Source organism: Brachypodium distachyon, chromosome 1 (genome assembly GCF_000005505.3).
Source record: "Brachypodium distachyon strain Bd21 chromosome 1, Brachypodium_distachyon_v3.0, whole genome shotgun sequence".
Taxonomy (NCBI): domain Eukaryota; kingdom Viridiplantae; phylum Streptophyta; class Magnoliopsida; order Poales; family Poaceae; genus Brachypodium; species Brachypodium distachyon.
Window position 1 is genome coordinate 30,014,516 of NC_016131.3, and position 57,594 is coordinate 30,072,109.

A 57,594-nucleotide genomic window follows, 5' to 3' on the forward strand; every position below is an offset into this window, starting at 1 on the left:
TATACCAAAGAATTGCGATTGCAGCGAAGACTTCACTTTCTTTCCTGTTTCTTGGGGACAATGGAGGAATGCATGATGCATTTTAGGCAGAGATGCAAAGTATGGACCCACCCGTTCTAAGGTGGCCACAACATATGCATTATATGCATGAGATGACACCACTTGATATATCTGCATCACCGAGAATCTTCAGAACAAACACGAGAAGAATGCCATCAGCACAGGTAAGCCATCATGATAAAAAAAAATTGGCACAGAATTAACAGATCAGAGTCGTGCTTATTCATTTGTTTACTGAAATGGAGAGTTGTGGTATACTCCTATATTTTTTGAAGAGAAGAGGAATTGTATCTGGATAATTACTAGTACGTAAAATCAAACCATACCGGTCCCTTCATCCCAGTAACGATGCGATTAGTCAAGGTTGAGCATGCGTCGGCAAGACGGGGCAGGTCAGTTTTCTGCAATGTCGGGCCTGTCGGCGAAAGTGGACAAAGCATGACAGCGCCAATGCACATGCGCATCCGTCAGCGAATAAAATTTTGGATCACTTCTTTTCGCTCGCTCTCTGGCTCCCAAAGCAGCCGCTCCATCTATCATAATCAGCTCGTGCGGTTTTACGTCCCTGTAGCTACAAAGCGTCTTGTATATATGCGCGTGTATGGAGACGTCTCTGCAGCTTTTTTCGTCTAGAGTAAATATTAAGGCTCTGTTTATAGGTTCTAAATTGTGTTGCCTTGAACTTTTTGTTATAATCAGCGTTGTACATTGAACTAACGCAAGCACTAATTATCACGTAGCAATACAGTAGTACTAGTAATTAGTTGCACGCAAAGTGAGTTTACTCTATTCAATTGAGGATAAGATGCATGCACACACACGCTCGAATGCCGGCAGCTAGCAGGGCGATATAAGGCCACAAAGCTAGCTAGTAGTACTTGTCTATATATAGTAAAAACTTCATTCTAATTATGATCATCTACTCCCTTACAAGTCCAGGAGTGTAATGATGCTCCGCAAGGTAAGCGTGCGACGTGCATGATCATGCATGGAAGCTGCTTCAGCTTGATGATGCGTGCAAATTGAAGCGCGTCCATGTGAAAATAGAAGAACCAGGCACCCCAAAAAATGCCCCTATACGCACTCTAGATGCTAACTCCATCAAACTGCATGCCCACAGTTAACAACCAACTTACTTCAATTTCTAGATCCGAACACCATGGGATTGTGATACCCCATTGCTGTCGATCATTTGCAGTGCACAACTACATAACTTGCAATTAACAGGTCAGATTATCTCTTTTTTACGGAATTAACAAAGTAGAAGGTGAAAAATGTAAATAGGACGTCAAGAAATGGGCAGCCAAAAAAGGCTTAAAGGCTACCTATACATGATCATATATCTCGGAGTAAATTCCAAGGAACCACAGTTTTCGGGAAGTCATGTCACTGAGCCATAATTTTTGCTAATTTGCTCGCAAATTAAACCACACATTTTCAGTCAAACTATCTCAACTAGCCCAAAATGTAGGTTTAAACCCGTTTGACAGGATTCCTTATAGGTGGCATGTCGGACCCGAAAATGTGGGTAACCCAGAGAAGAAAGGGTGGCTCGGCAGTTAATAGCTGGTTACCAGGTCGGGTGCCACCAATCAGAAATTATGTCAAGCTGGCGGGATTAAACCTGTGTTTTGAGCTACTTGAAACAATCTAACTGAAAATGTGTGCTTATGTGGACAAATTATCAAAAACCAGGCTCGGTGAGGTGACTTGGTCAAAAAATGTGATTCCCTGAAACTTACTCTCTGTCTTTTTCTCGGGCATATATGATCATTTTCTTGCAGCCCTTTTTCTTGTTCTATTCAAAGTTCCCTCATTTGGTGCACCTGGATGACCAATCGATCGACCCACCATGTCGGCTATGCCTACCTATGCCATATACGCCCTCGACAAAATTAACCTGCAGCCGTGTGGCGATGCACTCGATCATCTCCGGCCATTCTTGCGTCCAGGTATATATATACGTACCTCTCGTCAGAATTTCTACATCTTGACGCGTATACACACACGGATACATCATGCAGAAGTGAGATAGACGTACGGCTGACTGACTGACTGACCAGCGTGTGCACGCGTACATGCATGGTGTGGACGCCAAATCATCATGCATTTTACATGCATATCTTTTTCGCAGCTCAAAAGTTGTTGTCCTTTTCGGCCTGTAGTACACGTTCTCGGCTTGATCCATTGTCTCGCGTTGCTGTGTCTGTATTTGGTGCAAACGTGGCAGCTCAACTGTTAATCCGAATATAAAGGATTCTAATATAACGTGAGAATACTTCTGGAGTGCTGGCTAGTTGAGCTGAACTGCATTGCATCCAAGTGCCAAACCGGAGCTGGAGTACTTACTCCGTCTCATACCAAGTGTCTCAAATTTTTCCAAACATGGATATATCTATAATTAAAAAACGTTTAGATACATGCAATATTTTGATAGTCAATATGAGACGGAGTTAGTAGTATCTAGCGGTTAGCGGTAGTATGCTATCCACTTGGATGCATGGTGGGGTCTGCTGTGTCTCGTGTTTCATTTGATCAGTGCATGCAGTGCAGCCACGACGAAGAAAGTTGGAATTTCCGGGCGATCATATCCGTCGGCGATCGACCAGGTGAAAAATATATCTCTTCGATGTTGGCGGCCAGGAGAAACACTGTAGCAGGGGTAGCAACTAGCAAGAGCGTGTCTGACAGCGAGGGGACATCTCAAATCCGGGTGTTCCCTCGCAGGACAGCCCAGCGTGCGTCCGGTGAATATTTTGCTGCTTTAGCCCTCTGGCCAGCGTAATTGATAAAAATGGCCTCCCCTCAAAACTAATGTCAAAAGCTTGCTTTCCGCTGCGCACGCAAACATTAAGGCGGTTCCGCCTAAAACATTGGACGAATGCACCTGACAAGGGCGGAAGGTTAACTGTACCATGCAGATGGCAGCAATGTCCACGTTCATTCCAGACTTGGAATTTTTTCGTTCGAGTCAACGGACCATGTATGCGTGGATGCATAGGAATCGGCAAGCAGCCTAGCTACTAGTTCACGGGCACGTTTTACTTTTTCTTTCATAAAGTTTGGCTAGTACTGCCAAGTAGGAGTCAGGTCTTAGTTGCTCCAACTAGTTCGTGCGAACGTGGATTAAGCTTTTCTCTGCGCGCCTGCAGGTACGGCCGTGGGAATCAGTTCAGCTCCCTCGTGACAGCGTGCCTGGCTGCACGGGCCTGCCTCACCTTCCGCCCCTGACAAATCGCTTACCGCCATTTCAATTGGAAACAAGCAGCTTCCGCCTTTCATGTTGACGGAAAGTTCCTTCCGCCTACACAGTGGTTGAAAAGGCCACATGTCAGTTGCTAGGCTTTCCGCCGCCATTTTTGCCATTATATTTCAGAGGGAGCTATTTTTGCCAATTCCTTTTCACAGGGGGCTAAGAGAGAAAAAAATTCTGCGTCCGGTGCGTCACCGGGCCCCCTCCATCGTGTGCTTCACCAGTGGAGGGCGTGCGTTGCATACTTGCATGCAATGGATGCATGTTAAGCTACAGTAGCACGTACTGCCTCTTCGGATGCCAGGTCTGTGCATGTACAGTGTCGCATTGCCTCCCTGCATGCATGTCCGTCCTGCGTACTTGTGCTGCTATGTTTTGAGCAAGGACATGTAGTACGATGGCCGGGCTGTATCTCGACACGTGAGAGGACTCGTGCACGACGTAATAGGGGAACAGTGCAATGCAAGGGAGAGCCGTTTGAATCGTGCTACTCTACAACTCTTTGTTTCCGTATAAACTGTTTGGATGACGGAAGTACAGAAGTGTTTTTACGAGTTGAGTACTCTCCTACCGTGTAAACTGCAGAGAAAATTCCAACTTCCAGGTACACTCGAACCTCTCAAGGAACGGGGTACTCATACAGTCATACGGTGCCTCCCAGCGAACACCGGTCAGTGAGTAGACACCGTAAGGATCGAGTCGGACGACGGCTGGCCGGGTGCCGCCGACGCGGTTGTCCCGTGGTGCCCAAACCAGAGGGGGCGGGACGGGACGGAGAGGCGTGAAAAAAGCCTTGTCGCAATGTCGCGTGCTTCTTACTGTAATTTTCGGGTTCTGCATCCGCTCCCATCCCATCAGCCGTTACCCTTCCTGCTGCTACGCTATTGCTACGTGGTAGCGCTTCTCTACACTGGGCAGTAGAAAAAAGAGTAAAGTCCGTTAAACCTGGAGATGATCATCAAACCCTGACATGCAAATCTCAGAAGTTGGCACTCTCAACTCTTTAATCCCGGTCAATGACGGCTAGTAAAACGGGTATCCATCCAAACAAGGATCGCTGATGTGATCAACTGGCCCACCTCCTCCTCACCGCCCACCGACACCTCTTCACCTTGCCAGTGTCCGGCGCCCGCCACCACCACCTCCTCCTTCACCGCCCCACCGCCACATCTTCACCCCGTTCGTCTGGTTAGCTTCTGTTGCGGTGGAGACGGAGGCAGCGCTGGCTGCTGCGGACGGCGACCATGGTGGAGAACTCCCTGCTCAGGGCTCGTCGGGGGCGGTCTCGCTCCCGACGGAGCGGATCGATGGGTGCCTGCTCCCCCACGAGTCTGTGCTCCAGCGAAGAGTTCAAGATCATGGTGGGCGGAGGCGGCGGATTTCTTGCATTTCTGAGTATTAGGAATGTTTGGATCTGATTTCCCGTTCCCACTAATCGGAATCTGGATGCCCATAACCTCCTGAAGACGCAAATCATGTCTCGTTTTTGTCCTTCATCTTCTTGTTACCTTGGAGCTTGGATCCAAGAGGAGACTGAGAGTTTTTGTGTTGGGATTATCAACTAGTTTTTGGCTCTATCGCTATGGATATTCTTTTTACTGTCAGCGATGAATTCTGTTGTACATCTGATCTGAAGTATTGAACAGCTAGTATACAGTTAGAAATCGGAGACCCAATTTTCATCTGAACTTGGAAGACACTCTTTGATTGAAGCCATATCCAGTGTTAAGACATTCCGCTTCAAATTATCATCCATAGAATCCCCATGCATAGTAATACTAAAATGCTAAAAAAGATTAGCAGTCGTTTGTAATTTCCAGTCAGGGCAGTTGCGACAGAGCGTTTATGGCTGGGAGGTGAGGAATCATTGCAGGGACCAATGATCGCAACATTGATCTCGCCACGTCAGCATTCCTAGCCCACAAACCCTGTTTTAGCAACTAATGATGGGATTAAGGAGTTGAGTGTGCCAACTTCAGGGACTAGCACAAGGTTTAAAATGGACTTTACTTTAGAAAAAATAGGGGTTAATTTGATCTATGTCACTCTCTATTCCACCGGTTGAAAATATGCCATCACAAAAACTTGACTTAGAGAAATGGCACTCTAACTTTCTTATATCTCTATCAATGCCATTCTGTCCACTTAAGATCAATAAGTGTTCATAAAATACATGTATTTCAGCATGTACAACAATATTTACCATAATACCCTTATTTACAACGTTCAGCAGTACGTTCGAGTCTTTCAGGAACCATAAAGGTTCAAAAAAATTCAAATTTGGCCCAAAATTCAATCTTCTCAGAAAAATCTATAAAAATCACAGAAAATAAAAAACAGTAATATGATTCCACAGTTGGGGACGGGATATGAGTAACGCGTGGGGAATAAGAGGAATAAAACTATTTGACTTGGGATGGGAAAAAATTACAAAATGGCATGAATAGAGGTATAAAAAAGTTAGAGTGACATTTCTCTAAGTCAAGTTTTTGTAATGGCATATCTCCAACCGGTGGAATAGAGAGCGTTATATATTCAATTGACCGAAAAAACAGTGTTCCGTCTCCGTCTCCTTGGTTAATCATTCCGGAAAAAAAGGGGATTTTTTTAAAAAAAATTGGCTTTCGGGCACTAATCATGTGGGAAAGGAGGGCAAGACGAGGCTGGCCATTCCACATGCATCATCGTCGCAACGACTCCACGCTCGCCTCCTCCGCCGCAGCAAGCAAAAGGCGCCGTCGCCAAAAGATATCTGAATTTTAATCCGTTCGATCGGCGCCGTAAAGTACGTGCGATTCAAAGTATAGTCCTCGCGTAATTGCTTTCGAGTGTGCGATTTTAGGAACACTCCTCGTTGGTTCTCCCCATCGGTGCGGTCTCGCAGCGCAGAGAAATGGTTGCTCAACTCAACTCACACACAGGTCAGGTCGGTGGTACGCGATGATTAGTTGGGCCCCGGAACTCCATACAGATTAATCCAGAGAGCAGCGGTTGTTACTTTGTGATTTGCGTGCACCAGCCACCAGATGGCAGATGCCAGATACAATTAGTTCGGATCTGAAATCGCCAAGAAGCTGCGTATACGACCGGAGCAAAAGTCAAAGGTACGGCACATGATTTAGCGCATCTACGGCGTAGTACTGCTGGCCAGACATCCCCCAATGTATATTCTGCTTGCTTGCAAAATCTTGTTGCATGGATGCACGCACTGGCCATCTACTGCCGGTGATTGATTCCGTTGGCGTCCTCTGGCTCCACTTGGCAGCGTCACATGGAATGTTCTTCCCTCTCCTTCATCTTCCCTTTTTTTTGGAAAGTCTCTCCTTCGTACTCTCGAGAGTATACACGTACAAAGGGTGTAGAAGGACTTGAAATTTATTAAATTTCCCAAGAATCGCTGCGTGAACTGAACCATGATCGCATTGCGGTGCGATTTCTGGTGCTAACTGAACGGCGTAATTGGCTCGCCATGTGACCGCTGGATTGGAAGGAGCCTCGAATATGCACTGTACAGTACTGTATTTATACTACTGGGTCAGTAACCAAAGTCAAAACGTAACCAGTAGTACAGCGGTTCGTTGGGACACGGGAACTTGAGAATTCGGCAGCAAAGACGACGACGGCGACGGCTCTTGGACTGTTGGACACGTCACGAATTGTATTTTGTGTGGTTCCTGTCCCGTCCAATCGCCACGAATTTCCAGGTGGGAACAATGTTTTCTTTTCGGGCTTTCGTCAGTCCCGACACTGGCCTCGCAATCCGGGTCGCCTGGTCAAACCATGCGGCCCCACGCCGCGCATTTCCGGGGAACAGGAAACCCCACTGGGGCCCACCCTGGTGCTCCAGCCACAGTCCCACAGCACCTATAGGGGGTAGGGGAAATTCTACTGTTCCGTGCATGCTTATGTGAATGTGATGCGATGGAGATTTATTTAATGGCTTTTTTATACGAGTAATACTCCGTAAAAAATTACTCACTCAGAACTTTAGCCGGTAGTTTGATTCCGATGAATAAAATTCTTAATTTCGTCTAATCGCAAGTCTAAATATTACATGTATTTAAACATCTTTTAGACATTAATACATTTATATTTGAGAAAAATTGAGAGAGTAGCTTTATTCAAAGAATCTTAGAGGATTCCAAGTTTTTGAATTTTTTTCCTAAGTACAATACGTTAAGAATCTTTAGCGTTCATTTGCAACAGATTTCAGGCTCATTTGGTTTGTAAGATTTCTGAAAAAAAATACAGGATTAAAAAATTCAGAAGTTTTCCCTATGTATATCATTTGTTTCAAAGAAACAGCGGCACATGCCAAATTGTAACTAAGCATACGTCAACTTTTTTTGGCGAGTATAAGTTACTCTTTTTTGCGAATTTAAGAATTGATTATTAATCGGTTGATTAATGATGTAATTGCAGTCCATTAAGGATTAAGCCTTAGTTTTGATCAAAGTTTATAAGATCAATAATGAATTCTTAAATTCAGAATTTTTTTAACTCCAATCCTAACACAGATTATGCTTAGTTACAGTGCGTGATTGTTCAGCTAAAAAAGTTTGAGTTTCCCTGCACTTGACTAGTTAAAGTCTTCAGCGATCAACCAATTTCAACAAGACATATCATTATTTTCTTGAGAGATACCTTATCCGTCCATCGATAGTTCGACGACCGTGGTAGCCGTCAATAATCTTCTCTTTGCGTTCGATATCAAGTGTCGTTGATTTACTACGAGAGGGAGTGGGGTGGTTATCAATTCTTCGTGCAGTGCATAGCGCCTCAAAGCTCCCACGGCAAGGCCGGCCAACGGCGGTGATGCCCGCGCGGCCAAGACTCCGAAGTACCACAATCACCGAACATATTTTTATCGGTTTCGTCCATTTTACATGGAGTACAAATTTCTCGTTATGCTGTATATACAAAATACACCACGTAAAGTTTTTACGAGCAAGCAAAAGAAGTGCATTTGCGCCAAGAAAAGAAACAAAACCCAGAGAGGTGTCAGAGCGAGCGGTACAAGTTTAGGACAGAAATTCGTGTAGCGCAGTCGCTGTTGCAAGTAAGCCGTGTTTGGCGGGGCCCGGCAAGCGCCGACACGCACTATATCAGCGACCACGTCAGCGGCAGAGATTTTAAATCGTATAGTACGTCCGGCGTTCAGGGGATGGGTTCACAAGCGGCGGCTTAAATAACAACACATCGAGAGTTATTAAGAATGAGCTTAATTCCGTCCGGCGTTCCATGTTTTCTTTTCCGGAATTCCGGTTAGTTCCAGTACGGAATAGGGATCCCGAAGGAAAAAGTAGAACACGGATTAGGAGTCCAGTCCCTCTCCAAACGTAGTACAAGCACTATTGCAGTCGTGCTACGCCTTTCTTTCGCCTCGACCATCTTTTATCCATCGTTTTCCGTCCAATGTTATTATGCCCAGTTTTTTTTTAAGTGAACTACGGCAGGTAAAAACCAGCCTGCACAATATTTTTATTAAATAAAAAAGTTGGGATACAACGAGTACAACGGCAGCATTATCAACAGAAACACAGAAAACAAAAATCTAGGTCTCAAAACATGCCAACGGCGACATGCACAACAAAGCACATCGATGAAGTCAAAAGACGTCGAGCTGCCGAGCTCCCCCAAACACTGCGTCGTCGATGAAGTCGAAGGGTAGCGTGCAGCCAAGGACGCCACGACCCCTACGTAGCCAGTATATTCGAAGGGCCGTGCGCCATCGCGACCCACCGCGACGAAGAATGCCAACCGATGACATCGAAGGATGACCCACCACCGAGAACATACCACTAACTCCTCGAGTCGCCGGCAGGCCGAAAGGACACACACCACCGAGAATACAACACGACGCCTGTGTGCCGACGGTGCGAAAGGCAACACACGCCGAGACCACACCAAAGGAAAGCAAACGCACACCCTCGCCGAACATAAACCAAGAACCTAGGCAACACAAGGAACCACCCAACTTTTAACAAACCTTAGGCGAAGCACTCACAATGACTAAGCACCGATTGGAAGCAACGAAGAGTCGGGGTCTCCAAGGCAGCGCCTCCAAGGAGGGAAACGGCATTTGCACGTCGTCGTTGCCCGATCCGACAACTTCCAGATCTTAGGTTTTTACCCGGAGAACACCAAACAACAATACACGAAAATTAGCTCCTCGATGAAGCCTCCAACGAGGGGAACGACACCGAAAGGCGCCGTCATCATCGACACAGACCGAGGGCCCTGCAAGTTTTCACCCGGAGCAACATCTTGCGCACAACTAAGGCAACAGACAGAGCACGCAGCAGCAACAACGAAAGCACAGAATGCAGAAGAAGTTGCAGATGCCCGATTCCGAACCTGCGCGGCCGCATGCCAAAGCCGCCAAGAAGCGCCGGATCCAGTTGTCTCCGCTCAGCGAAGCACCAGATCCAAGCGCCCTGCTCCCAATCCCAGCACCCAGCCCCACACCAACCCCTGGGACGCGTACCTTGCGGCAAATCTGAGCCGCCGTTTGCCGAAGCCGCAGACCGGGCCTGCCCCGCCACAGACCGGCCGGTCAAGCCGAGCAGCCAAGCCGAGGGCCGTCCGGCTGGGACAGAGAAGCCATGCCCCACCAAGGACCAGCCGCGCCGCCCACAATGCCGCTGCCACGCGTTGGATCCCGCGGAGGCCGCGGCAGATCCAAGCGGCCCAAGCAGCCGCGCGCTGCCCGCCGAACGCCGGAGACGCAGAGCCACCGGTAGCTCGCGCTGCCGACGAGGGCGCCTTTTATCACCGGAAAGCACCGCCTAAACCACCTCCGACCACCGTCCCTACAGAAAGTAAGAGCGCCCACGAGGTCGCAACCTGACGATGAAGCCTCGCCACCGCTGTCGGCCACGCGGTCCTTGTCCGGTGGCGTCCTCCGGCGGCGACGAGGGAGGGAGGGGAATGGAGATCTGATGTGGCGGCTAGGATTTGAGTCGCCGCCCATGTCGTCCAGGAGCGAGCGACGCGGGGGCCCTTCACGCGTTGGTCGTTGCTTCTTATTACGCCTAGTTAGTCAATCATATTACGCTTAGTTAGTCAATCATATTACTCTTAGCTGGGTACTGAAAATACAGTCAAAAAAAATAGCTGGGTACTGGAAATACAGAATGCTATCAATTCAATTTACTAGTACGAGTTTACGACGATGAGCTTTCCGTCAAGCATGCGCAAAAGCAAAGCCGGTGCTGCGCGTGCGGGCGAGAGAGCGTTTTCTGCGTGAGCCCCCTCAAACGCAGCAACGAGTTATGCGTGCCTCCATTGCATCTTCCATCCAAATCAAAGCAAACAAGAATGTGTTAGTACTTATAAACCGGAACGGAGTGAGTAAAAGAAAAGGTCCACACGTTTTAACGCGAAATCATAGCAGTGTATGCGCGGTTTCACCTTTCTGCCGCCGCCCGTGGGGCGCTCGTCCGCTTCACACGGGCAGGAAACAGAATGATCGCCACAAGATCCCGCCGGATCGTAAAACAGCAGCAGCGAGGTCTCCACGTGGCGTACCGTCGTTGGCCAGCACTCAGGACCCCACCGACCCATGATGCTGGGCGGTGTCATCCCGTCTCCCTGAGCGCGTGGGCCTATGATACAGTGGTACAGATAGCACTGTTCAGTGTTCACCGATTTCCACTGGAAACTCCAGTTATTATCACCATTAACAGTGAAATATAGGTTGACCGTTGATGAACCCTCTTGACCCAACAGCTCGATGACAGTTTGCCCCTGATATGCCCTAGAGATACTAGTACCTACCTAGGCTAGCTAGCCAAGGCGCGAGAGGGGGGGCAATCATGCGCTGCAAAATAATATTCCCAGCAAAGATGCCCTTGATTAGTACACTTGGATAGGAGTAATAAGATAAAGAAAGAGATGAGCTAGGCCGATTAAGTAAGGAGGTTAAGCTAGTTAAATGCAAGTGGGGCGCTTAGTTTAAGGGATGATGCACATGGCGATGCATGATGGAGCTGGTGAGCAGAGACCACAGGAGATTAGCAGTAGGTGGCCCTCTCCCCCGGCTTCCCGGCTTTGCTTTTGCTCCGATCGCTCCAATTATCAGGGGCCACGCCCTTTCTGCTCACGCCGGTCTAGGAGTATAACCTGTGTGCTATAGTCTATAACCTGAGTGCTGCCTAGGTTTGGTGAAAGTAATCTAGAATTAGTGAAGTTGTTTCATATTTGTGCAGGGATAGCTATACCTATGTTTCGTTAAAGTAATCTAGAATCAGTGGAGTTGTTTCATATTTGTGCAGGGACCGGAGTTCCATCTGAGTACCTTATTGGAGGTGTTCTAGAGAAATTGGAGGGTTGCCTCAGATCTTTTAATCACAGAGTAGTTGTCTATGAGCACCTAAATTCAATTCTTAGAGGTGCTCCTTTTCGACTTTAGATGTTTTAATCACATCCTCAGTAAAACTACATTTCTTTTCATGACCGGGTCAATTAGTCTCGGTCATGGTTTCAAAATTTGGATCGAGGATATTTCAGGCATCTCATAATAAGTGAAATTTATGATACTCATTCGTCTAACAAAAGATGTCTTAAATTTGTCAAAATTTGAAAGTATCTAGACCAGGGGCGGAGGCAGGGACCATGCCAGTCGTAGCCCTGCCCCCACCCCCCCTAAGATTTCGATTTTCTACTTGAATCCCTGCATAACTTTACGATTTCACCATATGAGCTTCATATTTTTATGTTTTGCCCTCTTAATAAATAATCCCTTCTATTCCGGCTCTCCCTATAATTTTTTTCCTGCCTCCGTCTTTGATCTAGACATGGCTTAGTGTATAAATGCATTCAAATTTAGTCAAAGTTAGGACATCCTTTGTTGGACGGAGGAAGTATTTGAATATTTCAGTTCTCAGTATAGCCAAGTGAAGGAAATTTTAACTTGAATTTTACTGAAATCGAACCAAACAAAAGCTTGTTTTCGCTTGAGTTCATGGGTCACCAAAAGGCAAATACTCCACCTCAGTACCTACTAAATGACTGAAACTTCCAAAAGGATTGTGCAATTTCATTTAAAAGGAGAATCATCCTCGGCTTGCACATGTTAGCTTGAGTCCTTCTGTCTAAGCATCATTTCAAGCTACAGTATTTTTCGCCTCTAAAAAAAGCTACAGTATTTTTCTTTGTGTCTAATCAGTTGTGCTAATACTTTTGTCTGTTTTTCCTCAACTTATTTCACAATAAATACCACGTTGTGGCTATCCCCGTAAAGAGAGAACATCTTCAGAGAGAAGAAGCAGAGTTTTACATTGATCCCTGGCGTTCTAACCAAGTTGACAGTTTGCATATGACAACTGTTCCTTCATGTTATTATCTCCATCAGGTCGAGGTCCCATCCACCTAACCCTTCCAACCAACCCTAAGTTCCATCCAACCAGTGAAAGCTCCAGCAGTCATGGTCAAAATTAGCGGCTAGGATTATTCTACCGGCTTATCCCTTAAAGATTAAGCGCGGGAGGGGCTAGTTTGGAACGTAAGCACAAGTCATGAGGGGAGGGCTAAAAAATGCAATGGTAGAATATTTAGGAGAATAAGGAAAGTTCGGTTTACTTTGAACTGAAGAGGATTGAAAGGTACTCGTACTATTTCTGGTACATGTGGCCATTCCTCTAGTGCCGTGTGTCAGTGTTGTAAAATGGAAGGATTAATCACGTACGCAAGCGTCCAACAAAATTGAGTGCCTAAGGTCAAACATCTTTGGAACGTCACCAATTCACCTAAGAAGGACTGTCTTTGTAACACAAACTTTTAGCATTTGGCTATGCGTTCTTGATATAGATCTCTAAGATCAACAGAAATCTTTCCTAAAACACTTGTTGGATTTGCTTAACTGATGTCACGCAAGACACTTCTTAGAACGGAGACTTCTTAATGATGTTAGTAATATAAGTAGAAATGCGCTTGCTCATATAAGTAGAAATGGGCTGCATCGATGCCCCATTCATGCGATTTAAACAATGTGCAAGCCATCTTCCTCCTCTGCCTTCTTATTTTTGCCGCGTTTTGTGCATTTTTCTTTTCCATACATCACATTATGTGCTCCAAGGCCAAGACTTATTGTAACGGTAGTGTGACAATGATGGTTGAAACAAGAGTGAAGCTTCAAGGGCAGCTATTCTAGTAGGACGTGTTCTTTTGGCTCATGATATTCGGACGTATTAAAGATCAGATCGATCAAACACGGCATGAGCGACGATAAATGCGCTGTCTACAACAAGAATGAAAACACTGCACGCATATTGAACATGCGGGACCGGATCCACATGTCAGCAACCTAGTATATTCTAAGATATGGCTCCCCACCGACAACATTTTTTTTTAAATGACATCACTATAATAGTTTAAAAATTATGCAAAAAATTGCCATAAAGGATTTATTTTACAAAACAAACGAGGAACATCTAACCGAGAAATGAGTACTTCCTTCCTCCGGAAATAAGTTTCAAAATAAATGAATTGAATTTGTATAACCCAGTGAGTATATATTTTTTTTGTTTGGTACATGGTTTGCTCGGACGTGTGAGTAGCTATAAATTTATGAGCGGGACGAATTTTGTTTAGTTTTTCAGACGGCAATGATGGACGGCGTACAGCAAGACAGGAGAAGTAACCGAGAAAAAACAGGATATAATAGCAACGGAAAATACACTCCCAGACGAAACGAAGATATAAAATCCTTGGAGGGCCCACGGCGGACAGGCAGAGAGAGAGCAAGAACAAAATGGGAGCACAGTGAAAACAAGAGCAAGGAGAGAGAGAGACGCAGCTGAGCCCCTCCCTACGCGGCGGCTACGCCCCTCTCTCGCTCTCTCTCTTCCCAAGCTGACAATAAGAAAAACTTTTAATCCCCCGAGGAGGCAGGCGGAGCAGAAGGAAGGAAGGCCAAAGCCAACCCAAGAGCAGCAGCAGCAGCGCAGAGCAAGCAGAAGCAAAGAGACACAGCAGCAGCCGGCCTACGCGCTTCCCTACGCCGCCCTCTCTACTCTGTAGAGTCTAGGCAGAGCCGCCCGTACTAGCCTGGCCTAGACAAAGAAACAAGTCTTCGGTCTCGGCGCCCCGTGCTCGCCTGCTCCCTCCTTGTCCCATTCGTGTCCGGGGGGGACACACACCGGCGCGCACGCACGGCCGGCCGGGGGGACGGCCTGTTGCCTGCTCTGCTCCCGACGGCGACGGGACCTCGCCGCCGGCTGCCGTGGCGCCATGCGTGGGGCACCGCTGAGGTAGGTAGAGGTAGCGTAGCGGCTCTCTCGCCGGCGGAGGGTGATCTGGCCGGTCCGTTTGGCGTGTGGGAGGGAGATGATGAAGCAGCAGCAACAGCAGCCGGCGCCGGCGCCGGCGGTGAGCTCTGCGGCCGGGGCGGCGGTGACCGTGGCGTCGTTGGCGGGGGCAGGATGCGAAGGTACTTGATGATTTCCCTCCCTCCCTGTCCTGCCTCCTCAGTGGTTCAGCCCTTCCTTCCTTCCAATGGCGGTTCGGCTTCGGAATCGAACGCTGGCGTTTCCCGTGTTTTTGCTGCCTACTCCCCTCTCGTTGGGTTGGATTGGAAAGGGCCTCGTGATTTTTGTTCTTATTTCTTTTGTTGGCACGGAAGGGATTTCGTGAGGTGTTTTGCATTTTTTTTAAGGGGATTTATTTGGGGTAACCGATGGGTGTGCGGGCCGTCGTCGCGGCGAGCGGTCCGCCGCCGGCGCCGGAGGCGGAGTGTGGGCGGGCACGTGGCAACCGAACGGTGTGCCGCGTCTGCTCTTCTGCATTTATTAAGCTTCTCAAAGTTGAGAAAATTACAGAGAGCCCCTCGTCCATTCCGGCGAGGCGAGCCGTGCGCCGCGTCGTTTCTGTAATAACTTCGTCACTAAGGGTGTTATCTGCAAGATAAAGTTAACAACGAAAAGGGCATATTTGCAAAAGGTAGCAACGGCGGTCACGGCCGGCGCCGGCGGCGTCGGCGTGTGGCAAAATGCCCGAGAAAGCGACGGAACTGAATGCATTTGGGTCCCCGTGTTAAGAAGAGATTTGTGGGAAAGGCTTACTTCTCTTCGGTTACTGACGCGGTGGTTGGTCTTTGTTGTGCAGGGGAGAAGAAGGCGCCGGTGATCAACTCGGAGCTATGGCACGCCTGCGCTGGGCCGCTGGTATCGCTTCCGCCGGCAGGCAGTCTCGTCGTCTACTTCCCGCAAGGCCACAGCGAGCAGGTGAATACCATATTCCCTTCTTTCTTCCCATGCTTCTTGAGATCACTCTGGTGTGGTGATGTCTGTTAGTTCTGGATGGATTCCCTCCATTGGGAGCTCTGTTTTGATTATCTGTTAGATTTGAGTTTTTCAAAGCAAAGTTTGCTTATGGTTTATGATTTTTTAACTGGTGTTTCTCAAACTATTGGGCCTCTGAAGTCCCTTTGAGGATAAGGTTGGTTTCTTGTCAGCGTGACATATAGCAAGGTAGTGATTCGATTTGCTGTGCTCCATTTCGTTCAGTGGTTGTGCCTTATTTGATTTGATGTGATGTTTTGCTGTTTGAGTGCTCAACGTTGCTGTTTTCTCCACTTCATACTACCATTTCTGGCAATGGTTAAGCGACGACTTATTTAAAGCACCTATATTCGGTTCCCACGGTTCCTTGATTCATGAATTGATTTTTTGTTGCTTCTGTGATAATTATTACTTCCCTCTTGATATTTGGATTTTCTTCGGTTACAGCCTTACAGGCCTTGGGGGATAGTATTACTTGAATACTTGGCCAGTTGGTTGCTAGTTGCTAATACTGCTACTATAGTTTGCTTTGTTTGTTACCGATTTTAAGCTTATTGCCAAAGTAGTTGGGGGAATTGGGCCTACTGGACCCCCTTTATGGGTTTCTGGTGTGTTACACCATTCTCTTGCTCCGTTGTTTGGTGGATGAAGCAACCCAGCACACTTCGAATTCTTGCATTTATTGGTGGCACATTTAGTATGTTCTGTTGCAGCTTTCTTGCATTTGGCATTGGAGTAAGCTTGTTTCGAGCAAGTTTACAGGATGGGGTGATGAAATGCTCTTATGTGGGAAAGCTACTGCAGGGAGGTGCCTAATTCTGTAGTGGCTATTGCTTTCCCTTTCCGCTCTACGACGGAAAAAGGGAATCGTTTTAGGCATGTTCGGGAAATGGCTTCATAGCACATGGCTTTGGTTGCTACTTGATCATTTGTACAGTATCATAAAATAAAAATGCTTTATGCTTCCAAATCAAGATTACTTACCATCACATTATATAATATTGACATTTATTGGGATTGCAGAAAGAAAACGTTTAGTTAGTAAAAAAATTTGTTAGATTTATAATGTTAAGTATGGTTGAACTAAACTTTATTTACCACTGAGGTATCTTCTCTTCGTAGTTAAGAATTTCAAGATAAAACTGAAAAAAACTTACAACTGTTGCGCTGATATGGATTTTCAGCATGACAAGCAAATTTGTTACACTTGGTTCTCATTTTGCTCGACAAAGTTATGTTTGAGTTGCTTCGATCTGGGATTTGAGCGTGTTTCATTTGGCAGGTTGCAGCTTCTATGCAGAAGGATGTTGATGCCCATGTTCCAAACTACCCAAATCTTCCGTCAAAGCTGATCTGCCTACTGCACAATATCACTTTACATGTAATTTACAGTCACTAGCCAATTTATCATCTTTATGCTTGTAATCATTTTACTAAAAGGAATTCTATTTGATTTTCAGGCTGACCTAGAAACAGATGAAGTTTATGCGCAAATGACTCTTCAGCCAGTTACATCAGTAAGTACCAAATCCCTCTTGTTTCTCAGTGATACCTCCCTTGACATCCTTTTCGTTCAGGTATGCTAACATAGTTACTTGTGTCTAAATCAGTACGGAAAGGAGGCACTACAGCTATCAGAGCTAGCACTCAAACAATCAAGACCCCAGAATGAGTTCTTCTGTAAGACACTGACTGCAAGTGATACAAGTACACATGGAGGCTTCTCTGTACCTCGCCGAGCTGCAGAGAAGATATTTCCACCTCTTGTATGTAAAGATTTGAGTCCAAACTATAATTTATATAATTTTCTGTATCCTTTGTGCTTCCAATTAAATTACTGTTGCTTCTTTTCTAGGACTTCTCAATGCAACCACCTGCTCAAGAGATACAAGCTAGGGATTTGCATGATAATGTGTGGACATTCCGTCACATATATCGGGGTAAGAAATTTCAGCAAATAGCATTATGGAAAACTATTCCCGCTGCAAATGGTTCCGTTATGTGCAAACTTCCAGTTTATAGTTAGTACTCAATACTGGACATGGTTCACTTGCAAATACGCATAAGAATGATAATATTTTGCACATGGTAGTCCAAGCGTGTTAGCTTCAAAATAGTTTGTTTTGATGTGAATTTGTGTATACTTGTAGCTGCATTATGCCCTAATATCCATACAACTTCTCAATTCATTAGTCATATTTTGGTTTTGGTATAAACAGGTCAGCCAAAAAGACATCTGCTTACCACTGGCTGGAGTCTCTTTGTGAGTGGCAAGAGGTTATTTGCTGGAGATTCTGTCATTTTCGTTAGGTACATTATATCTTCCAATATTATATTGAAGTTTGAACTAAAGAAGAGTATTAGAGATACTACTTTGCTTTTATTATTTTATGCTTCAGAAGCCTTTCCCTGCTTTATTACTCGTGGTGAATTAATGGTGGCTGTTCCTTATTCGTTTTTAATGTTATATTTGTAGGGATGAAAGGCAGCAACTTCTACTAGGGATAAGGCGTGCTAACCGACAACCGACGAACATTTCATCATCTGTCCTTTCAAGTGACAGCATGCATATAGGGATTCTTGCAGCTGCAGCACATGCTGATGCCAACAATAGCCCATTTACCATCTTTTACAACCCAAGGTCGGTTCTGCCACCTAATGTCTTGTTTTAACTATTGATTAGCTCAATTTGGTGAGTTATATTGTCTGTCTGAAATCATGACATCAGAAAATGTTGTTTACAGGGCCAGCCCTACTGAATTTGTTATCCCATTTGCTAAGTATCAGAAGGCTGTCTATGGTAATCAATTATCTTTAGGAATGCGCTTCCGTATGATGTTTGAAACTGAGGAATTAGGAACGAGAAGGTATTCCATCGTTCGCTTTAATTTTCGCTGTCTCAAGTTATTGACTACTCATATTTTTTCTATTTTTCATTGCTTTTTAAACAAAAAAAGGATTCATGGAGATATTTTCATATACTCCCTCTTTCCCATATTATAGGGTGCCTTTGACCATAAATTTGTCCAGTAAAATATGAGTGCCTTAAAAACTATACCAATGAATTTGCATCCGAAAGAAGTTTTCAATGGTATTATTCTTATGGAGAATAACTTGTATATTTATTGTCTAATGCATGGACAAAGTTAAATCTTGAAATACATTTGCGCCTTATAATTTGGGAAGGAGTTAGAATTATATGACTAGATAGCTCATAACTGGTTATCGATACTTTTACTGAATAATGAGGCTTGAGTGCTCCTTCCAATTTGCAGTATTTGCTGTATGCCTGACATATGTGATCAACTTATCATGTTTCAGGTACATGGGCACGATAACTGGCATAAGCGATCTAGATCCCGTAAGATGGAAAAACTCTCAGTGGCGCAACTTACAGGTTCGTTACCTACTTACATTTGGGAGCAACGTTATGCATCATTTTTTTTTCGAAAAGGGGGTGTACCCTGACCGCTGCATCATTTACCCCTCACTGTTGCTGATACAAAGTTTTTGCATTTGTCCAACAGGTTGGCTGGGATGAGTCTGCAGCAGGCGAAAGACGGAATAGGGTTTCAATCTGGGAGATTGAACCGGTTGCTGCCCCATTTTTCATATGCCCTCCACCGTTTTTTGGTTCAAAGCGTCCCAGACAATTAGGTATTTGGTGATTTCTTCAACACCACTTCTTTTGTATTCTTTAAATTACCCTTTAGTGCAGTTGCTGATCCGGGGTGGTAATCCTTGTGCACTTTTGTGCTATGTTCACCCATATGCCCTAATTTGAAGCAGTTGGGAAAGTAGGCCTGTGCAAAGGGTGGTCCCATAGCATGTACTACATTTTTGTGCTCTGTTCACCCATAGGCCCTAATTTGAAGCAGTACATTTTGTGCAAGTTTTTTGCACGGTTCACGGCTCCTCGATCTTTAGAGAGTTGATTAGGTTATGCTCAGAAAAAGAGAGATGGGTTTCTCAGAGTTCTGTAATCCTTAGAACAAATGATTTTTGATCTTTAGAGAATCTACCACACTTGTTTTCTGAGTCATACGAAATAATGTTTGCCCCACAAAAATAAAATTTAAAAATAAGAAATGATGTTTGGATTTTAGGGAATCTACCACTTATTTCTACATCAGGCATCCATGTGGTACAAATCCATTTATGAGGGTGCAATATAACTAGCTAGGCCAGCCTTTATTACAGTGGAGCCAGAAATGTTTTCTGGATAATCTTCTCCTGCTCTCCATCTAATAGCTTAGCTGACTATGAACTTGTTGAGCTCTTATCTTAGTTTAAGATGCAACAGAAGTTTTTGAGGTCTGATTTCTGAAGTGCTTTATTAAACTGGTTTTATGCATTCTTATAAATTATCCTGGTTATTTGCTTACAGATGATGAGTCCTCAGAAATGGAGAATCTCTTAAAGAGGGCTATGCCTTGGCTGGGTGAGGAGATTTGTATAAAGGACCCTCAGACGCAGAACACCATAATGCCTGGTCTGAGCTTGGTTCAGTGGATGAACATGAATATGCAGCAGGGCTCCTCATTCGCAAATACAGCCATGCAGTCCGAGTACCTGCGGTCAATAACAAACCCCAGCATGCAAAATATTGGTTCGACTGATCTCTCGAGGCAGCTCCTACAGAACCAGCTTCTGCAACAGAACAACATTCAGTTTAATACTCCTAAACTTCCACAGCAAATGCAGCCAAACAATGATTTATCCAAAGCAGCCCTTCCATTGAATCAGCTTGGTGTGAGTACCAAACTACAAGAACAGACTCAAGATGCTAGCAACCTGCAGAGGCAACAACAATCCATGAACTATGCACTTCCTTTGAGCCAAGCTCAAACCAGTCTCGCACAAGCTCAGGTTCTTGTACAGAATCAGATGCAGCAGCAGCCAATGTCTCAAAATCAGCTGCCAGCTGCCAGCCAGCCGCCCCTGCCCCAGCAACAACAACATCAACAACAACAACAAAAGCTGCTACACCAGCAGCAGCAGCAGCTTTTACTTCAGCAACAGCAGTTACAACAACACAACCAGAATCAGCAGCAGCTCAATAAGATGCCTGCGCAGCTACCAAATCTGGCAAATCAGCAGCTGCAACTATCGGATCAGCAGCTTCAGTTGCAACTCTTGCAAAAACTGCAGCAACAGCAGCAGTCATTTCTGTCCCAACCTGGAGTCACCCTTGCACAATTACCTTTAATCCAAGAACAACAAAGATTACTTATGGATATGCAACAGCAGCTGTCAAGCTCTCATTCACTTACCCAACAACAGATGATGCCCCAACAAAGCACAAAAATTCCATCACAGACAACATCAATGCCACTACCTATGCAGCCAGATACACAACAGAAGCTTCCACAGAAACAAGCTGTCCCTGCAGACACATCCGAAGCTGCTGTTCCTCCGACCACAACACTCAATTTCAGTTCAGCAAATGGAAGTCCTTTGAGGATGCCTGGTGCTACACATTCTGTAGTCACAGAAGAAATCCCTTCTTGCTCAACATCCCCTTCCACTGCCAACGGTAATCATCTCCTGCAACCAGGCACTGGTAGGAACCAATATTGCAACATGATCAACACTGAGAAGGTACCTCAGTCAACTCCCCCCATGTCAGTGCCAAGCTCTCTTGAAGTTGTAACGGGACCTCCAAGAATAGCAAAGGAATTGCCGAAGTTGACCTCCAATGTAAAGCAAAGTATGGTCGCTTCAAAATTACAGAATGCAGGAGCTGGTCCCCAAAATTTTGTGGATAATGCACCCCCGACAGATTATCTTGAAACAGCTTCTTCAGCAACCTCAGTGTGGCTTTCCCAAACTGATGGACTTCTACATCAAAGTTTCCCCATGTCTAACTTCAATCAGCAGCCAATGTTCAAAGATGCACCTCCAGATACTGAAATTCATGCTGATGTTCCAAGTAACAATACATTGTTTGGAATTAGCAACGATGGTCAGGTAGGCTTCCCTATGGGAACTGATGACTTCCTGACAAATGGACTTGATACTGCCAAATATCAGAATCATATCTCAACAGACATTGATAACAGCTACATAATACCGAAGGATGCCCAGCAAGAGATATCATCCTCCATGGTTTCACAGTCATTTGGTGCGTCAGATATGGCATTTAATTCAATCGACTCTGGAATCAATGATGGTACATTTTTTAACAGAAGTTCTTGGCCTCCTGCTCCTCCAATAAAGAGGATGAGGACGTTCACCAAGGTTAGCGCTGTTCCTGTTTCTTTTACCTGAAGCTAGCGATGCTACTTTGAATGCAGTCTTTCTCTTTAATATTCAGCACTGCTGCAGTATGAGGTGCCTTTTGTTCATTACCATGGTAACATAATGGGAAGATGAAATATTGGACTACAAACTGAAGGATTCATCCCAATTGATTAAGATCCCAATTGATTAAGTTATAAAACGTTACGATAATGCACACATGACAGTGTGGAACTTAGATTACATAACTAGTCCTATGTAAATTCTGTTCTGAGGTGTTATGAAGAGCAGAAGACTAGAAATCCACCTTTCATCTGATATGGCCTCCACACCTGTGCCTTTTCTTTTTATTAATAGAAATCCACCTTTCATCTGATCCATTTATTTCTTTACACTTATAAAGATCTGAGTTGGTGGTTGTCCTCCACGAAGGCTGCTGCTTTGATTGCTACGAGATCACGTAATCGCCACTCATTCTAATACTGTAGCTTTACACATGATGATCTTTTGATTGTAGTTAGCACAAAAAAATTAAAAATTAAACAACACAAGCATAATGCATATTTTTAATTCCGTAGCAAAGCACGTGCATTTAGCTACTAAGATCTAATGGCTAGGATTGAAAGTTTTCACTAAATAGAGGTTTTCACCTGATATTTCGCCGTATTAATAGCAGTTTTTGTTACTGCATCTTGATCTGGGTGACACAGTTCTACACTCAAGCATTTGTTTATTTCTAGTATTCACGAGTGTGTTTTCTTGTTGCATACTTGGCTAACCTAATGGTTTCTCTAGGTATATAAACGTGGAGCTGTGGGCCGGTCTATTGACATTAGTCAATACGCTGGATATGATGAATTAAAGCATGCCCTAGCCCGAATGTTTAGCATAGAGGGGCAACTTGAGGAACGACAGAGGATTGGCTGGAAGCTTGTCTATAGAGATCATGAGGATGACATCCTACTTCTTGGCGATGATCCTTGGGAGTAAGCTTATCTGTCTTTCGTTTTGTGCTTACGTCGATTCTGAAATTTTTGACTCTCAGAATGTCATATATGTAGATGCCTCTAAAATGGAGTAATAATCAATATTTCAAAATACCAGATATGCATGTCCCTTAGAAGTGGTAGTGACAATGTGAAATATGGCCTAGTAGAACAATGAACAAATGGAAATGTACAAACAAGGCTGAGATTCTGTCAGTAGATTATAGCTTGCACATGTTTTGCGCTAATTCTGGACACTGCTGTTGGTTATGCAGGGAGTTTGTCAACTGCGTGAAGTACATTAGGATCCTTTCTCCTCAAGAAGTGCAACAGATGAGCTTGGATGGTGATCTGGGAAGCAATATTATCCCCAACCAGGCTTGCAGCAGCTCAGACGGTGGGGGCAATGCTTGGAGGGCTCGCTGTGATCAGAACTCTGGCAACCCTTCCACCGGCTCATATGATCAATTTGAATGACCTAATTTACCAGTCTATACACACCGTCATTGTGGTGGTCTAAGTAGACGTCACCACCGGAATGATGACCGGCAAAGCTGTGCAGCGCCAGGATGTTGTAGATGCGTCGCTTACATCCGGGAGCGCAAACAGCTCATCGGATTAGTAGTTTTCTGTTTATATGTGTAGTCCTTACAAGAAAGGAAGTAGGGATGGGTAAATGAAGCTTACCTCTAGAGTTTGAGAGAGTTAGGTGAAACATGTCGTACAATTGGAAAGTCAAGTCTGTAGTGACCTTATGCTTCTCTGTTTTGAGGCCATTGTTAAGATCTCCATGACTCCCAAATTGGTAGCTGCAAAAGCAAATATTTTGTCTTGCAGTTCCCTCAAATCTCCAATGAGCGTTATATAGGACAGTTTATGGGAGAAGCAAGTCCATTTTACCCTCCGAACTCATCGGAAAGTTCAAAAAAGAAAAAAAAACCTTGGACTATGAAACATGGCTTGGTGGCGACTGCAATGCCACTCCTCGGGGTCCAACTCCATCGCTGCCGCTGAATGGAGCTAGGCAGAGGCAGGAGGCGGCATCGCTGCCGCAAGGAGCAGCCCAGCCGCCATGGAGCCCTCCAACGGCAACGTCGCAACAAGCTGTAACATGCCCCCTTGCTTCCTCTCCTCCCTAGTCCCTACCCCTTCCCGCCGCATTTGTCATATGCAGCCGTCCCCCGCGGCTCGATCTAATGGCGAAGTAGTCAAGTATCTAGATGGCAACGGGTACAAAACCTGCCGGGTAGTGCCCGCCCAAACCCGTCCCCGCTAACGGGTTTCATTTTTTTTCCGTCCCCGTCCCCATCGGGTTTTTCAGCCCCGTCGGGGAACTCGAACCCGTGAGAATACACAACAAATCCAGGAAAAACAGCAGCATAACGACACAAAAACGTCCCGTTTTAACAGTACAAAATAGTATAATGACAACGCGACACAAAGAGTGTGGCGTGGCACACCATGGAGGAAGCGACTGAGTGAGAGCGAGTAAGCGTGGAGGGAGTGGGCAGCTCGGGATGTTGGTAGAATGGTGGCTATCTATTTGGGGAGTGAATTAGGGTTAGAAACATGTTATATATCTAAGGTTTTCTCGAGGATAAGATGAACTGGGCCATGTATATGAGCTATATCATATTTTTCGTGAAACCCATCGGGTATCGGGTTTGGGGAGTGCGGGATCGGGTTTGAACCCATGAAACCCATCGGGTTTCACTTTTGACCCATGAACAAACCCACGGGTATTAGATTTGTCCCAAACCCGTCCCCTAATGGGGTAAAAACGTACGAGTTTCGGGTCCCCATTGCCATCTTGAGCAATCTGCGGCGGCTATGTGGTTTCGTTGGGTTCTGCAAGAGAAGAGAGATTGGGGAAAAAGAGACGAGGGTGTCCTGCGGGGGGGGGGGGGCAGCTCAGAAGCAAGATTACCAGAAGAAAAAAGCACCCAAGCAGAGCGCACCAATTGCAGAATCAAAGAGGGGTCGTTTGGCGGTAAAGTTCGTGCTACAGTACTAGAAGTTGCATTTCAGCGTGTTTTGGATCAACCACAAGTCGCGCAGAAAATATTTTATTCTGACATGCATTACTATTGGATCAGGGGTCTCACAAAAGAGATATATGCTAAATTGTTTTACCGATGGATGATCCTATAAAGATCTTATTCACAAATCGAGGAGACGAGCTATTTCAGGATACACTAATAAAGCACACACCCAATCAGTTCTTCATGAAGAACGATCGTGGATCTCAACTCTCAACTTGGGGATTCTATTCAGGTTTTTTGATATCCTGCATGAACGATTGGTAGGTCTCAACCCGGGTCTTCGATTCAGGCCTTTCGAGTCCATTCATGAATCCAAGTGTCATTGTGAGGAAATCTTTCATGTGCAGCTTCTTCCACTCCTACAGAGAACACATGATCTATGCAATTAGTAAGCAGAAATCACAATTACAATAGTGGAAACTGAGTAATTTGAAGATCATCACAGCTATAGACCTCTGTCAAATACCGGAATTCCCGAAGAAATGGCATTAGCCATTCAGAAGCAAATTAGCTAATGAGATAAGGAGCGTAGTTCAATGTGACAGTCTTCGGATTAATATACTCATCTAGACATCTAGTGGTCATTAGTGAAAAGCTTATGGAACAAGCATGTTTGTTGCAGTTTTTTCTGTTGGTCTCGCTGAAATCTATCGACATTTGTATCAAGAAATAATGCAGTCGCAGCGTCACTTGGGATTTGGGAACACGATAAAATATTCACTCCAAGAATTAAGGCTGACTGAAAGAACAAAAATCACATGGAGCTAAGATCCTGTGGCTATTGTAAATAGGGCTCTGTTTTTGATTTGGAGAAAAACTCAAAGCTAGCGCCTCGATGCATTATTAGAGAATCTGGAGTGAAACACCCTCACCTCGAAATCCCATTCACCGTAAAGATCTGGATCATCTGCATCACTCCATACGTAAGTGTCAGCAAGCATTGTCTCTGAAGTGTCCTGAAAGGCCAAACTTTCTTTCAGCAAAACTATCGAAATGACAAATTAGTAGCTTGAAACAGTTCAATAATTTGTGAATAAAATTAATGCAAGACAACAGTCTGAGCCACTTAAGTTGAAATAAACTTACGGTTAATGATATCTGAACTCTTCTCCTTACATACTCAAAATCTTCAAATGCATCCAGCAGAATGAGTTCTGCATCAGTAACACCCATGATAACCTGCAGAGCAGTAAGCATAAGTAGAGAAAGGCTGTTGTAAATGTGGCTAAAAGCTATGATCTATTTTTTTTACATAACTATTGCTTGTCAATTCTAACTTGATTGGCGTCATTGCAAAAATATAAAAAACTGCACATAACAACCCGAGCCAAGTGACTTCACCAAAACAAATACAAGAACTTTCACAACTGCACGGTTTAAAAATTGAATCAGTTCCTAAAGTTAGTAAAGAGTAATACTTAAACACAAAGAACTAGACTTGGTGACCAGTCTGACGAAAACAACTTCTAATGGTAACTAAATCCAGTACTTTGACACCCTGGGGTACAAAACCGAGAAACCGCAGACATCTACAAGCAGATAGAAATCAAGCTCTTAAGACATTGCTAAACTAAGTAAACAAAACACAGCCAACTGAGAAAATTGTAGACACATTAACAAAATTATAGAAGGCAAAAAGTCTTGTATAACAGTTAACGAACCTTTCCAGCAACTTTCTTGCTTTCAACAGGTAGGATTGCTGGATAAATACGGCCCTTGACGTTGAACCTATGGCTGCAGACAATAGCATCTCATGTTAAACTTAACCTGAAACTTGCAAATAAATCAATATGAATGGAGAACGAAAGTAGCATAAAAAGAAAGTCTGATTCAAAACTACAACAAGAAAAACAGCAGAACGTCTTCACATGTATAGAGATTTCTTCTGTGATAAAATGTACAGGGATAAATTGTTGAAGGTAGTATATGATCAGTATGAGTACAAGAAATCCTATCAATTCCATAACATAGAACGGAACATGATTCGGCGGTAACTCTGACCAGTTAGACTTACGCTGAAATCCTACAGCGGCACAAGCAGCATTCACTTACAATTTACAAATGATGTGCAGATTTTGCAAAGTTTACCGATGTCCAAGTATGCGTCGAATTCAGCATTATTCTAGAGACCTCTCATCAATTTTTCTGACAAGTTTAGTATGCCATGCTGAAGAGCTAGAGAGTACTCCGTACCATTTATTAGTTTCTACTGTTCATTTTCAATTTTTCATCCTAAAGCTCCTATCAAGTATCAACACATTCGGTTCTCATATACGAACAGTACATCTGTACATTTGTACATGAGTACCAACTGTACCATATAGTAATAGTACACAACTACCCAAAGTCCCAAAGTATTGCGGCTCACGAAGTCACCATCGACCGCTCCAATTGACCAGTAGTGACAGCTAATAAAAAACATAATTTCGTCACCTAGCACCGCCAATTCTGCAAGGAAGGGGGAACGAGAGCGACAAGTATAGAAAGGAATAATTTGGCGGGGGAGTATGGTGAAGGGATCGAGAAACAAGAGAGGATGGGGAGAGGGGAAAGGGGAGCGCGCGTGGATGGATGCGTACTGGTCGAGGAGGAGCGCGGGGGAGGAGGGCGGGACGCGGTTGATGATGGCGCTGACCACCTCGTCCGTCATGAGGCTCCCGTAGACGAACACGGTGTGCGCCCCGCCCGCGGCGGCGGCGGAAGGAGGCGTCGCCGCCATGGCCACGGGAATAGGAGAGGAACGAGGTGTTGCTCTGTGGCCTTGTGTGCTTACTGCTTGTTGTTGACACTTGGCGCGGCTCTGTGAGTTGCAGAGCGAGCTCACGCTTAAATACAGAACAGGGTAGCGGTCGCCGGTAGCGCAAGACCGGCAGCACCATCAAACTTTGGGAAATTCACAAATCGTCACCTGGAAGGTGCGTTTCAAACATGAGGAATATTTGCTTGACCCAAATTCATGTACTCCAGTCTCCTGAACATCTTTAAGTTGAAGATTTAATTAATGTAACTACTCCCTCCGTGTCATAAAAATTGGCACGGCTTTGAACTAGCTCTAGTTCAAATCCGTGCCAATCTTTGCGAAACGAAGGAAGTATAATTTTTTTTGATATAAGACTAATGTTAAAATTTAGGAATGCGCATGGGTCTTTAAGATTAGTCATAGTGCAAGTAACTTGGATAGTAATATGGATGCAAACTAAGCATTTCGATGATATGGCACGACAATAAATGAAAAAAGAAAAGGAGATGATAACTAGATATGTAACCATGACATCGCACAAATCAAGACAAAATGAGTCTACAACACAATTAATGACACAATGCATGACACCACACATAAGTTACTCTAAGTTACTCCCCTCTATGATCAGCCTAAGCCAGAATGAAGGTACATTAGGCTACTCATAGTGGCAGTAACATAGGTAGTAACATAAGTGCCAACTAAGCAAATTTGGTGATGTGGTATGTTATTAATAAGGAGAAATATTTGTGGTAACTAGATATGTTACCATAATATCACACAAATCAAGATAAGATGAGTCTACAAGCTAATAAATGACATAATGCATGACACCACATATATGCCAGCACAAGATGAATATATGTTACTACTCTAAGTTACTTTCCACTATGACCAGCCTTATGCATGTTAGGGGAGTACAATTTTTAACCCTCTAAATCAGACATAATATAATATTAGGATGTGGTTCCCCTGATATGATGCAAGTTAATGCAGCGATCTCGTTTTATCTAACAGGTAGGAGTGGCAAAATGGTTTTGCTCTCTTCATGGACCAGTAAATTTGACACATTAAATGTGTCAATCTTTCTTTTTTGCATGGTTGTGTCAACTTGGTACAAAATTAAAAGGCTTTCTTTTTAAAATTTGTGATTGCAAACTTTTAGAAAAACAATTTTGTCTGAGGAAAAAATGTCAATAAATAGTCAACTTTTAAAACATTAAACTTACTTTTTACCACTCAAATTATGTATTTGTTTTATGAATATTGACAATCACATAAAGGACTAAAAACGTACATATTTTAAAAAGTAAACAAAATCTCATTCGATGATAGACCTATGTCACACCAGTGGCTTGATGGTAGGAGATAGTCTGTTCTCAGCGTTTATGTTCAGTACGAAGTTTTGATGTCAATCATCTGATGTGCATTTTAATCTACAATATACGCCCATGTGTTTAGTGAGAAAGCACAAGACGGCATGACTTGAAGACGGTAGTGACCCCGTGCTCATCCACTGTTATGTGTAATAAAATGATGGAAGAATACATGAGGATAAATATTGCCAGTACGGGTATTAATTATTTAAATGATGATCAAAATCATTTCTTTCAAAGAAAAAAAAACAAGCAGCCTTGTGCGTCAGATACTCGCCACATTTTTATTTGGTTAAAAATATGCAAGGTATCAAATATATCAAAGCCAATAACTTCGAAAAAATAAAACTATTTGAGGCCATACCGATTCCACCGTCTGCACAACTGGGCGCTAGCGGGGGTCTGAACATACCGATTCTCTGATTTCCAATGTGAGGGGGCTATTGCCACACCACCGTGTAAGGGTCATCTAGACCAACATCAATGGTCCCCAAGGAGTTGTTGGGCGTGCCGGAGAGTGTTGTTGTCAGTCTAGGCCAAATGATAAACCAATCCCTCTTGCATCCCAAGCCACGACAACAACAAGCAAAAGGTACTCTACAATTTTTTTGGCCCTGAACAAAAGTTCGATCTCTGTTTGGATGATTTTCATTTCCTAAATAAGTTAATATCTCTTTATCCACTCTAGTTTATTGTTCTTGACAAAATTAGCTAACTCGTAGAAAAACAAACCTCCACAAGCAGAATTTTTTAGCTAGCCAAATGTTTGCTTGGTAAGCCTCAAACTAGGCGACATAAATTAAACTGGCACGACTGATCCTCGGAAGATTTCAGATAGCCTGCTAAGGGTGAAATAATTTTCAGAAACTTTGACGCAAAACATGACAAACTTGTTTTCCCAAAACTTTGTTCATTTCTTCCTCCGCCGGGCAATGTCAGGCGTCTCGATTCCTTACATTCGCGTGCACACACACATGGATTTCCAGCTATGGAGTTCACAATACCTGTCTCCGTACAGAACATTGCAGCACATGCCAAGAACAGCCCAACTGCCCAAGACCCATAGGATTGACCTTGACCCAAGGACTTCTTTTTAAATTTAGAAATGGACCAAAAGACTTGAAAGATCAAAATCACCCTATTCCGGTCAAATTTATGCGGCTTTACATGTTCAAAAAGGATCGATGGTATGCTTTACTATTCTTTTGAATTGAAGTTCCTGTCAATGCATGATAAGGGGAGGGCTGACATTCTAGATTAAAACTTTCTGCTTCTCATGTTAGTCATGCTTTGACTCGACTGCATATACTTGAACCTCTCCATAGTCATCATATTTCTCGAAGCTGTCTCTGCAAAAATCTTGCTTTTTGAAAACTGTCCATTTCTCTCTTTTTTTAGAATTTTTTTTGAGACACTGTGAAAACTAATCAATTATTTTCAGAACAATTAGATACTATATGGGCCGGAAACCGATCTAACATGTGCACGGAGGCCCATCTAAAACAACCTCCCACATCTCGGCCCAATTGGGCCGCTTGCGCGCGAGCTCTAATTCTAATCCAGGCCGGCCTGCGCGCGACGTCACCGTAGCCTGCCGTCTCCGTCGCAGCTCGCCGACGACTCCGACCGCGCGGCTCCGCCCCGCTCCTCTCCGACTGCCGCGGAGCTCGCCGACGCCAAGGATTCGTCATCTCCTTCTCCCTTGGGAGGTCTTGGAATCCTTTCCCCGGTGAGTCGGACTGGTACAGATTCAGCGCGTCAGTTATCCACTCCGACCACAATTCTTCCCCCAATTGTCTATCTCGGTCTCGCTTCCCCCTTCGTGTTCCTCTCGACTCCGTCCCCAACCATCTCTCCCTCTCTCTCCGCCGCCGAAACCGGCAGGAGCAGCGCGGCGCTCTCCGTGGTGTGGAAACTAAGGGCTAGCTATATATACTCGCCAGGGAGAAGCGGGGAGCGCGCGGATCATGGGGACTTCGGCGGCCCAGGAGTCGGATCTCTGGAAGCGAATCGATGACGCCGAGTGGTGAGATTCCTCCTCCTTTTGCTCCAATTTTCGCTACTCGCTTTGTGCTTCCTGGTTGTACTTGTTCATCCTGCTTGCTCATCGGCCATGTAAATTGAATCAGTGAATTATAGGTGCCTTTTGTATTACACTAGCTAGTGACCTATGCCATGTAGCCTCCTTCACTTGAGAAGTGTAGGATAGGCGGTTTACCCAGGCTAGTTTCTGAAGATGCTTGCCATGCTAATTATATTAGGTAAAAAGATGGAGCAGTAAACCATGTTGTGTTTTTCTTGTTTAGCTAAGCATGCAAGTTTTCCAGAAGAAGAAATAAAAAATATTGGAACTTGTTTACTTACTCTGTTGCTATCCTCATGACGCAGCTATCTGGTCAGCGGATCCTTTGATCATGCGGTTTTGGTGGCATTATCTGTATCTGATAAAATTCGAGCAGAAGCTTTCGGACAAGTATATGATGATGATGAGCTTTTGGAAATGCTTGAATTAGCTGGGATTGTACTCGTTCAGGCACTTAAAGAGCTCAGAAGGTAAAATCCCTCCTGTTACTAAGCCCTCATGATCTAATCAATATTCAATAATTTTTATGTGCTGAATATGATAAGGATGTTGATCAAGCAGAAAGTTTTAATGCCGCAACAACAACAAAAATACCGGCTAATTGGTTACCTTTATGGGTTTACTTGATTTACAAAAGGAAAAACATTACCGGCATCTATGTAATTATATGCGATTTATTGCTTATTGCCTCAAAATGGTAAATGAAATGTAATATTGACTTGTTTCCGACATGGGCCCTATGATTGCACAATTCTGATACGTGTCTCAACTCTCAACTATTAGCTCCTGGATAAATGGGGCAAACTAAGATAGATATGTAGGACAGAAAACATTTAATCCAGGTATTTATATGGATGCTTATGAAACTTTACATTGTATATGGTGAAGTTCTTGCGTACTGATGCTGTAGACATGTGCTATTCATTATGTATAACATTTGCATATAATTTGATGCCTGGTTTTTATTCTAATACTAACACTTTATGCTAACCGTTACAGGACACATGAGATGTTTATTCAGCTTAAAGCTATGTATGGTTCAGTAGCATCAGTACCTGTGAAAATCTTCCTGACAGGGTACCTGTTACACAAAATTCTCATATGTTTTTTCTTCTTCATGCTTCCCCCTTTCGGTATAATTGACAGGTATCTTTCTTATAGGGCTACCATGCTAATGGCAGAAGGATCTGGGCCTGACCTTCGATCAATCTTTGAGGAGTACCTTGCTAAATGGAGATATACAGATGATCAACTTTATGTATTAAATGGAGAACAGGAAAGATCCTCAGATGGTCTTATTGTTAAATTAACTATGACAACTGAGGAGTATTTGGAGGTGGCAGAATTGTATACGGTTACATTCCTTACTATTGCCTCCCATGAGCCTGAAACTGCCATCTCATGGGTAGAAAAAGCAGAATTGATTGAGCAAGATCGACAGGTAATTTTTGTTATCGAGTATGTTAATGGTAGATACTATAGAATGCAATTTAGAACCTACCATGTTTTCATCTCGTTTTCTGTAAACATTAATTGTGGCATTCCTTTATCTTTCCCTTTAGTTTAGCCTTAAGTTTTGCTTTTGCTTGCATCATTAAGTTGTTTCTTAATTTTCCTACAGGAGCTACTAAGAAAACTTAATGCATTACAAGCAGCAGCAAATAAAAAGTCATCTGCTACTACAGGAGCAAAACAATCAGCAGAAAGGAATCTTCCTGCCTCTGTGAATGGCCCAACACCGTCAACACATGAGGATGCTCCTACAAGCACCACATGTGCACCCAACGGGAAAACACATGGCTTACCAAAGTCCATTGAGCCTTCCCTTCAACATGTCACAAATAAATTTGATCCCCTGTTTTGGTGGTTTCATTCCATCCGCATAAAGCTTGGTAAAGTGCATATTGTTCTACCAAGTGGTAAGCTAATGCTTCTATTCTCACTGCTGTTCTCCACAGTCTACATTCTCCGGAGGAAAAGTGCTGGCTTGAAGAGGTAAGGTTTCATCTACATGCAATAGACTTCTATTATCAATAACATCTTGTGCGGTTTAGTGATCCAAGTGAATATTTTTCATACGAATCTGTACCACACAGGGCTGTATTCCAACATGCTTCATCCCTGCGACGAGCGTTCCTCGATGCCCTGCAACTTGCATTCTCTGTCCAGATGAACCCGCTGGCTGCTGTTCAACAAGTGCCACAAGCTCCTCGAGGAAGCTGGTGATACAATGTACTTAATCAGTCCCAACATGTAACTAGTGACATCAAGAATTCAAATTTGACGTATGTGATACCAGTCGCTTTTTGTGCTACTCAAAAGTGTACGGCAGTATAAAGTAAGTATGCCAAATACATCAAGGCAATTCTCTAGTTTCGCCATTCCCAATTTTTAGAATTTCTGTTCAGATTTTGCTCTATCTTGTTGGTCTGTTCAGGTCGGCTTTCAGTCAAGTTGCAGCTATAGCAAGTGAGTCCATGCTTGCCATTTCGCTTTTTCTCTGTCTCTCTCTCTGATACTAGTTCAGAATTTTTTGGCTCCATAGATCCAAATCGATCTGTCAGGGAGACAGTAGGTTATTCTAGGGTAAAACAATTTTTTTACCGCATAAAACAGGAATTAAAGCTGTTTTAGAACATGGGATCACTGCTAGACGCATAAACGTACAATGGAAGTAGAGTCGGAGTAGCATATTGGTGCAGATGTAGCTGTACTACCTGCTTCTCCTTGCATGTTTCGTATGAGGAGGAACGTCGCACACCGGATTGGACGGCTTGGATGTGAGAGGTGTGATTGACTAGGGTTTAGAGGATTATGAATTTACCTTAGTCATAACTCTAAATCTCTAATACCTATGCCTCTCCGCCTTATGTGGACAATGGACACCCCCTGAATAAGCTTCTCACTTGGAGGCTTATCAGGACTCAGCCCCACTTTAAATTCGGATCACCGTACAAATCAGGTTCCAACCTGTTCACCGTGTGATCCTATAACTTCACGACCATCTGAACATACAATGAGTACTCCTGCTTGGTTGTTAGTTGGTAGCAGCCCCTAGCAGTACATGCCAACTCCTAAGTGCTCATCTGAATCTTTACAATGTTCATACATATGTATTCGCTTTCCCTCACGGTATATGCCAGTTAAGCTCGAGACAAGCACTTGTCATCCTTTGCATAACTCAACCACTCTTCTCGTTAATGTGAATCAGAATCCTAGGCCGGCTTAAGTAGTATCACTCTGCAATTTTGCATCCCATCTCTTGAGAGCTGGAAGATATATCTCCTTCATGATGACAAATTCCGTCTTGGCTGGTCATGGTCATGACTTGCAACATGATTCACGACCAACCCTAAAGCTACATTTATGACCATCTAGTTATGGAGCAGCGTTTGACAACCCCTAAGTAGGTTGATCCACATCTCAAGAACACATGACCATCTCACCTATTTTTTTGACAGCACCACCTCATGTTTAAGAAATCACATACAAATTGTAGCTATCCAACAGATGACAGTTTTCGCCGTGTCTCAAAATAAGTCCACAGAACCCCTGTTTTCCAACAGGTATTCATACTGTTGGTTTGACATCTCCAAGACCATACCATGACCGGTAAAACATCCTCATCAGCTATATATGTTTCCTTGTAAAGAAAAATATCCTCTTTATCTATTGTTTTATCTATTTCTGTACAATATATCCACGGCCTTGTAAATGAGCTGAAGGTGGCGCTACATACCCTTGGTCATGAGCTGGCGGACTGGGGCTAGTTTTATGCAGAAGCATAACAACGACGAGTATTTGATTAACACTCAAATGGAATTAAAATTGCAAATGAAATAGAAAAATAGGTAGAGTGGAAGGAAATTCGGAGAAAACAACAGCTGAATATACAACAGATATTTTCCTCAAAAAAAATGTATAACAGCTGCACGTACGCTACCCTACATGCCTCGCAGGTCATGACACAAGATCAGAACATTATCTAAAGAAAAGAAATGTTACAATATCAGACAGGGGCTCCTTGACGTTTTCTCCCTGACACGGTAACATCTTGAGGCAAATCATGATCGCTACAACTTTCGACCAAGTGCGCAAATCTACTGTAAGGAGGCATCCTCGATTCCCATGTCAAGAGACTGAACTCCTCTTTTGGCCTGCCGGTGGGATTGACCAGCAGTTCCCGAAGTGTCACTACCTTTCGTGATTTTGTCTTCATTGAATCATTTTTCATCATATTGCTGCTACGGGTACAAGGTGCAATGCGGATTGGAGACGATGCGTGCAAAGCGAAGTCGGTTATGTCGATCGTGTGGCCTTGCTGGAAATGCAAGTTTGGAGGAGCCCCGTGTACTGAGATATTCTTCTGAATCACTCTTCTGTGCCTGCTGAGCATGCAGTGCCAGAATTGAATATTCAAATTCGTTCTTAATACATCAGCAACTGCATTCGCTGCGACGAGTGACCCTCCCGATTGCAACTCCTTGGCAAATTCTTCTGCAATTCGTACTAGACGTGGGTACTGTGCCATGTCTGCACTTCCGAATGCAAGTGTCTTGAAGAGGTACCAGAACTCCTCGTAAGGGATGGGGTTGAGAAAAATTGGCTTCACTGATCCAAATCTGGCGGTTCTTTGATGTCTACTAACAATGATCACCTTGCTTCCTGTATTGGTTTCCTTGACGAAGGAGTGAAACTTATTCCAGTCCTCGTCAGCTACATCTGAATCTAATTTAACAATTACCAATATCATCCCTGACATGGTGCTCCTCTGATCCAGATCCAGTACTCTCAATAAGCTATCTCCATTCAAGTGCACAACCGAAGCAAACCTTGAGCGAACTCTTTCATCGCCACATACATGTGCCACCAAAGTTTTCTTCCCAACTGCTATACTGCCTATGATCGGAAGAACAGCTGGAGCATGACCGGGAGGGTTGTGCTGCAACAAGAAGCTCAATAGCTTTTGCTTCTCGGCGTGGCGGCCAAACATGAAGTTGTCGGTGTAAAGATATGCATCATATGGTCTGCGTGACAGGCGCTCACATCCACCCAAAAGCACAACAAATTCTGCCATGTTTGCCATAACAATTTCTAAAGTTTCCAAGGAACGATGCAACTCAAGGTGCATGATCTTGCCATTTGAAGAAGTGTCAGCTGTGCGAGAACGTTTGAGAGGAAGGGAGAAAGGCAAATTGGTCGTGCCGCTAACCTTATTGACGCCTTTTTCCTCGTGGGCTTGGTACCTGAAGGCGTCCAACACATGGTAGGCTCGATACATGGCCTCTGAGAGCATCTTGAGCTGCATCAACATGCCAGAGTTGGTGATGTATCTTCCATCTGCTTCCTCAACAACAGTGCTAACTCTCATCAGAAGACGTTGCAACGTCTCCACTGCCTTCTCCTCGGACCGAGCACGCGTTGACCGGTACCTGTCCATTAGGAAGGAGATGAACCGGGTCACGAGTTCACTTGTAACTGCAGATATGGCAACCTCCATGGCGAGCTTTGGAGTCTAGCAGATGGCTGATGATGGAAATGGTAGGGAGATTATTCCCTCTGTTGAAGTAGTTGTTGTGAATGCCACTGAACGCACCCAGATGTACTTGTTTGAACGTTCAAACATTCTAGCGTGTTTGACAAGGACAAGCCAACTGCCATGTTTGATAGTGGTCTCAAAATAAGTCTGGTTAACCCATGTTTTCAACAAACCGTGACCGACGAAACATGGTCGTCAGCTCTGTGTGTGTCATATGTTTACCAACCAGGAAGCACTTTAGAATAATCAGTACTACATGATACGGAGTTCCACAAACAATTCATAACTAATCAATACTCCCTCCTATCCATAATAACTGTCGCTGATTTATGTAGAATGTTGTACTATTTTTTTTCCACCCGGGATTTCCCCCATTTCCATTATGAAAATAACTGAAATACAAAGTCTTTTGCGAACCCAGATACAGGATTGAGAGATTGAGGGGATAAAGCAAAAGACAGAACACTACTAAGTGAGCAGAAAACCCATTGACCAGCGCCCGCAATCGGAAGGCTGACTACGGGACAAAAACCTGCTCCTAACTACAGCCCTAACAGAAATTTAGAAGCCAACACAGGCACAGTATTACAGCCCACACGAGCAACAGACAAAAGCAGAAGTTCAGCCCAACAGCAGAGGACTTCACCGAGAACATCAAACAGCAAAACACAGCAAGTCCCTGGCCCCAACCCAGCTCATGCGGCACATCCATGGTCGTAGTCGTGGAGACCCCCTCATTCAAACTCCTCATAAGCATCTGAGCATTGGCAATCAGCTTCTTGGCGCCATCCTTCAAAGCCCCGGCGTCACCTTCTTTGTGTAAACATGCCCAAGAAATAAGATATGCACATGCAGTAAACACAATCTCAAAAGGGGATCTAAGCTTTTACTTTTCGAAGGTAACACAGTTCCGACAATTCCAGGTTGCCCAAGTAACAGCTGCCAATCCAACAACAAAAAACCTATCTCCACCAGGAAGAAAGGCATGCATCCAAGCGAAGAACTGCCATAGCGAGGTGGGAACAACAGAAGTTCCAAACAAAGAACCAACCACCCCCTCCACTTTAGAAACTGAGCAAGAAAAGAACAAATGCTTGGCAGTTTCAATTTGACCATAGAAAGAACAAATAGGAGAGCTTGCCAGTTTTCCGTTGCATACATTCCTTAGTAAGTACAGAATCCTGAAACAATAACCACAGGAAAATCTGAAGGGGCATTTTTGCTTTCCAGATCCATTTATTATGAGCATCATGTAAGTTCCTTTCAAGCCAGCGATACAAGGATTTCACAGTAAATCTGCCAGAATTTTCATGAGCCCACAGCGTTGAATCATGATCAGAAGCAGTGCTGTGGGCTCATGAAAATTCTGTCAGATTTACAGACTTATAACCAACACTTATTATAAGCTTTGTACTAAATCAGCGGCACTTATTATGAATCGGAGGAAGAGTATTAAAGATAGTATTCAAGAACATCACTTAGTAAATCGTCGAAAGAAAAAAAAAATAGTAATCTCTATGATTGCGTGTAGGTCATTTCTACGGATCATCCAAATCTATCGATGATGATTACCTTACTTCCTCTGATGCCCATTCTTGTGCCAAACAAGTGTAACCTTGTCCAGTCCTCACCGCCTATATCTAAAACGAACTCAACGACTACTGATCCCTACAACGGTATACACGATATACACTTAACAGCTGCAACCTCTCCACTGCTTTCTCCCACAAACGTGCACGGCCTGAGTGGTACCTGTCAATCAAGAATGAGACGAACCAATCTGGTGAGGAAAGCTCATAATTTAGTTGGACAAATTGGCCTCTGTCAGTTGAAAAACCAGCGGTCTGCAGCATTGACAAAATCACTGACTGCAATTATGACACCGTAGTGTGTTTAAAGGACATGCCAACTGCCAAGATGAGCGCGGATGCTATGGAGACGATGGTCACAACCTCATAGGAGTCAGCTGTTCCAACTTAAATCTGCCTGTGAAAGTAGCCGTCGAAATGCCTATGCCATGTTCTCTAGTGGTGAGAGCACCATAACAAGTTTTGCAAATTATGTGGAGAGGGTGCTAGTTCTCGAGGACAGGGTGCTATTTTTGCAGATTATGCGGAGAGAAGCACAGTCGTTGGAGAAGTTTTTTATTTATTTTTATGGGAAAAACATAGAGGAGGCCATGACAGTAAAATTCTGTTAATAAAAGAATATGTACAAGGAAGGGAAAATACATAAGGAAAAAAAATGCCCTATACAACTTAGGGGGTAAGGTAATCCAGTCAGGAAACTATGCAACCAGCCATGATCGGCTTAGACTTAAAAGCATTCCCCAAGAATCTAGGCTGGGAGTAAACCCCATCGGAAATTTTCTTATTGCGCTGCTTCCAAATCTGCCAAGCTGTCGAGACAAAAGCTTCTCTGAAAAAATGCCTACAGAAGATGTCCTTGACACTGGCAACGAGGATGTGGAGTTCAAAGTGGGAGCCAAGCTGAATACGGATGTAGGCCCAACAAGATCTGCTGAAGTCGCTTAATATTTTTTTTAAATGCCTCTTTATCCATAGTTTTATCTATTTTTATACATCGGTCTTGCAATTTTTTTGAAGATGGCTCTACAAACCCCACGAGCAGCAAACCGAGGCTAGTATTATGTAGAAGCGTGACAGCCGCGAGTATTTGATTAACACCCGGACGAAATTAAAGTTGCAAATGCAATAGGAAAAAGGGAGAGTAAAGGAAATCTGGAGAAAACCATTGGCTAACTGGCTAACCGTTTTGGACTCTGTCAAGCTACTGTTTTTTTTTTGACTTTAAACTGCAAGAGCTACGCGATTGCAGTCCGACAGTATATAGATATATAGTTTTTACAAAGTGAGACACCGAATTGCGACCTTCAAGCATCGAACTCTGGTGGGCTGAGAGCACAAATCACACCTGGCTGGCTGACCACCCAATTTATGCTTGGTTCTCCTGTCAAGCTACCGTTGTCATGAGTCATGACAGCATATAATTTTTGCATATATCTGAATACACAACAGCTGCATGTTACGCTACATGAGTCAATGGTACAATATCAGATCATTATCTGAAAACAAATGTTGCAATGTCAGACAGGGACTCCTCGACGTTTCCTCCCTGACAAGGTAACACCGTGAGGCAGATCTTGATTAGTAGAACTTGCAGCCAAGTGAACATATCTAGTCAAGAAACTGAACTCTGTTGACCTGTCTGTGGGATCGACTAGCAGTTCCCAAAGTGTCACTACCTTTGGTAATTCTGTCTTCATCAAATCATTTGCAAAGCGAAGTCGGTTATGTCGATTGAGTGGCCTTGATGGAAACGCAAGTTTGGAGGAACCCCGTGTACGGAGAGGTTCTTTTGAATCACTCTTCTCTGTCGGTTGAGCACGCAAAGCCAGAACTGAACATTCAGGTTCCTTCTTAGTACATCCGCATACGCATTCGCTGCAATGAGGGAACCTCCTGATTGCAACTCCTCGGCAAATTCTTCTGCTATTCGTACTAGGTGTGGGTGTTGTGCTGGGTCGTCGCTTCCGAATGCAAGTGTCTTGAAGAGGTACCAGAATTCATCGTAAGGGAGGGGGTTGAGAAAAAATGGCTTCACTGATCCAAATCTGGCGATTCTTTGATGGAAATAAGTCCATTTTACCCTCTGAACTTATCGCAAAGTTCAAAAAACACCCTGAACTCTGAACCCGGATATTTTACCCCTCTGAACTTTCAAAACCATGCACCCGACCCCCCTCTGCATGTATCCGGCGGTTTTGCTGTGTTGAAGGTGGTTTTGACCCGTTGACTGCCACGGTGGCGCTGCCACGTGGCACAAGTCGTTGATATCCCCCTCCTCGAGCCCGACTCCTCTTATTCTCAGCATGTGGGCGGTGGCGGCACTGGCGGCGAGTGGAGATGCCGTCGTCCATGGGCACTGCGGCGAGGGCCTTCACCTACGCGGCTCTGTTCCCGATCAACGTAGTCAAGACCCACCTCAGAGTCCAGACTCGCGCCACCTCCCGCGGCTCGTGGCAGGTCTTCCTCAAGAGGGGAGTAGAGGGGCGAGCAAAAGGGAGGCGCAGAGGAGCAGCGCGCGAGAGAGAAGGGGAGGGTGGTGCAGTAGAGAGAGAAGAGGAAGGTGAGGAGGAAGATGCTTGGTGGCAGCAGCGGTGAAGCAGACAAGTTTCCCTCTCGCCCCCGCCCGATTCTCTTCTGCAGGGGTCGATTCCATCTCTCTCCCGCTGATCCTAAAGAAAGGAACAGAATCAAAATCAGAGGGCAAAGGCAGAGAGCAAATGAAACCGAACAGCAGAAAAGAAAGGAAGAGCTTGCCTCATAAAGCATCGACCTGGTAGAGGATCCGGAGGTCCACGACATTGCAGATTCGCCGGCGGCAGCGGAACTGACTGGAAGCAGCCGGTGCGAGCTTCGGGGTTGATGCGGAGGGAGAGAAATGAGCAGGAAGCGCGGCGGATTTGACAAGGAAGCTAGCCGGCAGGACAGATTGGACCGGGGGTGGTGGCGGCGACGAACTAGGTTGCTGTTGGGTTCGCCATAGAAGAAGTCGGGATAAGAAGAGAGTGAGAAAAGATACGCTTGCCAGCATGGCGATCAAATGTGTCAAAACCACTTTCAACACAGCGAAACAGCCTCAAAATAGGCAGAGGGTGTCGAGTGCACGGTTTTGAAAGTTAAGGGGGGTTAAATACCCGGTTTTGGACTTCAGGGTGTTTTTTGGACTTTGTGATAAGTTCAGGGGGGTAAAATGGACTTATTTCTTCTTTGATGTCTGCTAACAATGATCACCTTGCTTCCTGTATTGGTTTTATTGAAAAAAGAGCGAAACTTGTTCCAGTCCTCATCAGCTACATCTGAATCAAATTCAACAATTACCAATATCATCCCTGACATGGTGTTTCCGTGGTCCAGTACTCTCAATAGGCTATCTCCATTTAAGTGCACAATCGAAGCAAATCGCGAGCGAACTCTTTCGTCGCCACATACATGAGCCACCAGAGTTTTCTTCCCAACTGCTATACTGCCTATGACCGGAAGAACAGCCGGAGCATCACAGGGAGGGTTGTGCTGCAACAAGAAGCTCAATAGCTTCTGCTTCTCGCCGTGGCGGCCAAACATGAAGTTGTCGGTGTAAAGATATGCATCGTATGGTCTGCGTGACAAGCGCTCGCATCCACCCAAAAGCACAACAAATTCTGTCGTGTTCGCTACAGCAGTTTCTAAGGTTTCCAATGCACGATGTAACTCAAGGTGTATGATCTTGCCATTTGAAGAACTAGCAGCTGTGCGAGAACGTTTGAGAGGTCTTGTCGCTAACCTCTTTGACGTTCTTGTCCTTGAGGGCTCGGCACTTGAAGGTGTCCAGCACATGGTAGGCTCGATACATGGCCTCTGAGAGCATCTTGAGCTGCATTAACATCCCGGAGTTGGCGATGTATCTGCCATCTGCCTCCTAATTAACGGTGCCAACTCTCATAAGAAGATGTTGCAACCTCTGCACTGCCTTCTCCTCGGATCGAGCACGCCTTGATCGGTACTTGTCCATCAGGAAGGAAACGAACCGACTCACAAGTTCGCTCGTAAATGCGGATATCGCAACCTCCATAGCGAGTTTTGGAGTCTAAGAGATGGCTGGTTATGGAAATGGCAGGGAGACTCATCTATCTTCTGAATCGGTTGTTCTGAATGCATCGAGAAAACAATGGTGTTCAGCAGTGACGAGATCACTGGCTGCAAGGCTGACACGCACCCAGGTGTACTTGTTTGAACGTTCAAAGTTCAAACACCCTAGCGTATTTGACAAGGACAGGCCAACCGCCACGTTTTTTTTCTGGATACATCCAGGCATAGAATATTTTCTACAAAACTAGTCGTCTTAAAAGAATACAGCTAAAGGGTTAATACATTACACCTGACCAACCAATTACACTGTCCATATGATACATGCTTAATAATACTAAAAGGGCACTCGTTGACGCTTGGTCCCAGGCAGAGGAGGATTCTGATCAGAACTCGAAAGAATGTGATCAAATGAAGTATAAGGTGGAATCCTTGATTCAAATGCCACTAGAGTCATGCCCACTCTTGGCATAGGATCAACAAACAAATCTGTAAATGTCACCTTTGGCAATTCCCTTTTGACGACATCACTGTCTGAACAATTCCAAACTAATTTCAGTGGAGAAGCTGGGCACGGAACAAAGTCCCTCACGTCTATCTCAAGACCTCTCTCGAGACGTAGCTTTGGATGCTCACCATACATATAGAAGTTCCTCTCCACTAGCCTGGTACACCTGTTTAATACGGATAACCAGAAATGGGCATTCAGATCTGTTCTCAGGACATCAGCGAACAAGATAGCAGCGAGGATCGACCATCTGGATTGCAGCTCGATGGCAATTCTGTCTGCTATCTGTGCTAACCGAGGATGATGATCTATCGGGTTAGCGCTCCCGAATGCGAGTGCCTTGAAGAGGTAGCTGAACTCCGGGTATGTCAGGGCATTGAGAAAAATCGGCTTCACTGTCCCAAATTCTTCTGCTCTTTTAAGGCGACTAATGATTATCACCTTGCTTCCTCTGTCCATCCTTGCCACATAGGAATAAAACGTGGCCCAATCTTTGTCATCTACATATGACACAATCTCAACAACTACCAATGTCCTCCCTGACACGAGAATTCCACTGTCTGCTATTCTGTAAAAGTCGGAATCATTCAAGCGCAGAATCGAAGAGAAGCGTGATTGGACCCTCTCGTCCTTGCACACGTGTGCTACCAAAGTTCTCTTCCCCACCGCGAGACCACTGATGATTGGAAGAACGGCCGGCGCAGAAGAAGCATGAGCAGGACAATCTTGCAAGAGGAAGTTTAGGAGCATTTGCTTCTCGGCGTGGCGGCCAAACAAGAAGTTGTCAATGTAAAGATATGTGTCGTATGGTCTACGCGGCAGCATATGGTCGCATCCGCCCAAAATCATAACAAACTCCTTCATGCTAGCAACAACAGTCTCTAAACTCTCCAGTGCACCTTGCAACTCCATGTGCTTTGTAGCACCACCGCCGCCATGAATGATGCGCCAACGCTTGATCCGAGATGATACGCTGATGCTACCTTCTTGTCCATCATCATCATCTTCTTCCTCCTCGAGAGAACTGTACCTTGATGCGCCCAGCGCCCAGTAGCCTCGGTACATGGCCTCTGCCAGCACCTTGAGCTGCGCCAGCATCCCGGAGTTGGTGATGTACCGCCCATCTGCCTCTTCCACAACGGTGCGAGCTCTCAAGAGCAGCAGCTGCAGCCTCTCCAGTCGCTTCTCGTCGGACGACGATCCGTTGCATGGGTAGTACTTGTTCGCGAGGAAGGATATGAATCTGTTCACGAGCTCGTTGGTTACCACGGATATTGCGAGATCCATTCTCTAAACTATATCCTCCAATCTGTAATGAGTAAGCGTGGTGGGTGTGGCCGTGTGGAGTTGGAGAGAGAGAGAGAGAGAGAGAGAGAGAGAGAGAGGCTAGGCAGGCAGGAATATCTAGCAGGAGTCTCAGGTTTGTCAAGTCTGAAGACTCTCTGTCGCCGTCCTACAGTTGCTAAAGAATCCGGAGTTGCTGGCTGTTCACTTTTGACTAGCTCTGGTACTGTTTTAACAAAGCCACCATGGAGTGAGCCTCAGCTAAGAATAAGTTCATATATGCCAGCGCAGGGTACTAGTGTGCTCCAGATGCTTCACTCCTGGATCACCTGGAAGAAAAGAAACAACCGAGTCTTCAGTGCAAAAACTTGCTCCATCGATGATCTACTGCAGGTTCTTTCTGAGGAGCTTCACCTCTGGAGAATGGCTGGACTGAAGACCACAAAATGGGTGGATCCCCCGTGAGCTTATTCAGCTTTTGTTTCAGTTCTTGTTTCAGTTTTGATGCTAGAGTGTGTAATTATTTCTCTCCTTTCCCTCCTCTCTTGTTCACGTACAGTATTTGTTTCCGCCTTAATTAATGAAATCAGCGCTGCTGAGTTCGTCAAAAATTGATGCTGACATGAAACCTGACAACTGAATACATAATATGGGACACAAATTCATGTTTATCTGTTGCTGCAAATCAATTACTCCCTCCTACCCATATTACTTGTCGAAATATCACATGTATCTAGACACTTTTTAAACATAGATACATCCATATTTGGGCAAATTTGAGACAAATAATATGGGTCGGAGGGAGTAAATGATTAATAAAGAAGATATTGCATTTGAACTTTGAAGAATTGTCTTTGCTTGAATGGCCAGTATGTGTCATGTTCCCTGTTGGTATAATGGTCAATTCGAGTGCAACATAAGGCATTGACGTTATGTGCACGTAGTGTATTATACATGACCTTTCTTGGCCAGTAAATTAACTGAGGGACACCAAGCGCAAAAAAGCGACATGGATTGCAGGTCATGTAAAGTCAAATATATACACAAAGAATCATAAAACATACTCTATATGAACAAGTGGCGCATGCAAATCAAGTTCACATCATGCAGGCAGATTGCCTGATATATTGAGCTACGTACAAAGACATAAACAATATTAATTTCACCCTTCTTCAGTTCTTCCTTGATAAGGCTGCTCGAGTGCAAAGGATTCAGTACTGGAATTTCATTGGAAGAAAGAGCCCATTATTATATATCCAAATGTCATATTGCGGATTCACTATCGGAAAGGATCCCTTTAACCAATCAATAGCATAAACGGAAGAAGGTAGCACGGTGCTGCCTCTCTCGCAAAGAATTTTCATATGTTCACCTAACACCAACAAATTAACTTCCATTGTTGCTTCATACTCTTGTAGATCAAATGTGGTGGCTGTGGTGACTCTTTCCAGGAAGATTAGCAACAGCTGCGGGCGACAAAAGAAGTGGCGTCGATGTACATCATCCAAATGGAGGGGCGGCAATGGGCAACTGACCACAAGGGGTAAGCACGCCATATATGCATAAACTTATTTCGTTGCAAAGTCCCAAGAGGGGAAGCTGTACATAAAACAAGTTATAGAGACAGTGGGAAACCCCTGCAAGTTAGGTTGAATGCAAAAAATAAAATAAATAAATTACAGCCTCCAACATACAATATTTTATATCTTGGTTTTGCCACCGCTTAGCTTAATTTTTGACACATAATCTACATGTGGGGAGGATTACGATCCAATTCGTATGTTTGCCATTACACTATGTTTTGTGTTATTTCAACAATGTAATCAATTTGGTACATTTGTTATTACACTATCATCATGAGAAGACACAAATAGACCTCGACGCTTCTTGCCTGACAAGGGTGCTTCAGGCTTCTTCTCACCCACACAACTTGGAGCAAATTGAACCAAGTAAACAAATGAAGCGTAAGGCGGTTGCCTCAACTCCCATGAAATTAGCTTAAAATCTTCCTTCAGCAGCATAACATGACCAGCTTCTTCTAGCAAGTCCTCAAACTTCATGTTTGGTCGTAGATCCTTTCTGGGAATGTTACTCGGAGCGGTATAAGGCATGATCAAGCAGACATAAGGTAGTGACCTTTCAAGTGCACTGGCTGGCCTCTGTCTTGTGCTTACAACCTCCCTGAGTATCCCTTCAACACTGTCACACATTGATCATAAAGTCATCATTCTGATAACACCGATGTATTGTCACCATATTAGTTTATTTCTTGATCTATGTGAAAGTGAACAGCTCACATGTCAGATGCCACATACAAAAGTTACCTAAACTCATCTCCTCGCTATTGTTTACTGTCGGCATGAAACTTGAAGGAATTTTGCCGTTACCTCAAGTCATCCCGAGTGACTAGATGACATAGATATAACAACAAAACGATGCGAGACGTTGATCTGTGGTTCCCTGCACCTCTCCACGCCAGTTCAAAATGGAACTTCTCAAGGGCGGACCTAGGAGAAAAATCTAGAGGGGCCAATTCATGGGCTTCGGTGGGGACAGACAGTGGCGGAGCTAGCCAATCAATCGAGTCCGGGCAAAATGTATAATCTTCCTTCTAATCTAAAGTTTGTCCATTATTAATTCAATCACCATGCTTACTAATTTAAAAGGGGGTGCAACTCGGGAGCCCGGGCAGTTGCCTGGGGTGGCCGGGCGCTGGCTCCGCATACCATTGGGCCGGAAAAATGAGTTGGTGCAGCTGCGCCCATGGTGTTGAATGTGGCTCCGCCCCCGGAACTGGAACTACCAGAGATAAAAGCTTTCTTCGAAGTCGGTGGCTAGAGATTAATTGGGATTAGTCTTATAAGCGAAGTCATTATAACTACCATCCAACGGTCATTAAACTCTCTCTTTTCAGAGGGCACGAGCATGAAACAGTTTTTTTTTTCGTTTTTGAGGGGAATAAACTGATCTGCTAGGAATACCTTAGTTTATGGCTGGCCCGTGGCATGAGACATCCTAGTTTCCCATGCAACTGTTTTCGGATGTGGCCAAGGCCTAAACCTAGCCCATACTGAGGAGGGGGAATATAACTCAAATCTCTCAATGTCACAAAAATACTACTCTGTTCTTAAATATACGAAGTCTTAATTTTATTGCAAGTCGAATTTGAAAATATTTGATATTATAGATGTTAGTTGATTTTTCTATAAATTTGGTCGATAAAGATGTTTGACTTAAGACAAAGATTTGGTCGATAAAGATGTTTGACTTAAGACAAATATATAACTTGTTTTTTTTAATTGATAAAACTTGTTTTTTTTTTGAGAATGTGATATAGAACTTGTTATATTAAGAAAACGGAGATAGTACTAAACATGGGCCTATACACGGTAGTTTGGCCCAGCTGGCCCATGGTTCTTTTTCAGTTTGTTGATCCATAAAGATCCCACTCTCCAGCCGCCGCCGCCGTAGTGGCGTAGTCCCCTCCACCCGTTCAAGCCGCCGCTGCCATCTCCCCCGCTCCCCGTTCCAGCTGCCGCTGCCGCCGCTCCAACCGCGCGAGCTTCGATTCGATTCGATCTTACCTTCAGTCTTCCTTTCTCTTTCCCGTTGGACGTTTGCCTTTGTTGTCATGGGAGAGAACGTGCCTGATCTCTAAGCGATTCATCATCTGATTGTCATCCGGAAGAAGAAGGGCGAATCCAATCTAACTAGGAGTCCCTCTTTCGTGAGACGGCCGGGTGGTAAAATGAAGGCGCGGCAGTTCGTGGACGCCGTGACGCAGAGGCATGGGGGAGACTGCCTGTATTCGGTGAGCCGCATCAAGCCCGAGGATCTACTCTTCTACCCATCCATGGCGGAAGCGCAAGCAGCCAACACGGAGAGTAATATAACCTTGCCGTCATCAGGCGTGGCGCCGCCACGGATGGAGATGAGCAAATCGTTGAAGCGGACGGCGAAGCTCACTGTCGGAGCCTACCGCTCGGATAACATGAGGCTCGACTTCTTGCCGTTCTACGGGCGAGCCAGCTGCCAGCAGCAGCGGCGGAGACAGCAGCAAGATCCTGGCTACCGACTTGGCCGGCAGCACGATCTTCTTCGACGCCGCCGCTCGCTCCGTGCTGCCGGTGCCCTGCCTCAACGAGCCCAAGGGAGACTGCCCAGTCTCCTTCTCCATCGCTCGAGCCCACGGCCTAGACCACATGGGCCGCCTGGGCCTGGGCCCTGACGCTTTGTACGTCATGGATCGGATTCCCGCGGGCCGCAATCCGTGCAACTTCGATGATAGGGCTCCTCCGAGGTTGATAAATGAGTGGCAAGTTCTCGATCTGCCGGAGGGCTGGGTGCAGAGAAGGGCCTGCCTGCTGTACCTTGGAGCTGGCAGGTTTTGCGTCACCAAGACTTTTGATGTCGGTGGCCAGCAGGACGTGCAGGGTGATCCCAGCGACAATGCTGTTGTGCTCACCGGTGTGGAGGTAGTTCACAGTGGGTCGTCTGAACTCCAGATGATCAGGCACAAGCCCTTTGTCAGCTATGACGGCATCCAGTGTGTCCTTTAAAATCACCACCAGGGCAGCGAGTGAAAAGGTACTCCGCAAATAAAACTAGGATGTGTGTTCTTCCCCACGTACATGAGTAGATTCTTCTTTGTTTCCAAGTTCTCGGGCAAGAGCGGTTCGGAGCAACAGCGAGGGAAGCTTAAAAAACCCCGGTGAGGAAAGCTCATAGTTCTGATGAATTTGTTGTGCTTAAAGTATGAGCAATTTACTTGAAAAACCAGCGGTCTGTAGCAGTGACGAACTCATTGACTGCCGCTCCACACTTGTTGCAAAACCGTTCACAGAACCACACATTTTAATGCAGTTTGTCTCAAGTAGCCTGAAACAGAATGGTTTGTCGGTTTCACATGTTTACTTACAGGTGGGTCCCACATGTCAGATGCCATGTCGACATCGACTCGACCCGACTGGACCCTTAACCCGCGATTAAACCCCTCAGGCCCCTTCTCCTTCCTGCAGTCGCAATTTTCCCCACTTGTAAGCAATTACGTGGCATCCGACAAGTGGGCCTAGCTATAAGGAATCACGCGAAACCACCATGTTAGAGATATGATATGGTTGGGATTAGATAAGATAGAATTGGTTTAAAGGAATTACTTGTCTTGTACTCCAAGCCTATCTCCCCCATTGTACCTCTATATAAACCCCATATGAGGGCCAGATCAATACAACATAGAATATCGTGAAATACCAATTTAGGATTCCAATCTCATATTTCCACATAGGCCTGGCTAACGAGCATGCTCGGCTCGTTAAGAGCTCGCTCGTTATGCTCGTTAACCTTAACGAACATCAAAGCCTGTTCGGCTCGGTTCGTTTACTGCTCGCGAGCGCTCGTTAAGCTCGTTAGCGGTGAAAAAAATGGGCAGCATGTATGCAGAAAAAATGACAAGTAAAGCATGTGTACAACATTATATAATAAGTCCTTAACAAATAAGACTAATAACCATTATAGGCTACAACACAAATACTCATAAGACTAGCAGCCAATACAGCTTCGGTGTCCTCATACAGTACAATACAAAAGCACTAATAAGACTAATATTAGTTTGACGAGAGTATGAAATGAGGAGGAGACTGGAGGCCTGAATGACCTAATGAGTCTTGGGTTTGGGCCGCATTCCGGCAGTTGGGCTGTTCGGGAGGGTGTGCTGGGCGCCTGGGCCTAACAAGTCGTGGGTTACTGTGTTTGGTTCGACCGCTAGACACCAGATAATGAGCTAACGAGCATGCTCGCGAGTCTCGCTAGCTCGGCTCGTTAAGCTCTTTAGTGTTAACGAGTTTTAAGAGGTGCTCTACTCTGCTTTTTAGTCTAACGAGCCGGGCTCTTAACGAGCCGAGTACCAAACGAGTCGAGCTACTCTTCGAGTACCGAGTAAAATGTCCAGGCCTATTTCCACACACCAAACCATCTGGTTTCGGGCTACTTGAGACAAACTGCCTCAAAATGTGTGGTTCTGTGAACGGTTTTGCGATAAGTTTGGTTCGGGGATACGACTGCCCTAAAAACCGTGGTTCTCTGAAATTTACTCAAAAGTATAGGATTTCTACGTAGAAGCTAGTGCATGTCATAGTTGCACATGAGCTAAGTAACAATATATGCATAAACTTATTTCTGTACAAAGGCCCAAGAGAGGAAGCAGTACACAAAACAAGTTGAGAGTGTCAGAATCACATAAACTTATTTCTGTACAAAGGGCCAAGAGGGTGAATACAAAAAGAAATAGAGTGTCCAACATAACAATTTTTTATATATTGGTTTTGCCACCCCTTATCTTAATTTTTAAAACATAATCTACATTGGAAGGATTATGATCCAATATTCGTATGTTTGCCGTTACACTGTGTTTTGTGTTATTTCAACAATGCGATCAATTTGGTACATCTGTTATTACACTATCATCATGAGAAGACGCAAATAGACCTCGACGCTTCTTCCCTGACAAGTGTGCTTCAGGCTTCTTCTCATCCACACAACTTGGAGCAAATTGAACCAGGTGAACAAACGAAGCGTAAGGCGGTAGCCTCGACTCCCATGCAATTAGCTTAAAATCTTCCTTTGGCAGAATCACATGACCATCTTCTTCGAGCAAGTCCTCAGACTTTATGTTTGGTACATCCTTTCTGGGAATGGTACTCGGAGGGCCAGCTGAGGGTACAGGGCATGATGGAGCAGACATCAGGTAGTGACCTTTCAGGTGCACAGGATGGCCTCTGTCGAAAAGCACATTTGGATGGACTCCAGATCTGGACATGCTCATCTTGACTGTGATTCTAATCCTGTTCAATTTCGAAACCCAGAAATTATTTTCATCTGGACATTTATATGCATGAGCCTCAGAGTGAGCACCTCGAGACAGTATACAAATTCTTGAATACTTAAAGGGGACTCCAGGAAAAGGAATTATTTTCAGAAGCAAAGGACATCTTGATGTGGATGGATACTATGATGCTGATTGGGCGAGTTGCTTGGATGACAGAAGGTCAACTTCGGGCTATTGCGTGTTTGTTGGAGGAAATCTAGTGTCATGGAGAAGTAAGAAAAAGTCAGTTGTCTCTAAGTCAACAGATGAAGCAGAATTCAGAGCCTTTTCCCAAGGATTGAGTGAAATGTTGTGGGTGAGAAACATGCTTAGTGAATTGAAGGTGCTGAAGAATGGATGTTTGAACATTTGGTGTGACAACAAGTCAGCAATCAACATAGCAAATAATCCAGTGCAACATGATAGAACCAAGCATGTAGAAATTGATAGATTCTTCATAAAAGAGAAACTAGATGCTGAAATCATAAAGCTGGATTATGTGAGTTCAGGACAACAAGTGGCAGATTGCTTAACTAAAGGCTTGAGGACAAGAGAATGCAATTTGGCTTGCAACAAGATGGGAATGATAGATATCTATCACCCATCTTGAGAGAGAGTGTTGGATATGTTACTAGACTTCTTTATTACTTAATCAGCCCAGCCCATGTGGCCCATACAGCTCATGGTGGCTATGAACTAACTATTTAAGGCTTTCCTGGAGGAGCTCCCGTTGGCTCTCCAGAACACAGCCGCCACACACAATAGCAGCAATACAAGGTTAGTCTTTGCTTCCTCCTCCACACCACATGAGAAAAGTGTGGTTTTTTAAAATTTACTCTTGTTTCAACAATGTGATCAATTTGGTATGTTTGTTATTACACTATCATCACAAGAACACCCAAATAGACCTCGACGTTTCTTCCCTGACAAGGGAGCCCCAGGCTTCTTTTCACCCACACAACTTGGAGCAAATTGAACCTGGTGAACAAACGAAGTGTAGGGCGGTAGCCTCGACTCCCATGAAATTAGCTTAAAATCTTCCTTCGGTGGAATAATATGACCAGGTTCTTCCCCAAACTTCATGTTCGGTAGATCCTTTCTGGGAATGTTACTCGGAGCGCTATCTGACGGTACAAGGCATGACGGGGCAGACAAAAGGTAGTGACCTTTCAGTTGTACTGGATGGCCTCTGTCGAAAAGCACATTTGGATGGACGCCAAATCTGGACTTGCTCATCTCAATTGTAGTTTTGAGACCGTTCAATTTCAAAAGCCAGAAACGGGCATTTTGATTCTTTCTCATTGCGTGCGCAATCAAGTTTCCTGGAATGAGTGACCCGTCCAACACCATGGCAAACTCTTCCACTATTGACAATAATTGCGGATGATCTATCGGGTTTGCACTTCCGAATGCGAGTGTCCTCAACAGGTACCTGTACTCCGCAAATGGCAGGCAGTTAAGAGAAACTGGTCTGGTGGTTCCAAATCTCTTCAACTCTTCGTTCCGACCAAATATTATCACCTTGCTTCCTCCATTCATTCTCCTTACAGATGAATAAAACTTTGTCCATTCATCATCGTTTATATCAGAAACAAACTCGACGACAACCAATACCCTCCCTGACAACCTTTCATGGTCTGTTATTCTGAAAATATCATCTCCATTCAGGTGAAGAATCTTAGAGAAGTGAGAACGGACCCTATCATAGTTGCACACATGTGCAACAAGAGTTTTCTTCCCAACGCCACGTCTACCAACTATTGGCAGCACTGCCGGAGGACCAGGCATGTTGTCTTGCAGCAAGAAGCTGGTGATCTGCTGCTTCTCGACATGCCGACCAAACATGAAATTCTCGACATGAAGATAGGTGTCGTAAGGTCTAGGAGAGATCCGCTCGCATCCACCCAAAAGTACGACAAACTCCACAATGTTAGCAACAACAGCTTCTAGCTTTTGCAGTGCACTATATAACCCCAAGTTAAAGGCCTTGTTTGTGGAAGAACTGCCAGTTGTGCGAGGACGTTTGAAAGGAATGGAAACAGACAAGAAAAATGACTTGCTCACCGGTTCTTTGAAACCATCCTTGTGTTGCCTGCATCTGATGTTGTCCAACACATGGTGGCCTTGGTACATGGCTGCCGCTATTGTCTTCAACTGAATAAGCATACAGGAGTTTGTGATGTATCGCCCGTCTGCCTCCTCCATGACCGTGCAGACTCTCAACAATAGTTGTTGTAGCCTCTCCACCTTCTCCTCCTCTGATGAGCATACATGATCTGAACATTTGTTCATGAGAAAAGAGATGAATCGACTCGCGAGATCACCTGTGATTGCTGATATTGCAAGATCCATCTTCTAAATCTTCTGAGCTAGTTCTCAAGTGACATTGCAGTTTATCCATCTTATAAATAGACATAAATCTATTTATAGAGCAGGAGGAGGGTGTTTTTCATTCAGAAAACCTCTTTTTTCAGCAAGAGAGTAAAGAACGTGCTGGTAAAGTCAATTCAGCTTTATGCGATATGACAGGGTGTTCGTCAAACCAGGCTCCAACTAGCACATATGGTTGGTGTAAATACATTTGTCTGGACCTGTCAAACACCCTGTTAGCCATTTCTCTGCAGATTCGTCAAGCTTGCCGTCTGCGTGAGGCAAGTGCAAATACATTTCTCTGGACCTGTCATCGATCCTCGTCACTATCACTAGCACCACTTGGACGCAGAAAGGGACATGAAGCCAGGACAATTAAACACCAGTGCAAAACCGTGTACAGAAGAGAAGAGCGGTAGTCATACAGTTTACTACCGTACTTGATTCATTGAACTATAGTTATTCTTGCTACAATAACTACTTGGACAGATCTATCCATCTGATTCAATACATATGGTTGCTACAAGTATGCTACTGAACTACACGAGAGGACTGAAATTATCACCTACTCCCACCGTTTCATAATTCTTGTCTCAAATTTGCTAAAAAATGGATGTATCTATTTCTAAAATGTGTCTAGATACATGTAATAATTCGACAAGAATTATGGAACTGAGGGGAGTACTTTCTGCCGAGAGTAGAAAAGCTCAGTGTGCAGAAGAGAAAAACAAAGAACATCTACGGTAGTCTCATATAGGACAATGTACAAAGTTTCTCTATACACCTGACAGCAGCGTCGAGAGCAAAAATTTCATGAGAAAACAAGGAACAACAAAACGTTAAAAAAAAGAGGAAATTTCATTTGACGGTGCAGCAACACACTCATGACCATCTACGAGTAGTAAACTAGATTAGCAGACAGTTGTGTCACCTGCCCGTGCTGGCTAACAGCAAGAGAAAGACGCCGCGAGGCCTCGCCAAAGCTCACCTCATGCTGCAGGACGCTCTCCCTGGCGGAGAGCCCGGTTAATGGACGGAGGCAGGCCCGGGTCGCGGTGCCAGCGGCGGCGGAAGGCCCGGGACGAGTCAAAGACGACCGAGGATGATGTTGGCGTCACGGCCTGGGCCGAAGCCCGTCACGTGATGAGCCCGAGCCACAGGGCCGTCTCCAGGAATTGGAGGCCATGGAGCAAGATTGAAAATTTTGTCCCAAAATTTGAACAATTTCATTTACTTATATAACTTCAAAAGTACAATATGTCTTACTTCACACAACCTCTAGAAATATACTCTCTCCGTTTCATATTAAGTAATGAAATATTACATGTATCTAGACGTTTTTTTAATTTTAGATACATCCATATTTGGACAAATTTGAGTCACTTAATATGAAACGGAGGGACTAGTATACTAGTGTTGGAGCAATAAACTGAATGAATTACTCCATAGGTTATCAATAAAATAGAAGAGAGGGTCGGACTCGGACCAGACCTGAAATTATGACAAAAAGCAGAACAACAACGCTCACACTCGGACAATAGCTCGACAAGCTACGGTCTAACAATGCCGCGTATTGCTGACTGCAATTATAAAACCGATCAATTGATTAGTCCTATATATTGAAATCTATTGAATTGACCTAATGAATCAATGAAGAATAGTGTTATATTATTAATCTGAAGACCTGATTAGGCATTGAGGCGTGATGGCCGGACTTGGACGCGAAAAACTGCCGAGTCGTGGACTGAGGGCTTCGTCCCAGGAGATAAGCGAGACGCCTAGACGATGCAGCAAGCCAAGTGGCGAGCGCTGATGGATTAGGAAAGATAGCCACGGACTGAATGCACGCACCAATCAAGTGAATTAACTACGGGCCTGATCAGCGAGATTATGAGATGAACTGCAGGGGTAGACTGGCAAATCGCCTCGGCCGGCAAATCGCCTCGGCCAGCCGGAGAGGCGTGGCGTGGCGTCGATGCAGGATAGTTGAAGTCGAGGCGACGGAGGCAGGACTTGAGCAATCGCCGTGAGTGATTAGCGTTGTTTCCACTTTTCCCGATTAATACCATAACAACTGCCGGTAGATTTGAAGGCCCCACGATTTTGGAAGCCCTGAGCGTGTCGTGCACCTTGCGCACCCTCGTGGCGAGCCGTCACCCTGGCGGCCACGTACGGGCGGGCGTCGGGCGTGGGCGGCGTCGAAGCTCGGGTCGGAGATGGCGGAGCGCGCCAGGCCCTGCACACGGCGCGGCATTTCCCGATGGAGAGGGCCGGCAGGCGAACCCAGGATATCCGCCAACACTTCCTCCGCCAGATTCGCCAGGGCGCCGTGCTGCTGCTGAATCGTCACGGTGGGCGAGACGAGATCCATTATGAGCTAGCTGCTACGCGGATGGCTGTTTCCATTTCCGGTTTTGCTTAGGTTTTCGTCAAGTACGTCGCCGCGTCTTGTCGTGATCGATCCGATCTCTGATTAGAATTAGGAAGCAACGGCCCATGGGTTCTGCGTAGATCTGTAATTCGGTATGCAAAACATTGTCTGTTTCTGATACGACTCCATTCGTGACCGCAGTACCGTACCAATATCCTACTTCCACAGTTCCACGTGACCCGGTTTTGAGAACATCTCCAAGGATTCCCTAAAACTGAGGATAGGAGAGGGAAGGATTTCTAAGAAAAAATGTGCCCCTCCGACAGGTTCCCTAGAGTGGTTTCCTAAATTTTCTGCTTTTGCAAAACACCTTCTATAAACAACACAAGCACTCCAATGATTTGACATTTGATAATATGGACTAAAAAACATGAATGATAGCATGAGACACAAATTCATAACATTCGAACCCAATAGTTTTGAAAAATTAAAATGATGTTCAAATATGAAAATCACAACTACCAAAGTGCATCATGACAATAAACATGAAATCGAATGAAGATACTAGTGGCTATGTTGGCCATGAAACTTCCACAACTCCTCAACCAAATCATCTCGAAGTTGGTCATGAGACGCCCGGTCTTGGATCTGGCGGTGTACTTGAAGAAATCGCCGAATTCGGTCTTGATCATCCCATCTTGGCTTCACCCGTTTTCCCATGCCCTCATAGGCATATGACACATCTTGTTCACGCTCATCTTCTATGATCATGTTGTGCAATATGATGCATGCTGTCATGATCCTCCAAAGAGTTTTCTGATCCCAGAATCTAGCTGGCCCACGCACAATTGCAAACCGGGATTGCAACACCCCAAATGCTCTCTCCACATCTTTCCTACAAGCTGCTTGAGTTGCTGTGAAATGAGCTCTCTTCCTACCTTGGGGTTGGAGATTGGCTTCACAAATGATGGGTAGATTCCATCTGCAAGATAATATCCCATAGTGTATTTGTGCTCATTGCCTTCAAACTCCACATTTGGTGCTTCTCGTCTTGCCAACCATTGCAAAGCCAAATTCATCTGTTTATGTACACAAACATTGCAAAACGAACTCAATTTTCTCCCAAATTCACAAGACAAAGCACACCAAATAGGTACTGCACATTTTTTACCTTCGGGGATTTTCGTCAAACACCTTGTGAGCTCAAGGAGAAGAAATCACAAGAGGAGAGAAGGCAGTGGTCAGGAGCAAGCAGGGGATGGAGGTGTTGATGTAGGACAGCAAGGTAGGGGAGGGGGTGCCGGCCGCAGCGAGTGCCCCGCCGCCGGGACAGAGGGCGGCGCCCACCCCGCGGCTTCTGACCGAGGCGACGACGAGAGGCCGTCAGGGGTGGACTGCAGGCTGAGGCGGGTTGAGGCGGGGTGGAGGAGGTCGCTCCGGTGCTCCTCGACTGCCGCCCCGGCCAAATCGACGCCGGCGCGAGCGGGCGGTAGGTGGCCGTCGGGGGCGCGATAGGGGGCTCGCCCGCCCGATTCAGTGCGTGATGTGGTCGGGAGAGGGCAGAGGAGGGGCGGGGAGGCGGTGTAGGCGGCCGGCCATGGCCAGCGGCGGCCGGTCGGGTGCACGCGGGCGGTATCAGAACGGAAAGGAAACGAGCAGTTTTCTTCGCGCGCTCGCTTTCCGCGTTTTAGGGAAGGAGCAGTCGATTCCCTGCATCTAGGAACGAGGAGAGACAATACAGGGAACTTTCCTAAAATTTTAGGGACGGTGAATGAGATAGTGTAACTGTTGAAACAAATTTTGGGCATTTTTAAGAAATGGGGTAGTTATTTTAGGGAATGGGTGATTTTAGGAAACCTCTTAGAGATGCTCCGACAGTATTGTTAAAGCCTCCTAGATAGAACGATTTCAGTTGAGCTCTGGGTTCAAAGAGTTTTCCTCTTGGACGAGT

The 57,594-nt window shown here is 44.9% G+C and overlaps 6 protein-coding genes, 2 long non-coding RNA genes and 1 pseudogene across 10 annotated transcripts; 2 read left to right on the forward strand and 7 right to left on the reverse strand.

Annotated features, from left to right (window-relative positions):
- Positions 1–10,402: 10,402 nt before the first annotated feature.
- LOC112269759 lies at positions 10,403–15,513 on the reverse strand. Its single transcript, XR_002961725.1, has 3 exons — positions 15,376–15,513; positions 10,727–10,920; positions 10,403–10,606 (listed from the first exon to the last, which is right to left on the reverse strand). It is a non-coding gene; the product is annotated as an uncharacterized LOC112269759 (long non-coding RNA).
- On the forward strand, positions 14,098–23,660 carry LOC100822102 (auxin response factor 19). The gene is made up of 14 exons (XM_003563471.4): positions 14,098–14,744; positions 15,419–15,537; positions 16,877–16,975; positions 17,055–17,111; positions 17,205–17,360; positions 17,450–17,534; positions 17,814–17,904; positions 18,071–18,235; positions 18,339–18,461; positions 18,916–18,991; positions 19,122–19,251; positions 19,982–21,834; positions 22,630–22,820; positions 23,096–23,660. Exons 1-14 carry the CDS (start codon positions 14,642–14,644, stop codon positions 23,295–23,297), a joined length of 3,450 nt encoding a protein of 1,149 aa, XP_003563519.1. The 5' UTR covers positions 14,098–14,641; the 3' UTR covers positions 23,298–23,660.
- Positions 23,661–24,868: 1,208 nt separating this feature from the next.
- On the reverse strand, positions 24,869–27,681 carry LOC100822413 (AIG2-like protein D). Its single transcript, XM_003563472.4, has 5 exons — positions 27,442–27,681; positions 26,524–26,596; positions 25,949–26,041; positions 25,735–25,818; positions 24,869–25,221 (listed from the first exon to the last, which is right to left on the reverse strand). Exons 1-5 carry the CDS (start codon positions 27,579–27,581, stop codon positions 25,087–25,089), a joined length of 525 nt encoding a protein of 174 aa, XP_003563520.3. The 5' UTR covers positions 27,582–27,681; the 3' UTR covers positions 24,869–25,086.
- Positions 27,682–30,549: 2,868 nt separating this feature from the next.
- On the forward strand, positions 30,550–33,694 carry LOC100822720 (protein APEM9). Of its 2 annotated transcripts, XR_002961003.1 has the most exons (8): positions 30,550–30,707; positions 30,922–31,004; positions 31,367–31,531; positions 32,061–32,138; positions 32,223–32,502; positions 32,683–33,056; positions 33,158–33,399; positions 33,499–33,694. XR_002961003.1 is itself a non-coding variant. In XM_014897886.2 (7 exons), the coding sequence occupies exons 2-7, from the start codon at positions 30,946–30,948 to the stop codon at positions 33,285–33,287; spliced, it is 1,086 nt and encodes a 361-aa protein (XP_014753372.1). In that variant the 5' UTR covers positions 30,550–30,707; positions 30,922–30,945; the 3' UTR covers positions 33,288–33,458. The 2 variants fall into 2 exon arrangements, 1 of the variants encoding a protein (XP_014753372.1); XM_014897886.2 differs by lacking the exon at positions 33,499–33,694 and having other exon boundaries at positions 33,158–33,458.
- Positions 33,695–34,901: 1,207 nt separating this feature from the next.
- On the reverse strand, positions 34,902–36,611 carry LOC100825468. The gene has a single exon (XM_003560472.3). The coding sequence runs from the start codon at positions 36,559–36,561 to the stop codon at positions 35,071–35,073; it is 1,491 nt and encodes a 496-aa protein (XP_003560520.1). The 5' UTR covers positions 36,562–36,611; the 3' UTR covers positions 34,902–35,070.
- A 1,624-nt stretch (positions 36,612–38,235) lies between these two features.
- Positions 38,236–42,307, reverse strand: LOC100825776 (annotated as a pseudogene).
- A 278-nt stretch (positions 42,308–42,585) lies between these two features.
- On the reverse strand, positions 42,586–44,043 carry LOC100826090. Its single transcript, XM_003560473.4, has one exon. The coding sequence runs from the start codon at positions 44,041–44,043 to the stop codon at positions 42,586–42,588; it is 1,458 nt and encodes a 485-aa protein (XP_003560521.1).
- A 6,280-nt stretch (positions 44,044–50,323) lies between these two features.
- On the reverse strand, positions 50,324–53,445 carry LOC100826398 (disease resistance protein RGA2). Of its 2 annotated transcripts, none has more exons than XM_024455856.1 (2): positions 52,183–53,444; positions 50,324–50,913 (listed from the first exon to the last, which is right to left on the reverse strand). In XM_024455856.1, the coding sequence occupies exons 1-2, from the start codon at positions 53,252–53,254 to the stop codon at positions 50,471–50,473; spliced, it is 1,515 nt and encodes a 504-aa protein (XP_024311624.1). In that variant the 5' UTR covers positions 53,255–53,444; the 3' UTR covers positions 50,324–50,470. The 2 variants fall into 2 exon arrangements, with proteins under 2 accessions (XP_024311624.1, XP_024311617.1); XM_024455849.1 differs by lacking the exon at positions 50,324–50,913 and having other exon boundaries at positions 51,377–53,160; positions 53,227–53,445.
- A 2,615-nt stretch (positions 53,446–56,060) lies between these two features.
- Positions 56,061–57,353, reverse strand: LOC106865741. Its single transcript, XR_001405069.2, has 2 exons — positions 56,815–57,353; positions 56,061–56,722 (listed from the first exon to the last, which is right to left on the reverse strand). It is a non-coding gene; the product is annotated as an uncharacterized LOC106865741 (long non-coding RNA).
- Positions 57,354–57,594: the final 241 nt, after the last annotated feature.

Excerpts from the sequence above, each read along its gene's own strand:
- LOC100822102 (XM_003563471.4), top strand. The coding sequence starts at position 14,642 with ATGATGAAGCAGCAGCAACAGCAGCCGGCGCCGGCGCCGGCGGTGAGC. Across the intron at positions 14,745-15,418 it reads GGCGGGGGCAGGATGCGAAG|GGGAGAAGAAGGCGCCGGTG; the intron begins GTACTTGATGAT and ends TTTGTTGTGCAG. Across the intron at positions 17,905-18,070 it reads GATTCTGTCATTTTCGTTAG|GGATGAAAGGCAGCAACTTC; the intron begins GTACATTATATC and ends TTATATTTGTAG.
- LOC100822413 (XM_003563472.4), bottom strand. The coding sequence starts at position 27,581 with ATGGCGGCGACGCCTCCTTCCGCCGCCGCCGCGGGCGGGGCGCACACC. Across the intron at positions 26,597-27,441 it reads CCCGCGCTCCTCCTCGACCA|CCATAGGTTCAACGTCAAGG; the intron begins GTACGCATCCAT and ends TATTGTCTGCAG. Across the intron at positions 26,042-26,523 it reads GCAAGAAAGTTGCTGGAAAG|GTTATCATGGGTGTTACTGA; the intron begins GTTCGTTAACTG and ends ACTGCTCTGCAG.
- LOC100822720 (XM_014897886.2), top strand. The coding sequence starts at position 30,946 with ATGGGGACTTCGGCGGCCCAGGAGTCGGATCTCTGGAAGCGAATCGAT. Across the intron at positions 31,005-31,366 it reads CGAATCGATGACGCCGAGTG|CTATCTGGTCAGCGGATCCT; the intron begins GTGAGATTCCTC and ends CTCATGACGCAG. Across the intron at positions 32,503-32,682 it reads TGATTGAGCAAGATCGACAG|GAGCTACTAAGAAAACTTAA; the intron begins GTAATTTTTGTT and ends ATTTTCCTACAG.
- LOC100825468 (XM_003560472.3), bottom strand. The coding sequence starts at position 36,561 with ATGGAGGTTGCCATATCTGCAGTTACAAGTGAACTCGTGACCCGGTTC.
- LOC100826090 (XM_003560473.4), bottom strand. The coding sequence starts at position 44,043 with ATGGATCTCGCAATATCCGTGGTAACCAACGAGCTCGTGAACAGATTC.
- LOC100826398 (XM_024455856.1), bottom strand. The coding sequence starts at position 53,254 with ATGGATCTTGCAATATCAGCAATCACAGGTGATCTCGCGAGTCGATTC. Across the intron at positions 50,914-52,182 it reads GAGAAAGAATCAAAATGCCC|ATGAAAATAATTTCTGGGTT; the intron begins GTTTCTGGCTTT and ends ATAAATGTCCAG.